General features: G+C 32.7%; 6 protein-coding genes across 6 annotated transcripts; 4 read left to right on the top strand and 2 right to left on the bottom strand.

Annotated features, from left to right (window-relative positions):
- Positions 1–3,228: 3,228 nt before the first annotated feature.
- LOC132933823 (uncharacterized) lies at positions 3,229–4,568 on the bottom strand. Its single transcript, XM_061000099.1, is given in 2 exon segments — positions 3,229–3,350; positions 3,353–4,568. Coding segments are annotated over 2 exon segments (1,338 nt in total).
- A 12,138-nt stretch (positions 4,569–16,706) lies between these two features.
- LOC132941883 (uncharacterized) lies at positions 16,707–17,736 on the top strand. The gene has a single exon (XM_061010109.1). The coding sequence runs from the start codon at positions 16,707–16,709 to the stop codon at positions 17,724–17,726; it is 1,020 nt and encodes a 339-aa protein (XP_060866092.1). The 3' UTR covers positions 17,727–17,736.
- Positions 17,737–25,984: 8,248 nt separating this feature from the next.
- Positions 25,985–27,113, top strand: LOC132941892 (uncharacterized). The gene is made up of 4 exons (XM_061010122.1): positions 25,985–26,033; positions 26,342–26,416; positions 26,505–27,055; positions 27,108–27,113. Exons 1-4 carry the CDS (start codon positions 25,985–25,987, stop codon positions 27,111–27,113), a joined length of 681 nt encoding a protein of 226 aa, XP_060866105.1.
- A 12,515-nt stretch (positions 27,114–39,628) lies between these two features.
- LOC132941900 (SCAN domain-containing protein 3-like) lies at positions 39,629–40,975 on the top strand. The gene has a single exon (XM_061010134.1). The coding sequence runs from the start codon at positions 39,629–39,631 to the stop codon at positions 40,973–40,975; it is 1,347 nt and encodes a 448-aa protein (XP_060866117.1).
- A 4,352-nt stretch (positions 40,976–45,327) lies between these two features.
- On the top strand, positions 45,328–48,547 carry LOC132936528 (uncharacterized). Its single transcript, XM_061003267.1, has 2 exons — positions 45,328–46,331; positions 47,495–48,547. Exons 1-2 carry the CDS (start codon positions 45,849–45,851, stop codon positions 48,317–48,319), a joined length of 1,308 nt encoding a protein of 435 aa, XP_060859250.1. The 5' UTR covers positions 45,328–45,848; the 3' UTR covers positions 48,320–48,547.
- Positions 48,548–48,715: 168 nt separating this feature from the next.
- On the bottom strand, positions 48,716–49,193 carry LOC132941907 (uncharacterized). Its single transcript, XM_061010148.1, has 2 exons — positions 48,843–49,193; positions 48,716–48,766 (listed from the first exon to the last, which is right to left on the bottom strand). The coding sequence occupies exons 1-2, from the start codon at positions 49,191–49,193 to the stop codon at positions 48,716–48,718; spliced, it is 402 nt and encodes a 133-aa protein (XP_060866131.1).
- Between the last annotated feature and the right edge of the window lie 22,896 nt (positions 49,194–72,089).

A 72,089-nucleotide genomic window follows, 5' to 3' on the forward strand; every position in this document is an offset into this window, starting at 1 on the left:
ACTTCAAAGGGACAATAATTGTCAATCAATTATTGATAATGATCAGTAAATAACAACGTTATAGTATATAACAACGTTATAAATAATAATATAAAAATAAAACTTATTTTAAGAATATAGATAATATTAGATAAGTACTAGATAAGTAACTAGCAAACATAAGTAATATAAAATTCAAATAATATTAAATAATATTGTGTAACTACAATTCCTTAATTTTATATATATATTTTATTATTATTACGGACTGGGATGGGTAAATTGAATCCGGGTCGGCCGAGAAAATATCGTTGCGATTTATATTTTTTTCCCCGGACACCACCCGGCCGTCCCGGATCGGACCCGTTCCGTCCATGTGAGAATATGTGCATTTAAACAAATGTCAACGATCATTTTTATTTTTGCCGGCCCGGTCGGCCTGGTCCCGTCCCGTGCCCGTAACGGACATGTGGAAATAGACCTTTACTAATATTTGGTTGTTCCTTAGATGGTTTTTTTTCTCTCCCATTGTCATTTTTCAATATTATTTCATACTGTCGTTTATTCTTTTATTATAACAAATCATATATAATGTACTGTATTTGAGCTTACAGCGTTTTTTTTTTATAAAATAATCAATCATCTGTAATACTTACAAAGCAAAAAATGTTTAAGTAACCCAAATAAATGGATTACTATCAAAAATATTATTTTGTTTATGCATTATAGCTAATTATCCACCCTTAATATGATGTATGATTATGTGTTATGGCGTTTAAATTATATTGATTATTAAACCCTCATTGTAAGCAAACTTTTGAAAGCACTAAACTGTGATCAAATGTCAAAAAATAATAAAAAGTTATTATTTCCTATTTGGAATGTCTGTATAGGATGTATATATGACTGTACCAACAGAATTATGGTTACCATAATGATACTATTCAAGTTTTTTTTTCAAAAGTTTTAGGTACATTTTATCGCAGAAAACTTATTAAACAATTCTGTAATTTTATTTTTAAAAGTAATGTTTGTACAAATAGGCACTTTAAAATAAATTGCCATAATAAAGGATTCTGCTATGATAATTAAAAAATGGAAAAATTAATATTATAAAACAAAAATATCTTATATAATGCCAATATTTGTAATAACACTAATCAGTATTTATACAGACTGTTAGGCAGTTAGTAACTTAAATAATATTCAAAACTAATATCTGCATTGAAGATAACTTTAAAATATACTACTTTGCATACATGAATAAGTGTATATATAAATATAAAATCAGTTATGACATATTAAAAAATTAAAAAATAAAACAATAAAAAAATCTTGCTTGATAAATCATTGAAACAATACATTTTGGCACAAAATAAATTTATTTAATAAAGAAAAATATTTTTCACACGTAGTGCACTCGTACATTTCGTTTTCCTATTTCTTAGGTTGGTGAACAGAATTATTGTGTTTATCCATAGCTTCTTCAGTTGGTAAGAAAACATGGCAAATGCCACACTCAATTTCAATCAAGTGATCAAAATTGGCATGTTTTTTTTTCCGCGTATGTTCTAAACGTGCAATCACAATGATCACAGCTAAATCTAATTGAAGGACTTGCATAATGTACTACAAAATGATCTTCCATTTTGTCCAAGGTATCAAAATAAGCATTGCATTTTACACATTGAAATTCTAATGGAGTTTCATTTTGATGGCATTTGGCGTGACGATCAAGACTTCGTTTGTTTAAATATCTTTTTTCACAATATTTACAATTAAAGGTATCCTTATGCTGCATTGAAATGTGTTGCTTAAGTAGTCCTGAAGATTTGTAACAAGTTGAAAAAATAAGTTTGGTTTAAAAATATAGAGTATAGAAGTGAATTTGTTGATTCAAGTGAAACAAGAGTATCTAAATACAGCGAAACTTCCATATAACGAAGTCACTTGGGAACAAAAAAAAAATGTAATATAGAGGAATTCGTTAAATAGAATTTACTCATGATTAACAATGATGGTCATGGTCATGGTTCTCAAAAATAATTCCTTAAACAGAAAATGTTGTTAAATGGAAGTTTGTTATATGGAAGTTTCTCTGAATAAGTAAAGTATATGAATTATAAGTAGGTTACTAAAGACCAGATTTATATGCATTTTAAATTGTATAAAATATTCACTAGTAAATATTTTGTTAAATATGCAATAATATGCAGACCACGCACACATGTCAGAATATACAAAAATATACAGTATATAATTTTTATATTTAATGAATCAAGTAATGATTTATAGACACTCATTGACTGCATGTATGTATTATGTATATGATGTTGAAAATAGCAACATGAATTTTGTGCAAATTACTGTCTTTAATTATAAGCATAACATAGTTTGATTCAAGCTGTTGGAAAGCTGATCTTCAACAAATTCAAATAAAATAATAGTTAGTAATTTTTTGGAACATGACATGAATAATTGCACCACAATATATTATTAATAAACAACACTCATATAATTGAAAAAAAAACCTAGAATATATTTGAAACAAATATAGGTAGATACACCAATTCAATTAGAATTGGTTTAGTAATGAAATGATTAAAAGCATCTTTAACAACTAGAATATTAATCTGAGCTTTAGACATTGTAAATTAACAAAACTAAGGTACCTATCATTAGGTGTAAGGACATACTAATCTCCAACCGTTAAAAACTGAATGACAAGATGAAAGAGGAGTAGGTAGATAAATATATTTTAGACATTAAAGAAACAACTAACCTAATTACTATTTACACATACCTTCATTAAATTAATTAATTTGACATAACTAACAAAGCATTGTTTGGAAGGAACGAGTTCCTGGAACGTATTCATTTTTAAAGAACCTCACATTTGTTGTAAGCCCAGTTGAATCCGTGCTTACAGAGTTCGCGGTTTGCCGTTTGTCTGGGTTTAGCCAACTAGTACTTTCGAACTGAGACGTTTATTCCAACGATGGTTAGATTTCCCTTAAATAAATTTACACTCGACTATTGGTTCTAACTACTGGTTTTTATTGTACACGTTATAATAATCAAAATAAAGACAATCTCGTAGCTCTACGTAATACAGACTGACGATCGTGTGAACCCACACGGCCGCGCATACCCGATATGCTGAGTGTGCATAACCGTGCGGCGCGTGCAGGGGTTCACAACACCCCCGGGGCTAAACGAAAGCCCTGTTGTCCTATGGGCTTCCTATTTTTAAATTATTTCGGGCAATAGGCTTTTCGCTCTTGCGCCTGTTGTTGTGCAAGCTATAGGCTCTGCCTCTGTATTGGTGCTTGCTGTTGAAGATAGGACGTTAGGACTTCCGGTGCCCCGAGTTTCCATTTATTTTTTAATGTACTTAATTTTCTATACAATAAATATAATATAACTAATATAATTATAATTATTATTATTACAATTATAGTCACCGTTGTCGTGGCGTAAGTGTGCCTTTGTTGATTATTAGTACTATTTAGCTCGACGTTTATCTGTTCCTGTAAGGATTTTAAATCTCCCGCGTGACTAGCTAAATTCTTGAAATTATACTGAATGCCCTTATTAGTTGAAATATGTCGTCTATCGACGCCTCCGGTATTTTTAAAATTAATTGGAATTACATTTAGAGGAATATTAGGGAAAAAGTCAATGAAGACTTTTGATTTAAATTTTCGCGTGGGAATCAGTATGGTATTTTTTGTGTATATTTTACATTTGGGGTTGATACTTATTTTCCCTATGTTGTTTAATGTTACTCTTATAGGTTGTATTTCGTTTTCGCATGGTATTGTAATGGCTTCGTTTTGAACTACGAACAGCCATGTATTTTCGCCTGCTAGTCTGTGCCAGACTGTGGGTTTTGAAAGGAGAATTTTTTTGTTGCAATTATTGGGTATACTAGGTGGACTATTGAAAAGATTTTGCTCACAATTTTGCAACTGGTCATTGACATTGATGGGGTGTTCGTTTGGACAAACGAAAGCGTTTTCCAGAACTATACATTTTGTCAGCTGATGTTCCCCGAATGAAATAAAATTCTTTTGCGTTTTGTCCACTGCTAAGTAGGCTGATTCAGCTTCGATTACAATCACTTGATCCTGGGTTAACTGCATAGGTAGTGGTATGACTTCATAGATCATAAATCTCATCCCATTTGTGACGGGTGTTTCGACAGAAAAAATTAATGTGTCATCCACACTTATCACTGTAACCGTAGCTAATTTGAAAAAATCTGATATACTATTGGTAGTTATTTCTAACGGAAATTCGGAATTTGGCGGTAATTTGCTTTTAATATCACTCATTTGTTGTGTGATGGTTTTTGGACTCATTATACTACTGTGGATATGTCCGAGCGTTGCATAGTTAACAATGTCTACCAAATTTTCTACCTCTATCGAAAGAAGGTTGATTGTGAGTATAAGGTTTGATTGTATCTCTGTTATCCGTTCATGAGTTATTGAATCGTCGACAACTTCGGCTTGTTTCGTCACTTTCTGCATTGTCTCGTTGATGTCGTTCACCGTGTTTCTAATTATTGTGGTCTGGGATTGCATCAGATGAGAAGCGGATAGCTTGAATCGGTTGAACTCATTTATTTGGTTGTAGAACTTTTCAGCATCACTATCGTCACATGTACCGAAAAGTACATTAGCTACTCTACCGACAGCGTTAAATAAACCTCTTTTTTTTATGTCGTGCGCAGTTTTATGAACTGAGGATAAAACACGTAGACGATTGCTTTCAATTTGTTTCATAATGGCATTGGCCTGGATCACAAATTGCTCACAGGCAGCTGTCGTCCCGTACAATTGTTTGCATTCCTGGGTAATTTTTGAGATTTACATAGGTCAGTAGATTCCAGTAAGAGTCCGTGATACATAGGTTTCCCATAGCGTGGTAGTACATCGGTGGGCTATCGAACTGCGTTATGTTGTATTGGTCGGAGCAGCTCGATAAAGCGATCAGTCCGTTGACTGTGTTAAAATTTTGAGTTTGAAGTTCATGTAGAATTTTGTTATTTTTACGAATAGTTAAAGCGAGTGTTAATACTATGAATTGTTCACCATCCAATTTATGTTACTGGTTAGTATAAAGATTTTATATGTACATTTTTTTTTATAAAATGAAGAACTAAGATTAGTATTGTTATTTTTTTTTTGTGTTTGTTTTTTTATTATTCGTGGAAAAGCTTGACGTCATTAATGTGCGCCTTCACTTCCCGACGTCCCTTCTTTATTATTATGTTTTCGGTGTTCGTACGTCCGACTACCTCGAATGGGCCTTGCCAGTTCGCACTGAGTTTCCCCTTCTTCGCATGCCATTTTGTTAACACCTTGTCCCCAACATGCACTGTAATTGGTTTTGCATTCTGGTCGTAAAGTGCCTTAGATTTCTCCTTCTTCTTCACGATAGTGTCACGTGCGGTGTCGTGTGCGCGTTGCAGGCGTTGTTTCAGTTCGTAACAGTAATCGTCGTAGTTGTACCGTACTTCTTCTGTGCGCGAATGAGAATTCGGAACTTCGGCCGGCTTGCCGTAAAGAAGTTCGTATGGTTGACGTTCCGTTGTCGAATGTGGCGTAGTGTTGTAGACGAACATTGCAAAAGGAATGTACTCGTCCCAGTCCTGAAGGTTCTTGTCCACATAGTGACGTAAATATTCTGCCAGCGTCCTATGGCTGCGTTCCAGTGCCCCATCCGCTTGCGGGTGATACGCGGAGGTGTGAAACTTTTCTATCTTTAGTAGCTTACAACATGACGTGAACACTTTGCTCAAAAAGTCAGAGCCTTGGTCGCTTACAATGGATTTCGGCGCTCCATGGAAACATACGAATTTTTCGAGAAACTCTTTAGCTATTGTATTGGCGTCGTGCCTAGGTATCGGTATGGCAAGTGAATATTTGGTTAGGTCGTCTTGTATAGTGAGGATGTAGGAGTTGTTTTTATAGGATGTGGTGATTGGTCCGACTATGTCCATGAATATTTTCTCAAATGGAGTTCTGGCTGTAGTCGTGATGACCATAGGTTGTTTCACGGTGTGATTACTGGCTTTGTTGACCTGGCAAGATTGGCATTTCTTGATAAAGTCTATTACGTCTGCCTTGAGTCCCTTCCAGGAATGTTGCATCTTGATCCTCCTTATTGTTCTGGAGATCCCTTGGTGGCCTCCTAGCACTCCATTATGGAATTCTTCAAGGATTTTAAGTTTCTCTTCGGGGCTATAACTCTGGTGACTGTAAATCACAATTTTTATTCGTGATCCTTTAAATACATATTTTATCATGGCCTTGACCTTGTCCTAATTGAGTTGGTCCAGTCCACATCCAATACGTGGCATAGCGATGTGTGAGATCAGTTCTTGTTCTGCCTTGCTTCTCAGGTTTTGGAGAGTTTTGTACATATTTTCGTACGTTGGCTTTTGGAAACTTTTCTCCTTTGTTATTAGATATAACAGTTTTTGGCCTTCGTGTTCCAATTGTGCTATTTCTGTTACTCCCTTTTGTTGTCCCTTGAGTACGTCGGTATGTCCAAAACGTCGATTGAACTCCAGGGCCACAGCCAAGGAGGTGGGGCCTGTGTGTTTCGCTGGGCGTCGCGGGGTTGACAGACCGCGGCGCTTGCAGAAGGCCGGGGCGTCCACGTTGCCGGCAGATGGATACTGACTTAAAAGTTTGCTAACACCGAGCCAATCGTCCCATTTACGGTAGATTACGTGAATCAACCGGTGACACGGGATCCAATCACGGCGTCTCTGACGAACGTCTCGCTGAAGTGCTTGCGATGAGAATCACAGAAGGCCGACGCTAGCTCCTATATGCTTAAGGCGTCGCGTCGGGTGATTACTTCTCCAAACATCCCTCATGAGTACCTTGACCGATAGATGGTTCGCATTAGCTATGAGCAAAGATGCGTCCCTGGCGGAAGAGATCAAACCCAGTGGATGGGAAGGCGCACTGGCGACCTGGTCGGCGGAGGGGCGGTGATTTGGATTCAGTCAATCGTTTACAAATTACCCAGCTTTGGGGGGAGGACTCCGATGTTGTGCGCCGGAACCAACCTCGACGGCTGGGTGCCACCAGTGGCAAAACCTTGAACGCACCAGCCCTCGGGCCGGCAAACACAGTTTGTCGTCAATAAGCACAATTTGTTACCGTAAGACTGAAATCACCAAAGAGTGGGCGGAGTCAGGAACCACATACCTGACCTACGGGCAGGTAACATCTTAGTAGCGCTAGGCGGAAGCGAAGAGACGGGGGCTAAGGTCCATCGTTGCCGTAAGAACGGCTAAAGAAACTGCGGTGACGACGGCGACGGCGGGCTCGGATCCCCCGTTGCTGAGTGGAAACCGATCGCTACAGACAACACGAGGTCACCAGAACTCTGAAGGCGGCAGAGCGACGACGGGTCTGGGGGGCTGCTGGTTACACCGGGCCGGTGTTCCCGCGCCTGTAAGGGTGAAGCGCCCGCCGGTCGGGGAGGGGCTGGCGGGCCCCCGGAGCGGTCTGACCTAGGTTGCTGAAAGGGCATCGGGGTAACCCCATGAAGACTTACTGACGCTCACCCGCCTGGCAAGGACGTCCCAACTAGGTCACGACGGACCAGGCGGATAGAACGACCAGTACAAGTACACACTTGCTACCGACCACGCCAAGACGAGTCACGTTGAGAAACTGGCTGACTAATCTGGTCCGGGAAAAGGGCAGGCGGGGTACGGTCTTAACGAAGCTAGCCCTAGAGCTTCGAGTTAACTGAACTGTAATCACAAAGGCTCGGGGCAGGCCAAGCTTGGTGCTAGCTAAATGATCAAGGACCTCCGAGTACCCTGGCCCACCTGTACCTTCCAGGGTGGCAACCCGGTGGTTTAGAGCACGCTAAGTCACAAAAGGTCTGAAATGGGTAGGAAGGAGGAGGGCGCCCGAACAAGGCTACACCCACGAGCGCCCTCACGAAACGCTTACTCATGATTGTGCAGAATCGTGCGGAGCAAAGAAGAGCCGCGGGATTGAGACCGCGGCTGACGATGTTCTGCCCGGGTACAGGACAGGGCGGATGACGAACGGCCGGAAGGCGTCTTCGCACCCCCGGGCCACCTGAGGGCCCCGTCCCGATCTCAACGCCAGTGGAGGGCGCATCTCCAAACCGAGCTTCCCGGGGTAATAGGAAGCACCTGGAGGTGGTCTCAGAGACTTACCGGTGGCGACGGGGAAGGGTCATCAATGAAGGAAAAGAGGACTGGCTAGGCAGTTTTCAGCAGACCAGCCATTCCGACAGTATACCCCAGAGATGGGCAGCTTGCCAAATGCAGGTCCTCAAGGATCGCAGAGCATCTGCTTACACATACGACTGCCCGACCGTCAGCTATGAAAAAGGTCCACGCTCAAGGTGCAAGCGATCGGAGCGGACCGATACGCTGAGCGCGGACTCACGGGAAAAACCAATGACCGTGTTCCAGAAGCATCAACGCACTGAGGAAGGGAAGACCTGATAGGCACGTCAAAAGACCCTGACGTGGGTCCTCGTATAACGACGACCGAGGTGATGGAGGGCACCTTCCTTTTCCGCACGGGAACCATCTACCCAAGTGGGGGAATTATACCACCTGCGACAAACTAGTGGGCTTGGGCGAGAGGCGCCAGAGCATGACGGGGGAAGCAGACGCGGACCTCCGTCGGCGCGCTGGCGCCCCTAGCACGAACCTGACTGAGAGCACACGGGCCCGACCAATTCGTGTGCGAACACGTGCAAGGTGGAAGTCCAGCTGGGGGACACCCACCGTCTAGCACTCAAACCCGAGCATTCGGTACGGACATGGCACCCGGCAAAAGAAAACCGTACCACTCAAAAAAGGTCGCATCGCGTCAGCGTAAGAACTGCCCCGGTGTTGATGCTAGTGGGAAAAGAGTCGTTGTGAGTACTCTGGATAACGGATCCTTCAATCTCATACCGTGGGCGACGAGGACAGCCCCACTGGAAACCCGACTTAGCTTACGCCCGAACGGTAACAGTGCCCGTCGAGCTGTGTGGCGCGCGTCCGGCCGACGCGCGCGGGTACCTCGCGTGCTCGCGCTCGCCGGCCGCGCGTCCGCGACATATGTGGATGGCCTCGCGGGGGCTGTTGGGAGTAGCGCATTAGTAGAAGGGGAGGAATTTGACTGGGTCGAATCCAGCGCTCGCCGACGCGGATCAGCGAGACCCAACCATCTACCTCGGACGAGAGTAGCTGGCGGGGGAACGTCAGCCTGGCGCCAGGGCGCCCTGAACTTAACCCGTCGGAGGGATGCGACTGCGTCACAAAGGCGTGAAGTAGCCGCGTTCGAGAAATATGGCTAAAGGTGTAAAATCCCCCGGGGGAATGGTCTTATACTCCCCGTCACACAGTGGTTTACAATGAACTCCAGGGCTATTCCGCGGGACTGGTCTAAATCTTCGGATACACAGTGTGCTAGTGCATAGTCTTGGGTCGCTTCAAATAGATCCCCTTCTACCTCGATAACTCGGTGGTTAATTACCGGAGAGACGTTGCGTTCAAAGTTATCGTAAGCACTTTCCAGGTAATTAAAATATTTTATGTGTGGTATCCTACTCAAGGCATCCGCGTTGGTATTGAGAACTCCCAGTTTATAAATTATTTCGTAGTCTTGTTCCTCTAGCTTGAGCCTCCAGCGTATGAGTCTCGCGCCTGGATCGGCCACTAAAAATAACCAGGTTAACGGTCGGTGGTCAGTGATGATGTAGAACTTGTGCCCGAATACGTAATGTCTGAATTGTTTTACGGCCCACACAATGGCCAGCAATTCCTTTTCTGTAGTGTTATAATTTACCTCCGCTTTGTTAAGTGTTCTCGATATATATGATATTGGCAAGTCCGATCCCACTCGTCCTTGAGACAAAACGGCCCCGATAGCCAAATTTGACGCATCTGTGGTAATCAGAAATGGCTGAGAGAAATCTGGGTGTTGTAGTATTGGTTCCGTGGTAAGAGCTCCCTTAAGCGTCTCGAAAGAGTGTTGGCATAAGTCCGTCCACTCGAACCTCGCTTCTTTCTTAAGAAGCGTGGTGAGTGGTTTAGATATTTGACTGAAATCTTTGACAAACTTTCGATAATAACCCGCGAGTCCCAGGAAGGATTTAACCTCCTTCGGGTTGCGTGGAACTGGAAAGTTAGTCAGACACGATGTCTTTTTAGGGTCTGGTTTTATGCCCTCTTCAGATATAATGTGCCCTAGGTAATTTACTTCCCGTCGCATAAATTCGCACTTGCTCGGCTGCAACTTGAGATTATATTGCCTCAGACGGTCGAATACCTCCCTGAGTCGCTCTTCGTGTTCTTGGATCGATGATGCTATCACTATCACGTCATCCAGGTATACGAAGGCCCGGAAACCATTTATACCCATTAGTACTCTGTTGACCAGACGTTGGAACGTCGAAGGTGCCCCTTTTAGTCCAAAAGACATTCTTTGGAACTGAAAATGTCCTTGGTTGGTACTAAAAGCAGTCTTCTCTTGGTCCTTAGGGTGTAGCGGTACCTGGTGGTAGCCGCTAGCCATGTCTAGGCAGCTGAAATATTTTGCTCTACCTAGTTGATCTAATATTTCGTTGATGTTGGGCATTGGGAACGCGTCGCCGATAGTGTGGCTGTTGAGCTTTCTATAGTCCACGACCACACGGTATTTTTGTTCTCCCGAAGCGTTGACCTTTTTTGGCATGATCAAGAGAGGTGCGTTCCAAGGACTGTCACTCGCGGTGATTACTCCGTCGTATAAGAGCTCGTTTACTTGTTTATTTATTTCTGACTGCTGCGAGTAGGGAAGACGGTAAGGTCTTTGGTGAATCGGTTGTGCGCCCTGTGGCATCCGTGCACGAGATGGTGTCACCTTCGAGATGAAAAATGTCCGCGTACTCGTTACAGATGTTTTCTACAGACTTCCTTTCTTCCTTGTTGGCGTGGTCTAATCGTAGTGTTTTTTGTAACAAATTGATTCTGTTCTTTCGGTTATCGGCCCTCTGTATGCTAAATATAGTCTTAGCTTGTGCTTCGTCGAGCAGCTGGTGCGATAGCTTGTCCAAGTGAGGTGGTTCCATTTGTATCGGCACCTCCTCCGAGTTAGCTATGCATATCAGTACCTGTCCGTTTTGTGCCGTATTCAACACATTTCCGCAAAATAGGTCCTCTGCGAGCTGTTGTGAATGAATTAGAACGTCTCGGTTGTCTCCGACGACGTTCGTGGTACAGACTGGTATCACTACCTGGCTGCGCGGTGGTACAGTTATCTCGTTGGTGGCAATGTCCCACGTCAATGTTCCCTGATTGCAGTCGATTACAGCCTTTAGTTGTTTCAGAAGTGGTCGTCTCATGATCCCGTCCTGCGGTATCGGGAAAGCCATTGGTATTACCTGGAATTCGGTAGGCTGTGTAGAATTTCCGATGTGGATGTCCAGCAGGACGGATCCCATCTTGGTGACCGGTGTTTTATGAATACCTTGGAGGCTATAGGTCCGGTCAGTATTCACCTTTACATTATCAGACAAAATGTCCAGTTTTATTAGGTTTAGGTCAGCCCCCGTATCTAATAGTAAGTTTGCTGACCCTTGGTGGCATTGGGGAATGACCATTTTGGCGTGGTTGTCTACGAGACCGATTGAAATGACGTAGACTCCTTTGCCACTGCCGTGAGCTTGAGGTTGCGCACCGTCTGTTCGCCCTTCACAGACGAGCGCCCGTCGTTTCCCGACGTGCCCGTTGATGTACTTTGCCCCTCTTGCCTTTTCTTTTTGTGACATTCTATTATGTCATGACCCGGAATCTTGCAGAAGTTGCAATAGGGTTTTTTTTTTCTTTCTCCCCCTCCCGTGGGGGATACCGTTTCGGACTTCGCTTGAGTATGAGTCGAATAGTTGGTTTTTCCCGTCTGTGTGCCTTTAATAAAACGACAATTTTCTGTCTGGTGCGTATTGGTTTTACATCGGCTACAGTATCGGGTCTTTCCTCCTGGTTTAGAGTTGTTGAAGAAACGTTGTGACTCCTTATCGGATTTATACACTCGTTCTTCTTCCAAACTTTCTTTTATTGCCAATTCCAATGATGCTGGTTTACCCGCTTTGATTATTGTTTTCATGGGTTGCCTTAGTCCTTCGATGAATATGGCTAATGTTTGTCCCTTAATGTGTTTTCGGATAATTATGGCTTCGGCAGCCGTTTTTCCTACGACACTTGCGTTGCAGAGTTCGTGGAACAATGTTTGTAAACGGGTTGAGTAACTTCTGACCGTATCTCCCTCTCGCTGTCGCGTCGCATTTAATTCAAGTTGAACATGAGTGGCGGTCCGTTGAACGCAAAATTCTTCCTCTAGTAAGGTTTTAAGTGATTCCCATTGCTCAACGTCCCGGTACTGCGTGATCGCATAAGCGTTCCCGCGTAGTTTGGTTTTTATGGCTTTTAACAAGATCGGTCTGCATCCGTCGGAGACACTTGTCATGGCGATTTCGCAAGCGCTAATAAACGGGAAAATATCCGATGGTACTGTGCCATCGAAGCACGGGATTAAACGAAGAGCTTCCCCCAGTGCTAAAGCCATATTAGACGTATTTTCCGTATTTATTGTGTTAGTATTATTATCGGTCGTCTGTGCGTCGTTGCGCGCGTGTGTGTGTGTTACTGTAAACTCGTCGGCGTGTGTGTTGGTATGTAGGTCAGTAGTGTTATCGCGCGTGTTATTGTTTACCGTAGTAGTGCCGGAAACCGCGGCGGCGGCCGCTGCTACGACGTCGTTGAATGTGTCGCTAGTGGCAGCTGATGGGGGGGGGGGGGGCGGTGTTGGTTCCTACGCTTTGCGCCGTTGATGGTATGTCGGGATTATTGCTGACGAATGCTCTAGTGCGAGGACGGTTCGTAACGAAAGGCCTAGGTCTAGAATCTGCCCCTACTCTACTGTCGTCACTATCATAAGCAGCGCCCGGGAGGTATTCGTCGTTGGAGTCCTCCGTCGACATTCACCCCTCCGTATTATTTAAGCTGTTAGGTATTATTGCTGTATGGAACGACCAGCCCGCTATTCTCTACACGGCGTGCATATATATTTTATAATGTAATATGTCTAAATTCGCACGCTCCCACGTATGAATATATATATATATATTTTTTTTTTTTACACTTATATCACGACACTGGTTATGATGCTTACATCCACAATTTTATATATACATATATATATATATATATATCTAATACAAAGAACAAATGTTAAGAATATTTAAGAATATCTATGTATATGTCCTGTGTTATACCATGAATTAATTTACTCGTGAATAGAACAGACGTATATATATAACATTTTTTTTTTTTTTAGAAATAAAGAACGTGTGGTGTTGTATAAATTAAAATTGATATTAATATTAACATCTATATATATAAAAAGACTTGTCCTGGGTGATTCATCATCGCCTAGCCGGAACTGCTGAAGCTATGGATATGAAATTTTCAGTAAATGTATTTATTACTATGTATAGGCGCACTAAGAAAGGATTTTTCGAAATTCGCATTTTAAACAGCTGCTCAAACAGGGACATTGAGGTTCAAGATAGAAATTGGAAATTTTATTTTTATTTATTAATAGTTGCCATTGGTTACACTCTACAGTAGAAATTAGTAATTATTTATTATTGGTTGCCATTGGTTATTCGGGCGGATCATGTACAATAGCTGGCATCAATTCGAATTATATTATAATATCAAAATTAACTTGATATAACTTCGATAATTTAGAGTTAAATCCTACACTTACGTACAAACAGCACTGGGTCCGCGACCTACCACAGATAAATTGCCTACCTGATATTGCTTACCCTATTGCCAATACTGCTGCGAATCAGAATTTTTATTCCAGGAAACAGAAAAGTTAAGATACATTTCGAACACCATACACCGAATATTAAATAACGAATTGAACAAAGTTTGAGTCATATAGAGTTGGTACATTTAACGGGCAACGAAGTGCACGGGATCAGCTAGTTAATAATATAATATTTAAATTATTAAAAAATTTTGTTCTTTAAGTTATTACCACCACGTTTGCGTGTTATTTTAGTTACAACGACTCACAGTAACGTTGTCTTCATCTTGGGCGATGGGCACCGAGTCTGCATACTGACGTCTCCCTTGTTGAGTAGACCAAATCACGTGACTGCTTGGCTGCTTGGTCAATCGACTGCTTGGCTGCTTGGTCGCTTGAATTGATTGGTCGCTCGGAAGAGTTGACGGCTTGTCTAACGTGTAGTCCGGAGTTGTTCTAGTTAATTGGCTCCTTGACGAGTGACAAACCCCACACCTGACACCAATTTTGTTGTAAGCCCAGTTGAATCCGTGTTTACAGAGTTCGCGGTTTGCCGTTTGTCTGGGTTTAGCCAACTAGTACTTTCGAACTGAGACGTTTATTACAACGACGGTTAGGTTTCCCTTAAATAAATTTACACTCGACTGTTGGTTCTAACTACTGGTTTTTATTGTACACGTTATAATAATCAAAATAAAGACAATCTCGTAGCTCTACGTAATACAGACTGACGATCGTGTGAACCCACACGGCCGCGCATACTCGATATGCTGAGTGTGCATAACCGTGCGGCGCGTGCAGGGGTTCACAACACATTGAATGAATTCCTTTTATATATATATTCTCGTTTTTTTTTTTCAAGGAAAAATAACAAAATTTTTTTTTCCTTTCTAGTTCCAATAATTTACACAAATATCATGTAAGAAATTGAAATTAAGATATATATTTTTTTAATGTGTTTAATGTATATTGCTAATTAGTGATCGTTATCGAGTATCGACATTAATCGTTAATCATTAGTCATTAATCTCTTTATTAATATTTCTTAAAGTGATGTTATCTATCTTCTATCTATACTATATATAAAATTGTAAGGGTTTTTCTTCGACCGCGCTAACCGAGAAAACTACTGGACCGATTTGGCTGAAATTTTTTTTGGCTGAAACCCGAAACTCTGCTGAAGGTTATAGTACCACTTTTGTCAGTAAAAAATTTCATAAAAGTTCATAAAAAATTAAAAACAATTGTACCTATATTGTGCGTTACGTATTTTGACCGTTTTATTTTTGTATTTAGCATAATAATATGTAACTATGACAATATTTAAAACATAATAATTATTAATCATATTTTTTTACCGCAATTAGGATTTTTACATATTTTGATATTTAACCTGTTTTGATCCCGACCGCAACTCAGATTTTTTTTTTACTACCTGTTATAATCTCTGTTGTACCGTATTGTCCAGTGCTATACTATATACTATCTAGGTGCTTTAATGCGCATATTAACGTAGAATACTGTCATTCGGTTAAAGCGATAAAATACATATGTAAATATATTAATAAAGGATCAGATAGAGCTACTTTTTCTGTTAATCGTAAAAACGATGCGATTACAAATTATTTGAATGGTCGATATATATGTACTTCTGAAGTGTTTTGGAGAATTTTCAATTTTGAAATCCATGATAGAGATCCGACAGTTCAGCACTTGGCTGTTCGTCTAGAAAATGGACAGCGTGTTTTCTTTAATGCTAATAATCTTCATCAAGTTATTGAAAATCCAAGAAAAACGACACTAACTGCATTTTTTGAACTGTGTTCACATGATAATTTTGCGAAAACACTGTTCTATCATGAAGTTCCTTCTTATTACACCTGGGATAATAGCAGAGGCTGGTTAAAGAGAAGACGGGGAAAAGATGTTCCAGGTTGGCCTGGAATAAAAATGGACACTGCCATTGGTAGAATTTACACGATTCACCCAAATCAAAGTGAGTGCTTCCATTTAAGATTGTTACTAAATTATGTACAAGGTCCTACTTCATTTGAAAGCTTGAAGGCCTTTGATGGAGTCATTCACGCGACTTTTAAAGCTACCTGTTTTGCTCTTGGGCTTTTAGAAAATGACGAGCAATGGAAAAATACTCTAGCGGAGGCAACTCTTTCAGAAAGTCCTTCAAAATTAAGAGAATTATTCGCAATAATCATAGTTTTCTGCCAACCGTCTGAACCTCAATCTTTGTGGGAACAGTTCAGAAATGATTTTTGTGAAGATATTCTTCATACAGAGCGCACTCGATTAAATGACTTGCAATTTACTTTTTCTGATGAAATATTTAATAGAGGTTTGATTGAAATAGAAGATAAAGTTGTTTGTCTGTCTGAAAAATATTTAACTGAATTTGGAATGAACTCACCTGTTCGAAATGAAAATGCATCTGATCCTTTTGAATTCTCAATTTTGCGTTCTTACGATAATAACCGATTACAAGAATTTGTAGAAATCAATTTACCAAAATTAGTAAATGATCAAAAATATGCTTTTAATGTTATTACAGAAAGCGTAATGAATCATCAAGAAAGAGTTTTTTTTTTAGATGCTCCGGGTGGTACAGGAAAAAAATTCCTAATTAATTTGTTGTTGGCTCAAATTAGATCCTCAGGTAAAGTTGCATTAGCAGTAGCTTCATCTGGTATAGCAGCAACTCTCCTTAGTGGCGGCAGAACTGCTCACTCGACTTTCAAGTTACCGTTAAATGTATTATTTGATACAGAATACGTTTGTCCGATTCGTAAAAATGGCCCTCTTGGAAAAATTCTTCAAGAAACCTCATTCGTTGAGTGGGATGAGTGTACAATGAGTCACAGATCACATATCGAAGCAATTGATCGAACATTAAAATATCTTAGGTGTAATAATAAGTTTATGGGTGGCATAACATTTGTTTTCGCTGGTGATTTCCGTCAAACCTTACCAGTAATCCCTAAAGGTACTCGAGCCGATGTCATTAATGCTTGCTTAAAATCTTCCCCTATATGGAACTATGTTGAAAAACTTTATTTGCAAACAAACATGAGAGTTTATTTATGCGGAGGGGACGATATTTTTCCAGCACAGTTGTTGAAAATTGGAAATGGAACTTTAGAAAATGAAAATGGTTACATTTCTGTCGATCACACGATTGGACGGGTGGTCAATAACGTGGAAGAGTTGATTTCTTCAGTTTATCCTGACATTTTTAATCTGTCCAATAAATCTTATCAGTGGTTATGTGAAAGAGCTATTATCTCTCCAAGAAATGTAACAGCAGAAGAAATTAATGATATCATCCTTCTAAAATTCGATGGACACTCACGTGAATGTCTATCTATTGATACAGTTACATCAACAGATGATGCTATTCATTATCCACAAGAATTTCTTAATTCTCTTTCTCCTTCGGGATTTCCTCCTCATAAACTAAAATTAAAAATTGGTGCTCCAATTACATTATTACGTATTCTTCAACCACCGAACTTATGTAACGATACACAATTACAAATAAAATCGTTGCGAAATAATATTATAGAAGCCGTAATTCTTACAGGGCCAGCGAAAGGAGAAATTGCATTTATTCCAAGAATTCCCATGATTCCCTCTGACTTGCCGTTTTCTTTCAAACGGCTTCAATTCCCGGTTAAAGTTTCTTTTGCGATTACCATAAACAAAGCACAAGGTCAAACATTCAAGTACGTTGGCGTAGATCTTCGTACAGAGTGCTTTTCACATGGGCAATTATACGTGGCATTTTCTCGAACTGGAGACCCGAATCATCTTATGATTTTAATTTCAACAGGAAATATAACAAAAAACATCATATACTCAGAAGTCTTATAAAATTCTTATTTTAATTGTTTTTATTTCTTCATCAACTTCAATCAAATTCTTTATCAACCATAAATTATTTCTTTTTTATCTGTATTTATTTTTATCATTTATAACGCTAGAAAAATTTCAATCCGTTTTCATTAACCGTTTTTTATATTTACTTGCCGATCACATTAAACAATAATATTTGAATAAAAAATTCTACATATCATGGTCCGAAGGCAAAATAAACAACCAATCACGGGCGAAGCTGTGACGGGTCGGCTAGTAATATATAAAAATAAATGATATAAAATATAATTATTATTATAACAATAAACAGTAAGACAGTTGACATACGTTGGCCAACAATTTTTGAAGAAAATCTCAAACTAGAATTATAAAATATGTAGGTACCTCTATTTGTAGGTATATAATATTTTGCTTGTTGGAAAATTAATAAATTATTATTATTATTACTATTTATTAAAAATTTTATATAACCTAAGGCCTAGTAGCCAATGTTTTTATGTTCAATAAAAAAAAAAAAAAAAATTAAAGAAATATGCATATGAAAAAAAAACATTAATGTTTAAATAAGAATTTTTATTTTATTTCGAAATAAAAAAGAAACTCGTTCATTTTCCAAAGAAACGAATTCTTTTTTTTTTAAAGAACTTTCAAAACACTAACATTGATAAAAATAATGTAGGTATTGTTATATTTTAAATATAACTGGTATAAGGTATTAGAATATTTATGTTTGAACAAAATTAAATCAATTTTTGCACACAACATACTAAACGACAACTAAAAATTACTAAAGTATAATATTATTTGTTTTTTAACATTATTATTAATATAAAAAATCAATGTGATAAGATTGATAAAATTAAAACTTTATTTTGAGTTTGTATTTTTAAAAATGGATACTGAATAGTTTCAATTTAACATTAATTAACAACAATATACGAAAAATATACTAAATAAATGACAAAACATACGATTAGTGAAGTACAGTATTGAATTTTTTCAACAATTTATGTATTTTTGTCAATATGCTGCCCTATGTGAACTGTTACATTTGTAGAGCTGAAACATAAACGGCAATCATCCAATTTCTTTTCAATTAAATCCACGCGTTCTTCAATATTAGAAAAATAACAAAAATGCTATAGTTTTGAAATAAATTAACCGATTTATAGAAGAAATGGAGAGAAAAAAATACTTAGAAAGAAAAAAAAAATAATAACCGAGACATAAATCACATTAATTAGGTATCTATTAACCTTGATAGGACATAATATAATACAGCTTGATAACGGACAATAATTACTATGTGACCATAATTTATATCCAGCACCACGGTCGTGGCGCGAGCTAAGTAAAAAAAATATTAAAGCGGTGCTGCGGAGAATGATAATGTAATTATTATCATCTCGAAGCAGGAGTTTCCCATTTAGTGAACATTTTGGTGTTTTTTTATCCGGACCTACACCAAACTAATTATCTACTAAATCAATTAATAACTAACTAATTGGAAACAATCAGACAACTGTACGGTTGATGTTTTGGAAAAATCATTAAAATCGTACAGTTTGAAATTAAGTTATTAAAGGAAAAATGCAAACTTTTTAATGATAAATTATAGTAACATCTGGAATCACGGCGGCCGCATATCGCGTTGTCGTGCTGGCCGATTCCCCCACTCCATTTCGTGTACGCGACACATTTCATTATTGCTAATAATTCATGACCACCGACGTACATAATAATATTACGTATGTACGTCCGTGTCCGTGATAATATTATCTTAAATCGTGGTCCGTGTTCACGACCACGGTTATCTACTCTAAGTGAACACGGTGTGTAGATAGCCGTGTTACTGACTATTTAATATTTATTATTTATTTAATTTCGTTATCGACTATAGGTATTATAAAATCACCTTATACCTTAAATTTGCTATATTTTATTTAATGTAATTTGTTAAATTGTAATTATTACTACCTAGTATTGGTGTATTAGTGTGTTATTACTGTGTTCGCACCTCGCCTACAATAATATATTGGTATTATTTAATAATAAATATGCCAATTCAAGTTTACAAACAAAGAATAAAAAATATATTATAGGCGAACAGGACGGTACAGTTTCAGGTATCTAATGGTATAATTGGTTTTTATTTTTCGTTCATTTTAGATTCTGAGTGAAACGATGAATGTATTGATTTTACAATGATGTGTGTTTTTTTTTTTATTTTTTTTATTTTTTTATTTTTGTGTCTGTGTACACGATAAGTAGTCGAAATAATTCGATTTTCGACTTCAGTATCTTGTTCGATGGGAGAGTGAATATCGTTGGTGCATTGGGGAGGTCAAAATTTTAATTTCCCAGTAGTTTTCAATAGCGATGTGAAAAACAAAAGAAAAATTAAGGAAAAACGGGAATTTTTACGCAAAATCGATTTTGGTTATTGGTGTAACTCTAAAACAAATGACCGTAGATGCATGAAATTTTCACTGGTTGTTTATATTTGCATTTTCTATACACAATACAATTTTGAAAATAATTTGACTTTTTTTGAACTGTTTACGGACATTGTCAGTTTTCAGTTTTTTTAAATTTTTTTTCTATAAATATCAATAAAATTTTATTTGTTGGGTAAAAAAGCTTGAAAATTTAATAGAAGGCTCCTAGGTTATTGTTTCAAAGGCAGATGAAAAAAATTAAAAATCCTTACTCACAGTTTTTTTTTATACACGTTTAAAGTTCAAATCTTGAAAAAATACGGAAAAATCACGAAAATTTGCAAATTATTTTGAGTTAGAAATTCATAAAAAATTTTCTTTTTAAATCTAAGATTTTAAAATCTAATACAAGATTCCTCATAAGTTTGTCTAACTTTATCAAAAAAAAAATTTCTACAAGAAACTTAAATTAAATTTTTATGAGCGTCTGAAATTTATATTTTTACAACATTTGATATTTACTCGATTTCTCATGTAACAATTTTCTTATTTTATTGTAATTAAAAAACGAATGACTGTAGATACTTGAAAATTTCACTGAATGTTCATATTAGCATTTTCTATACACCATAAAATGTTGAAAATATTTTGACTCTTTTTGAGCTTTTTACGGACATTGTCAGTTTTCAATTTTTTTAGTTTTTTTTTCTATAAATATCAATAAATTTTTATTTGTTTGGTAAAAAAGCGTGAAAATTTAATATAAGGCTCCTAATATATCGTTCTAATAGCAGTTGAAAAATATTAAAAATACATTAGCACAATTTTTTTTTATAAGCATTTAAAGTTCAAATTTTGACAACATTTATCAAATTTATAATTTATTAATTATTTTGTGGTTAAAAATGTATAAAATGTTTAACTTTTATAGCTAAAGATTGAAAATTTAAAACAAGGCTCCGAGTAAATAGGTTATATATAAATTACTTTATTCACAATAATATCATCAAATATACTTGGTAAAATCATAGGCTGACTGACCGTTTTCGCTCAGAATCGTTTTTCTTATACAATGATATTATATCATTGAATTCAAATTTAACACCATCCATTACAGTGACCCACTTGTAACCTACTGTACAGCAGAGCGACATCCACTTATCCACCTTTTTAGTGTATGTATTTATTTTTTACCCGAAATGACGATGTCATCGAACGTTGATAACAATAAGTCAATAACATACCGTATAATATACTCTATTATTGTTGTTACGTCTGGATATAATCAATTTAATAGCATTAATGTTCGTAATATTATATCCTCGGATGTATACAGCGTGTTCCTTCAATATACAGAATGATTGAAAAATATAAAATTATTTTCATCACTAATTATTGAATTTATTTTTGAAATAAAAATTATTACGAGCAGTACCTACTATCAGTATTTATATTTTATTTACGTCTACTCTTTAATTATTTATAACAATAAGATTAATTACTATCAATTAAATTCAGAGGATATGTACAGATTGCAGATTACTGGAAAGTCAAATTAATTTTTATGAACGTTTGGAAATTAGAATATTTATGCATATAATAACGATTTTTCATCAAACCTTCGAAAGAATATCATATTTTGTAGTAATTAAATTTAGAATAAGTATATTATAGGTTAGGTCACCGCCGCAGTGCAGTTATTACGGATCCGGTAACCGCAATTAAACGTTATTACGTCGTTCGTTATTGAACCGGATGAAGAAATTCGTTCGGCGCATGTTTTGCTGTGCATAATATAATAAAGTCCGTAGCATAGAAAATTATACAGTTAATAATGTCCAAACGTGGGCAGCTAAAATGAAAACTTTATAAGTATACATACATAACAAGGTGGCGTCTACCGTCTGCAAAATCGTGATGACTTGCACGAATATAAGTAAACGTTTTTGCCATACTTGTTTTTATTTGATATTTTATTATTCATTAACGCCACCACGGTATTGTAAAATTAATTTATGTGGCTTGTGAAAATTGTGACTATATTATACAGGTAGGTATTTTCGTTTTTTTTGTAGCAGTGTATGCGATACGCATAATATGTCCCAATGTTGTCACCCTGCCGCCCCGCCGCCGAAAACTGTGTGAACGAACTTTGTACTCCAGAACACTGAGATAGATAAGAATATACTGGAGCGCGGACTCACCCGTGTTTGTATGTTACGAAAAACGGGCCGTCTCATCAGCCGCTACCCCCACCACCGTATGACATGAAATTGAGCTCCCATAAAAATAACATTGAAAGACTACACATTTTAACTTAACATAACTTTGGGATAAATGGTAGTATTGCGTTAACTTTGGTACCAACTTTTTTGTGTTCATGTGGACTTCAAATTTATATACATATTATAATTATAATTTATATACATATATATTTATTTAATTTACCAAAAATAAAAATTATATGAACAACATTTTTATTAATGAAAAAATAAACATTTTTCTTGGTTTTATATATAAAAGTAAGGTAATTACACAAACATAATATTCATTAATACATAAATTTATTAAGTACATAAAAAGATTTATACATTTTCAAATAATACTAATTTGGAAAGCTGAACCCTTAAAGAAGATTTATTTTTTTGTACTTCACGAATATTGTACTCTTTTTGATAGTGACGCATTCTTATATTCATAAAATGTTTACAAATAGCTTTAAATAATGTGTATTCATGACTAGGAGTACCAAGATCAACATTGATAGGATGGAATCCAGTAAAAAAGAAATTTTTACTTTTAGTTAGTATGCTTCTCTTAGCACACTCAAAAATATACATTTTTATGTAATGCTTTTTCCTTTACAACAATAATTTGAAATGCTTTTTCTAAATGTTGAACAATCAAAGAAATAGCCTTTGAAACAATAAACAGTTTTCCTCTATTAACAGAAGAAGTAAATGTTAAACTGTTTGTATAACTATGATCAGATTGATGTTCTGTTAATGCTTCAATACAAAAAGTACAGGAAATTTTATTTACCAAGTTTCGAATAATATATCCCGAAATATAAATCTAAAATATCAGTAGTATATTCTCCTAACTGTAAATTGTTAAGTTGATCTATATATGTTTGAATTTCACTTTCATCATCATCAAATTTTGTTTCTTCCTGTACACTCCTTACACTTCTTTTATCAGAGCGAAATTCTAAAATGTCATCTTCAAGTGCATCGAAATCACAACAGTTACCACTCTCAACAGTTATATTTCTTGTAAATAATAGCTGCCTCAAAGTATGTTTAAACTGAATGCAATTAGGATTATTGTTGCATCCACCTCTACAACGTACACAGGCAAAAAAAAGTTCTATATGATCTTGAGAAGCTTTATATGTGAAGACAAATATTAAAGGGTTCTGATTTGTATACAATAGTTTATAAGACATTTCCAAGGTACTTTTCATGTCAACAATAAATCCTAAGACAAACATTTTCCTACCACTTAAATAAACAGGGGATTCCTCAATCATTAATGTTTTTAAATAATCAATGGTATTATTAAATACTGACTCAATAGTCTTAATGTTACTAACATTAATTGGACTTTTGTGCCCTTTTGCAAAGGGAATTCTAAAATTTAATATATCAAACAGTCTGTCAATTTGTCTTATAAAGTAAACAGTTGATTCACTTTTTTGAAATGATATTTCTCCTTCTTTTGTAGATACTCAATCGCATCTGCCACACCGCTGCTTAAGGACTGTGCTGCTAATTTGACCTTCATAATAAGGCCATCATGATCAATATGTTTAAAGCATTTTTTATCAGCCAAAGAGTTTCTTACTAGCTTTAACATATGGCATGCATCAAACAAAGCATTACATTCTAACTTACCACCAACAGTAAATTTACTACTAAGATTACTTTCATTAACATTAAAATCGCACCCCAATTTTTTGAAGCACTGTACATTTGATGATACCCCATCGCAAGTAACACTCCATATTCATATAACAAAAGAATAATGTTTTTGAAAAGTCTTTCATAATTTTGGAATAGCGTACAGCATTTTTACCAAGCGTTCTGCATTTTGGTTCATGCAATAATATATGTAATGGGTACCCATCAAATCTGTCATCTAACTGCGACACTATCTCATCGGATGAAGGGCTATTTTTTTTTACATTAATTATAAGACCTTTCAAGGACTTAATTTTCAAATTCCGTCGATGCAAACGCTGTTGCAAATTTTTGATTTTTTGTCTTAATTTTTGTTTTGTTGGAGAAGTTATTTCACATTGTACACTTTTGTCTGTCAAATTCTAAAAAAAAATTTAAGCGAGCATTGCAATAAGTATATCTAATAACTATAGTACATATGATTATAAGAATAGGACAAAGTAATTAATAAAGAAGTACACACCTCAACCACAGGTGGACAATTATTAACCATGTCTTCTTTATCTGCCATTGATGTGGTGCTACACGTTAATGAATTAGGTTTTAAATTGTATTTTTCAGTTAAATAAACAGTAAATACGATAATTATAACATTAAATTTAATTTAAAAAAAAAAATTTAATTGTTCATAAAAACTTACTTCATTTCTGTTAAGCAGACGGCGTTTAACAGGCATTTTTTCTTGTAAATACTTAGGAAAACCATTGAATATTCTAGGATAAGCGTCTTCTTTCAACAGTCTCACACTTGCTGTAGGGCGAATTTGATAGTCCTCAGGTATGAAATGTTCACTGCATATAAAAGAGTATTTTGTAGGAATGAAATCTTTTCTTTTGATCATTTTCACCCATTTTTGTAGTAACTCTGGTTTGTTGAGTGGAAATCTAAATATTAAAATTAGGGTTTCAATTGGATACTAATTTATATTTTATTACAACAGTAATAGAAGCTATTAATTGCAATAAATAGCATGAATTTAAATTAAAAATATATTTACCATGACTACTTATATTAAATTTAAAATGTTACAACAAAATAATACTCACCTATGGAATTGAATAGATTTTAATTTACTTTCTTTGCTCCACCTGTTGGTACATGCAAAAGCCGAACATGACAAATCCATTTTAATTCCTGTATGGAGAGCAACTTAATGTCTCAATCCTTTAATTACTTTATATAGGTAATTACATAAAACAAAACAAATACTTAATACAGTGAATACTAAAATATACTGCACGTCTGCAACCATAGCATAGGTCGTAATATACAAACATTTTTTGCCATACAGGAGTGGGGGTAATGTCAAACGCGACGGCTCGTTTTTTTTTTTTTTTTTTTTTTTTTTATTAAAAGAATAATTACAATCTATACAAACATTTTATACAATAAGTAATTTTTTTGATGGAGAATAGCGTTGATATAATAGAGAGGGAAGGTACTCAGTAGTACTCAGTAGTGCCGTTTTTACGGCCGAGTCCGCGCTCTAGTATATTCTTATCTATCTCAGTGCTCCAGAAGAAGGGGACGGTACCGTCGTGGTCAAGCCGACGGCCTCTAACACCCGCCGCAATACACTGTCTCCGAGCCGTCTAGGCAATTTTCCCGTTCCAGTGCGCTACCCACAGACTTCTATACTATAGATAAGGTACTCGCGTTATCGGTTGAAGCATTATCAACGCATGGTCGCCATTTTGTTGGTTGGCAAAACATTATAATAATTTTCGTATTATGCACAGTAAAGTGTATCTGATGGTTCATCATTTAAGTATTTTGTAAATGTAAATGCATTACATTTAAGCTGATTTTTATGTTACATTAATTATAGTAATTATGCCAGTATCTTGTGTGGCATATGGATGTACCAATAGGTATAAATCCGGTCAAAATATTCATTTTTTTCGGTAAGTTCAATTATATGTATTTAAAATTAAATAAACGATTTGGTACCTATAATCATAATTTGTAATACATAAATGCAATAGTTTCTATGAATCATTGATATCTGTTATATTATACTAATTTTATAAAATTCTTCTGTATTTCATTATTTTACAGATTTCCTTTGAATAATGAAAATGTAAACCAAAAGTGGATTATTGCATTGAGACGAAAAAATTTTATACCATCCCAATGGAGTCGTATATGCAGTATTCATTTTATTGACAGTGATTATGAAATAAGACCTGGTACCACTAAACCTAACCTTTAGTGGAGTATTTACTCAACCTCACAGATATCAAGGGAGTACCAATTTATCTGACTCCACGCAAAACCTTTATTATTGGTAAGTAATATATTAAAAATGTATGTATTTTAAATTCCATAATGCTCCGGAAATCTCCAAAAAATGATACTATAATTTACATTTTTAGGGCTTGCAATAGCAATTAAAGCAATGTTCAGCTTAGCAGATGAAATTTTTCAAATTACCCAGTATAAATACATTTTAACTTACAAATTTTCACAAGACCATCTGGAAATGTTTTTTTCAAAAATCAGACAACGTTTTGGAAATAATAACAATCCAAATGCCCTTGAATTAAAAACTGCTATGAAACAAATCCTGCTGAAGAACTCCATAACATCATCATATGCTGCTAATTGTATAGCTTTGGACAACACAGGCACAGAAAGCGTGTTTGAAATACGTTGGGCAAAGAAAAAAGTTGAAAGTTTGGAAGAAGAGGAAGAAATACAAGATTTATTCCCCAGTATGAACAATACATTTGATATTGTTAAAGACAACATTTTGTATTATATTTCTGGGTTTATTGTTAGATGTTTGTTGAAAAAAGTTGATTGTCAAACATGTGCTAATAGTATGTTGGAAACATTATCTGAACACAATTATAACCATAAATATTCTCACTCTATATTAGTTAATGTCAAAAATAGAGGAGGGTTGATTAAAAGTTCAATTAATGTAATTAAAATAGTTAGAGTTATTGAAAATACCTTAATTCAATTAACTTTAGGTCTAAGTAGATTAAATATACCAGGTTTAAGTAACAAAATTTTTCTTGCTGTAAAAAATTATGTATATAGTAGTAATATTTTTAAAGATCTAAATTGTGACAATGATGGTTTTTTAGAAAACCATAGATTAAATTTGGTAACCTTAATTTCTAAACAATATTTAAAAATTAGATTACATCACTTGTCTAATTTAAAAACAATTTGTAATGTCAGTAAACGACGTTTACTTACTAAATTAATTATTTTTAATCACCAGTAGTACTTATTAAACACTTATATTGTTTGTAAACTTGTATTATTTTATTATCTTATTTTATCGCTATATATTATAATTTAACACAATATCAAAATTGTATGAATCTTCTTGAAAATCATAAAATCGATTTTATTGATAAATCAAACCTACGTGAATAATACCTACTTTTTACTTTAAAACTTCTAAAATAAAATAAAACTAATGTTACTTTATTCAAGTACGATTACCAAGTTGAAAAAAGTTACCAACTTGTGTAGATTAGTAAAATTAAAACATTTTATTTATTATTTATTAGTATTTTGTGTTGTAATAATATTATAGTGAATATGACTTTTTTGCCAACCAACAAAATGGCGGATGTGTGATAAGCGCTCAACAGCTGGGCTTCACCGCTCCCACTGTTAAATTCTCCGAGTACCTTATCTATAGTATAGAAGTCTGTGGCGCTACCGCTGTTAATACGCCATTTTTTTATATGTTCCGTGCATCCGAGCCGTGCTCTGTCTCTAACTCGTCGCGAACGCCAGTTTTCGCGTTACGAGCACCGGCCCTTGTGCCAAATCACGGTTCATGGTGGTACCTACCGTCTCCCGTTCGAATCGTCGTAGTGCGAACTCGAGCCGTGGTCAACCACGTAATCCACGTGTTTGTCGTCGGAGCCGTTCGCGCTTTCGTGTCGCGCCGCCCGTTGTGCAACTGGTGCGATCCCGCGATCCGAACACCGTTGTTTTGTTTTGTCGCCCGCCCGTCCTACGCAGTGCGAACCGTGGCATTTTAAGTTATTGACGTTTGTGCCGCGTTATACGCCGCGACAGCAGACGTCCGCGCGTGACGGGACTTGAGTTACCTACCACCGTAAGTACTCATTTCGGGCACGCATTGTCCCGTTTTGATTACCTACACATCATCGTTCGATCATCAGCCGCGCGTAAGCGGTGTCGTCGATCTCGTCGACGTGAGTGCAAGTGTCGCACGCCAGGTCGTCGCCCGCAGCCGTGCCACCGTCGTCTTGGGTCAACAGCAGCGTCATCGTCGCGGTATCAGTTCCGCGCTCGTATCAGGTCGTACACACGATTGTTTATATTGTTGTTTTTTACTCGTATTTTTTCTCATTATTATTACTTTCATCGATTTATTCTGCCGATCGTATTGTGGTCGTGCGTATTTGTTATTACTTATTACTAACCTTAGCAGTTAAAATTTATTTTACTTTGCAGAACATTTCAATAAAACGCTCTGTACCTTTTATCACCACAAAACATTGTTGTTAATATTTGACCTCACACTCCTCAGAATTAGCATACTACTTAAATGCAATATTTTGAACCATCCTATATTATACAGTCCACTCTCCCCTCCCCACCCACTCTATTGAGAGGTTCACCGACGAGGTAATTCACACACGACGCGCTACGTGTAGGCCGCCCTCCGCGCACGCTAGCGGGTACACGCGTCGTCGGGCTTGATGTGCAGATGTCGCACAACAACTGATGGGGAACTTTTTCTTCAGTACGATAGTGGGTCCAATTATTCTAAATTTATTTTAATATTTGCAACAAACAGAAATTTTGAATTAATGGAAAATAGTGAAAACTGGTTTTGTGATGGAACATTTTCTAGTGCTCCTTCAATATTTTCCCAATTATACACGATTCATGGAATACATTATTCAAACGTTATTCCTTCTGTTTATGTAGTACTGCCTGACAAAAAAGAGGAAACTAATAAACGATTTTTTCGAGCTGTTAAATCGATTAATCTTAAGATGCATTAGTTGTGATTTGTTATGTCAAAACAGTTAGTGTTTTGAAAAGAAACATTCTTGGAGAATTTAAATACCCAAACAATTCTGCGATTGATATTACTTGAAAAGAACGCATAAAGTAATTGTAATCCATCCTACAAAACATTCGTATACATTTATTTAACACTATTCAAATATATAATATTAAATAAATTAATATACTTGAAATTTATTTACTAAATGTATTAGGTAACTTATAAATGAGGTAGGTAAATATAATAAGGATTTTTTTTTACAAATTAAGGTTAATTACTATCAATTATAATGGAAATCGAACTTACTTTTGATCTTCTTACTTCTGATGAAGGATGAACTTTAATAAAAATCGAACTTGTGATATTATAATTTATATTATAATATATTATAATCACTACAAATAACCCACGTGGACAACGAAAATTATACAACTGAGAGCGTTAAACCGCGTTCGTGTGACACGAATTTACCGCGCGGTAGTTTTAACGCGGTAGCTACCGCGCGGTACAACAGCGATAGTGTGACGCGACCCTCTAAGTTTATTTCTGAAAGCCTATTATTATTATTATTTAAATTATTGAGATAAATTATTTGTGAATTATTTATTAGGTCTTATATTTAATAAGAATTAAAAAAATTAAAAAAACATTAAAAATCATGACACTATCAATTGTTTATACTACCTATCAATTGTCGCGCGATCTATTGTCAACTATCTATTGTCGCGCAATCAATTGACCACTGTCAATTGACATGGATCCTTCTAGTTTATACTCATGCGGTGCATAATAAATCAATCAATTTTATCATTCAATATTTATAAATCAATATTTTCAGTATAATATACAAAAATATAAGTCATTTAATTTAAATTAAAATATAGAATAATTATGATTAATAATTGTTTTTTTTTTTGTAGAGCATATTTTAGCATAACTGTAGGTATACAATATACATACATTATTGGTCTTGAGGGCATATAATTGTCAGCCCTAGTGATTGTACCTTTTGATGACTACCTACAGTAACTTATTGTCAAAATGTTATTTGATAAGACGTAATTGGACCATTACTGTCACTAGTCACGTGTATTCACCGCTGGGTTCAACCTACGCTGAATTAAGCTGATCCACAATTAGATTGAACATAATATTTTATTTGAAGATAAAACTCAATCGTTATTCCAGACTTGTGAGTTGTTAATAAAATATATGTTATTTATATTATACAACTTTAAATGTTTAAATTGTAATGATAAGTTAGCAAAATAACTAGTAATGTTAATATTTTATACACCAGTATATTTTTTGTAAATTCATAAAATATATTATTCCTATACATTAATGTTAATACATTTTTATACTTTATATGTACTTATTCTATGCATCATATATTTAAATAAAAAAAAATAATAATTTAAATGGACTGATTAACACTTTTAATATAATATTAGTATATAGCATATGTTCCTTGGTTTTTGTAAATATTATACATTTTTAAAATACAGTTAAAGATCATATTAAATAAAATAACATTTCTATAAAACCAACTAGTTTTTTATTTATTCTGTAAAGGTGGATTGGTTACAGATGTGGTATCTTGAATCGGTTGCAGATTGTAATATTTCATGCACCACTTTGTTTTAGTCCAGTATTCCTTAGCTACAAATAATAATAATTTTAATTAAAATTTGTTTTTTTTTGTTGCGTCAAGTTAAATTAATCAAACCATTTTTAAGCCATTTGCAAGGTTTTTATATTACTGAAGTAGTTTAAAAATTAGAAAGAAGTGAAAATTAACCTTGAACGTAACATCATATTCTTAGAATATCTTTGGTACTTTTTTAAATGATTACTGATTGTTTAGTTTTATGCCAGCACAATGAAAAAAATTGTGTCCGTACAAATGCGAATTGAATAAAGTGATAAACTAAAACTTGTTTAGGTGTAATGTAGCAATAGTAAAAAACTGTCTTTGACCCCAGAAAAAAGGCTACCGTATATAAGGGTCGTTTTTCGTTATGAAATGATTCATTGCAGAATTCAAATTCAACACAAATTTTACATTGGCTTTCTCAATGATGAAATAAACTCAAAGTAAAAGTAGTGTTACCTACTTTCCTATTTTTTTTTTGGTTTCAAAATACTTTTTGAAACAGGAAAATGTTGTTACAATATTTAGGGTAGTTTCTGGTATACATTTTATGAATTGCCATCCGACTGTATGCGAGTTTCCTCCGAACGCATAATAATATGATATAATATTATGTATTGAATAATAAACACTTTTAAGTTCGCCTGTTTAACTATTCAATTATATGTTATTCGTTTTCCTTTTGGTTATATTTTGTAAAGGACTCCGGTCCGTTAAACTAAGCTAAATAATGTTTATTCATTGCTGCTATTAAATAAATAAATGTAAGTATCAGACTTGGTGTATATGTTATGGGCCAAGTAGGAAATCGGGCTTTGTTATGCAATGGCTGAACATTTTGGGCAATGCAATAATACCATTTTAATACTCAATTTTTTTATACATTGGTAGGGCGTAGTACAAGATAGCCGGGACAAAGTGTACCCCACCTGGATTTGAGTGGGCAAACTGTGGTGTTCTCAGTGGGGTGGGGGAGGTTAGGGGTTATATCCCTCACGTCTTTTTTTACCGACCAACAGAAAACAACTTATTAGTTATTACGGGTGTTTAGAGTCATTGATTTTTCTAAATTATTAATTTTATCCGTTGAGTCAACAAGCTTGAAATTTAATACGAGGCTCCTAATATATTCTTACAATGGCAGTTGAAAAATATTAAAAAAAGTCTCAATTTTTATTATTAGCATTTAGTTCAAATTTTGATAAATTATGTAAAAATCACGAAAATGTGCAAATTATTTTGAGTTGGAAATTCATACAATTTTTTTTCTAACTATCTAATAATTGATAATTTAATACAAGATTCCTCATAAGTTTGTCGACCTTTATCAAAAAAAAAAAATGTTTACCGGAAAATCAAATTAAATTTTTATGAGAGTCTGAAGTTCAAATTTTAACATCATTGGATTCACTCGATTTCCCATGTATTGATTTTCTTATATTGATTTTTTTTTTTATATAATATATAAGATATATCAATAAATTTTTATTTTTTTGGTCAAAAATTGAGAAAATATAATACACGGTTCCTAATATATTTTTACAATAGCAGTTGAAATATATTAAAAACAAGTAAATTTTTATTTTTAAATATTTAAAGTTTTAATTTCGACAAAATGTATTAAACTTAAAATTTAAAAAGTGGGTAAGTGGATGTCACTCTGTTGTACAGTAGGTTACAAGTGGGTCAATTTATAATGGATTAACACATAGTGTATTGCGCATTTCTGTGAACACTATAATAATTACAAATATTATAGGTAATATAGATAATATTTCATTATCTAATCATAAAACCCCTAACTAATTCTATACGGAAGGCAACTAGTCCCAAAATTCTTGGGAGGCCTCGCGTATATAATTATGAACTACCTGGTCATCGGAGAAAACTAATGTATATTAGCCTTTTTATTTGCGATAAGGATGGGAGGCAATTCGTATATTTTGGGAGGCAACTAGTATGCACTGAAAATAGAAACAGATAAAAATTAAGAATTTAATAATTTATTATTATTTTACTAATTAATTGAAAATAAATAAATATCATTTATTCATTATAAGTTTGCACAATTATACAAACATTTATTCTGGAATTGTAACTCTTTAAACAGCGTTAGCAAGTAGCCTTGTTTCGATTCTATAACAAAGAAAATTGTTAAATTTTTAATAATTTGAATTATAATATATTTTAACTTTAGGTGAACGACAATATATTACATTATTTAAAATAGGTATTAGTTATGAACAAAGCAAGGATTATCATATATTAAAAGAACCAAATTATGTAAATATATTAAATAAAAAAAGGAAAACACAGGGGTGGAAATTTCATATGTTCGATGTCCAAACGGGTGAGATCTGTCTTGAAAAATATCCCATTTATTCCGCAATGGATATCTCCGATTGAATGTAAGGTGTTTTAAATCAGTATTTGTATTTAATACACTGTGCATTTTATCTTTAACTGCCAGTCCCAATGATACTACCCCGTCCTGAACCGCGTCCTGAACGCATGGTTATGGATATTTGTTTAAAATTATCATTACCGTGGACTAATATTGACAATCGTTTTCCTAGGTCATAAAACTCGATAATCTAACTTATGTCGACCAAATAATTAAATTTCCTGAAATATATTAATTTGTGGACGTATACTATTGGAAACAAGAAATTGTCACAAAACTAGAAAATTATGTATATTTAGTTTACAAATATAATCGTATTCCTATATTATTCAAATTGTGTAAATATGTAGGGAAAAATGAATTTATTGAGAAAAATGTAAAACTATGTAGGTAATATTATGTATTTATCATTTATTACAAATCATTTGAAACAAATTTATCACTTACTCAAATTAAATTATTTAATCACGGTAAAAATTAGATTTTTCATATGAACTTCTCTTTACATATGACTTAAATGAATTTTAATTTAGAAAAAAATCATCATGATTTTTAATCAATATTATTAAATCACAGAACTAGAAAAATAGCTGCATATTATTTTTATGTTATAAATACATTTTTCAAATTTTTAATTTGGAAAAATTATGTAAAAATTATATACCTGGCCATAACATCAATTGTTCTGTAATGACAGCAAAAAAATTCGTTACTAAATAATGATTTACGTAAGATGAGGTTAGATTATTTTTAATCTATCCCCAATCATCACAGTCTACACAGTACAATATAATTAACATACCATGAACTATTTTACTGCCATTCTCAGTAAAATTGAGAAAAGCTACAAAATAAAATAAAAAAGTGTAAATTATAAATATTGTCTAAGTCTTCCAAGCAACACGTGATAACTCAGACGATTGTAAAACATTTTTATGCTGCAAAGTGAAAATTAAAAACTGGCTTTGTTTCTGTATTGAAATTTGTAGAAATTTGATCTGTATTAATGTTTATTAGTAAAGCATAATTAATTTAATAAATCAATTGAAGTTAAATAGGTACATGTATTCTATAATAATGTTCTTACTTAAATGAAATGATATAATGACATTTTCGTACGTATTTTCTAAGATTTAATAAATACAAACTCATATTAATATTTTATTACATTTTATTTGTACTTATATTATTTTAAGATTTAAATTTTATATAATTTATTATATATAATACAAACGCCAATCAGCTTTTACATATAAATAGTATGAAATAATACATAGAAAGGTAATTATTATAACATCATAATGGCATGAGTGTAATAGACAAAAAAATGTTAATACATTTAAAAATAAACAAATCACATTCAAATTATAGCAATATATGGCCTATATATCAACATTATTATCATTTAAGCTACGGATGGTTCTAACAAAAGGATCATTCGATAGTTAGAATGGAAACTTATGATGTGAAAGGTGTCAGGGGATCTAGTATGGACGGCTGGAACTCTATGATAAGCCATAGCCATGCACAAGGAGATGTGGTGCATCGGTATAACTCTGAATAAAATTTTAATAAAAAATTGTGATCAGCCCTTAGACGCCTGTCCTCGAGAGAACAAAGATTTAGCGTATTAATGACTGGTAGATAAAAAAATTCAGGATGATCAATTTTTAGTAAGAGGTGATTCTACACTCGTACAACTAATTTTATTTTAATTAGGAAATATGGATTCCAAATGATCAAGTCATAGTCAAGAATTTAAGAGCGGAATAAATAGTTATTAAACAGGATGCTGAGGTCAAATTATTAGTATGGTGACGTAGGAACCAAATAAGTCTAAGGCCTTAGAAGTGATTATTCAATATGAGGTCTAAAGGAAAGTGAAAAATATATATAATACCTAGATTCTTTATCTGGGAGACTCGATTTAAGGGTAAATCATTATAGGTATAAGTGTAATCAGCAAGATTTCATGATTTAGAAACTGTATTACTTTACACTTGGCATAGTTTATTCGTTTATGGTAATAGATTTATAATAATTTAATACCAATAGCGTGGCACCAGTTAACAAGACTATTGAACGATGACTGAAGGAATACACAATCAATATTGGAAGATATAAGGGAAAAGTTTCTCATCATCTTTGAAATGGTTGTATACTAATGGTTGCTATGGGCTATAGGAATTAAGAATAATATTTATTTATTACTAGCTGTGTCCCGCGTTTTCCACCCCTATGGATAGTTGTTTGCAAATAGTATGGCTGTTACTCGTGCAGTGAGCATACGATTTGTTTATTTTATAACTATATATATCGGTCAAGTGGGTAATTATAAAATTACCTTAAAATGAAACCTATTGCCTGGTTCAGTATGTACTCTTTCATTTAAAAAAAAATCAAGAAAATCGGATGAGTAGTTTCAGAGTACATTTGACACAAAGATTCCATTTCCACATATAGCGTATATTTAGCACGTAAATATATGAATATATAAGTATAGATATATTTAGATTGTTGAATTTTACTTCTATAAATAATTCATTTGTATACGGCGATAAAACACACACAAAAGAAAAAAGTCAGGTTAGGTTAGATTGATACCTAAAGGTTCTATAGACACTAACGCGATCGGTAACGGGAATACCCGAAATACCCCATGCAATTATACGTAAGTAGATTAGCATTGTTTTGATTTTTCAAAAAATTTATAAGTACTTATTTTTTATTAACAAAAGTGGTACAAAAATCTTCAGCAGACTGTCAGATAAAACAGTAAAAAATTTGGTGACGATACGTTGTACAGTGTGTATTTGTATGCGTTACAAAAAATCGGGACATGCTTTTAGTATAGATTAGGGTAACATATTGAAGAAGTTTCTGATTTGAATTTTACCGCAGAACAAATTGGACAAACAATGGTCATATCTCCAATCAAAACCTTAAAACTTAGCCTTATTTTCTTATTTCTTAGCCTTTAGCTGACTCCAAATTAATAACCCCTCGTTGGCATCGCTGCAAAAACATGTATTTAATTTCTTCTTCAACTATATTGTTCCTAGATAAGCGCACCCTTTTGGTACCATTTGTGGAGCGGCCAAGGTTTAATTTCCTCGTTTTATTTTAATAAAATTCTTCAAAATTACCAACTAAAACCATATTTATTAGAAACCTTAGAATAAATAAAATAATATTAGCACCACTGTTTTATATTTGACATCCAGATTTTCTACTTTCCCGGTGGATTTTCCTAAAATTTTCTTTCATAAAAACCTTCATTCGTTTCTATCAGTGGAAGTTACGATCAGAAGAGTACATCCACTTACGTGACGCCAACGCAACTGTAGCAGGCGCGGCCAAAATTGGTTGCTTGACTATTCTCTCAGCTTGTTGGAAGACCAATGATGCATTCAATCGCGAATTTCAACGAGAGCAATAATATGATCTAGACGAGCTGGCTGAAAAAGTCCTAACAAATGTAGTTCCAAGATCCTTTAAAAATATACACACTTGATTTCATTTAAACCTTGAGGGCAAGTCACTTAAAAAATATGTTCAAAGAGTCTAAGGAACATAACATGAAATGACGTGAGGAGGGTGGCCCACCAGTGTGGGTACCCTCTAACTTTGGGTATTTTAATATTTATATAATAATATTTATATATTTATATATTTATATATTTAATATTTTATATATTATAATAAAAAATGTATTTTTAACGTCTATTATAATATACCTTTACTATATGTTTGGTTTATTGAATCTGTTTAAAGAATAATATTTCACAAATTTAATACTTACATCACCAGAATTATTAATGTTTCAATTTATCAATGATATTCTGTCCTGGATCTCTTAAACATTTGTGGCAAGATTCTACTTTAGATTTTATAAACATTTAATAGAATTACAATGATCTTCAAAACTATTGCATTCTTATATAGGTAGATTTGTTGTATCGTACCAAAGATTAAAAGTCACAGAATCAAATTTTAAATATCTAAAAATTGAAAATGAATAGAGGATAGCATTATAGATAAAACCTTAGTAATACTTTTAAATTTTAAATTTTTATAGAACGCAAAAAATGGGGGAAAACTAAATTTATGTATTACGATGTTAACTAGGTACTTATACATTTCTGAGGCAATCGCCTGCTGATTATAAATGTTTTATCGAATTATTGGTATAACATTTTTTTTTAAAATAAATTTGTCATTTATTATAATAATAATTATAATATACTTGCAGTCATGTAGGATCCTTGCTGCTTAAAATTAAAAATTGTACAAATGTAATATTGATGGTTAAATTATTATTAATGAATAATATTTTAAACAATTAAAATAAAATCGTTAAAACTTTTATAATACAGTTTGATCAATATAATGTTCATCTTTCACTTAAAAAATTGAGTATAGTCCCAGGTTGGATTTAGGAGATGGTATTTTTTTTAACATGGTACAAATTTCTTACTCTATAAACTTACTCAGTTTACATATTGAATCTTAAGATACCTTTTTGATTTTAATAACGAATATCGGTAAATCCATTTTTATTGCACATCTAGATCATTTGAGGAACTATTAGTACAAAATTAAAGTTCGTATGTTTTGTAGTTTTAGATGTAAAGACTGACCGTATATTTTGTGTACCTATGTGTGTGTTCTTTTATTAGTTACAATGTTACATCTTACGAATTTCTGAGACAGTCCATAGTTATAACTATTCGATTCAGTTGTAAAAGATTTTTACATAATTTATAAATATACACAAATAAATAATAATAATATACTTGCCTTCACCATTCTTATTTGGTAGTACTACAATTTAAAAAAATAATATTTTATACATTTTATATTGACATAAACACAAAAAAAATATTATTAAAATATAATAAATCACTTTCTACATTTAATGAAATCTTAAATAAATGCCTTATGAAAATCAATAAAAATAAAATAGAAGCCATGATAGTTAGTAAAGAAAGCAAAGCACCTGTCGTTAACAACTTGATTATCAAAAAATTAATCAACTACTATAATACAAATATTAAGGAGTACATGAATCAATGGCACTAGATGTTCGGTAGAAATGAAATATCGAATAGCGAATGCAAAATGAAAGTCTACTCAGAAATGACAACTACTCATGAATAATAATCTTAGTCTAAGGACCTGGAAAATCTTTGTAAAAGTTACCTACATTTGGAGTATTCTGTTGTATGGTAGAAACAAAAAAAAGTTAGGGGCAATAGGAATATGGACCTGGAGAAGACTAGCTGGATTGAAAAGAAAAGTAATTCAGACATTTTCCAAACAATAGGTGAAATGAAAATACTACTCTCTAGTATTAGATCGAGGAATGGTAAACTTATGGGACAGCTAATAAAATGGGCGGATCCATTTTCCTCCACATTATTTTAGACTGATATTATGTCTATTTTCCTCCAATATTTTAGCCATTATTGTAGTATTACATTCCGTATTATACAGATGGAGTAAGACTAGGATCCAGGGCTTGCTAACGTTATAATAACGTTATATTTGACAAATACGATTGAAATTTGTAAACGTTATTATAATGGAAAGCAATAATAAAAAATAATTAAATACCGCAAAACAAAGCATAACAATTAACAAAATATATTATCTATACTACTTTATAAAATACAGTCGGTTTTTTTTAATTATTTGGGACCAAGCGTCAATGTCCCAAAAAACTCCAGTTGAAGCTGTAGATAGAACGATGCGAGACTTGCGTAATAATAATAGTCCTATCGGTGGCTGCACAGTATTGTTCTCTGGAGACTTGCCTGTGATTGCAAGAGGCACAAGAGCTGATGAAGTAAACGCGTCTTTGAAAAGATCCTACTTATATAAATATATTAGAACTTAAAACTATTTAAGATAATATAACTTGTGTGAAAGATTTACTTTTAATAGGCAAAGCGAATTCCAAGCAACGAATGATAAAATAAATATTAAAAGTTTCTGTAATTTAGTACCCACTATAACAACATTGATTCATAACGTGTACCTGAACTTTCAAAATATATCTTCTAAATCAGTGTTTCTTAACCTGGGTTCCGCGAAGATCACTTGAGGGTTCCGCGAAAGTGCTGTGCTTTGTTTTTATCAAAATATTAAAAATAGAAAAAAGCTAGAATTCTAGAGGCAGCTAGTGGAAAACCCGTTAGACGTGCACAATATATTGTATGAGATATTATCATATTGTTAATGAGGGCAACGACGATGGCATGACAGTATCGAATAATTATTTATAACCACATGTTATCGTATATTATTATAAAATTTTATTTTACGAAGTATAATATTACCAATATTGTACTTCAGTACGTATTTGTCCATTCGTAGTTGTCCGTTAACCGTTGTTCGTCAGTTGTGTGTGGCAATTTGTTAAAATATGAGTAAACAAAAGAAGTTGGATTTCTTTTTAAAAAATCCAAATACTAGTGTTATTACTACTGCTGAGGAACCAACACCATCAACGAGTGATGTCACATCTTCGTTGGAACCAAAACCGAAGAAACCGAAAATTCGTAAGTTCGATCCCTCATACCTAGGATTCGGATTTACATATAAAGATGATTGCCCTCAATGCGTTATTTGCTCGGAAATTTTAACTAATAGTTCTATGGCTCCAGCAAAACTTCTAAGACATTTGGAAACAAAACACCAGCAGTATAAGAGTAAGTCAATCGATTTTTTTAAAAGAAAAGAGAGTGAATTGAAAGCTCAGAAGACACTAATTCGAAATACGGGAGCTGAAAATGTGTTAGCCCTTAAAGCGTCATTTTTGATATCACTTCGCATTGCAAAATCAAAAAAAAATTTTACCATAGAAGAAGACTTAATTATGCCTTGCATGGTCGATGCCAACCTTACACTTTTTGGAGATAAATCTGCTAAAAAAATAAAAACAATACCTCTTTCTAATGATACAGTTTCAAATCGCATAACTATGATGAGCGATGATGTTCATCAGCAACTTATAAGAAAAATAAAAAGGTCAAAGCTCTATGCTCTTCAATTAGATGAGTCGACTGATATTACTGATAAAGCACTGCTACTTATTTATACTCGGTATGTGGACTGGGACGAAAAAGAAATCAAAGAAAAATTCTTGAACTGCTTGGAACTGAAGAAACATACAACTGGCGCTGAAATTTTTTCTGCATTGTCTGATTGTTTCTTAAGTACAGATTTAAAGATGTCAGACTGTATCTCAATTTGTACTGATGGCGCGGCTAATATGACTGGTAGGCATCCAGGACTAGTCGCAAAAATGAAACAAGTAGCTCCAAATATACAAAGCACACATTGTATGATACACCGAGAAATGTTCGCAAGTAAAAGAATGAGTGCCGAGTTTAATCAAGTACTAACAACAGCTGTCAAAACAGTAAATTTTATTAAGTCCAGCTCTCTTAATTCACGACTGCTTGCAATGTTGTGTGATGAAATGGGATCCGCACATAGAACGCTATTATTGCATGCGGAAGTTCGCTGGCTTTCGAGAGGTCGGATATTAAAAAGACTGTGTGAACTTAGAGAAGAAATAATAATATTTTTATCAAGCAAAAATTGTGACCTGGTTCAGTACTTCAAAGACATAGATTGGAACATGAAATTATGTTATCTTGCAGACATATTTCAACTTTTGAATGAGCCTAACCTGTCTCTTCAAGGAACACAGAAAACCATGTTTCACAGTTACAGTAAAATAGAAGGGCAAAAGAAAAAAATTTAAGCTGTGGATCACAAGAATTAAAAACAACTGTTTTGAAATGTTCAGCACCTTAATGGAGTTCATGAGTGGGGTGAACGAGAATAATGAAGATTACAGTATTACTCAACTTAAACTGATTATTGTTAATCATTTGAATATGTTGTCCCTTAAATTTGAAGATTATTTCCCTTCAAATCAAGACCCAAGAGATGGTTTCTTATGGATTTTGGATCCATTCAGTGCCAATAGCTCAACAAATACTCTATCTACGAATGAAGAGGATATGTTGGCAGATCTTTCCTCAGACGTCACGTTGAAAAACTTAAAAAACAATTCATCTCTAGATAAATTTTGGATAGAAGTTCACAGCGAATATGAGGTATTAAGTGAAAAGGCGTTGGGAGTCCTACTTCCTTTTCCTTCAACATACTTATGTGAAAGTGGATTCTCGGCAGTCACTGCAACCAAGACTAAATATCGAAATAGATTGAATGTGATGCCGACGCTAAGACTTTCATTAACAAACCTTACTCCAGATATTGATAACATATGCAGTCATATTCAAGCGCAACCATCCCATTAGGTTTCATGCAATAATTGTATTATTATTTTTTCTGTTATTACAATCTAATATAAATTTAATCTAATCAAAATATATAATATAATGTTACTTCTCAATATAATCTAAAATCTAAATTCTAAATAAATAATTCAATTGTATTTTGCTGTATTTAGTATTTTAATCACTAAAGTTTAGTGCATTGCGAATGTTGCCACTTATCGCCATGTTTTGTGTACCCTTCTTTTTTAAAGATATTTTAAGAGGGGTTCCGCATGGAAAAAATATTATTGTCTGGTGTTCCGTGATATCAAAAAGGTTAAGAAACACTGTTCTAAATCACTGAAACGGTTTCAAGAAAGGGCTATTTTGTTACCAATAAATGAGGAAGTCAACAAATTAAATGATTTGATTCTATCTAGGTTTGACGCACAATCACAAATGTTCTATTCAGTTGATACAGTTTTAGAAAAGGAGGATGCAGTCCATTTCCCAACTAAATTTCTTAACTCTTTAACGCCTTCTGGAGTCCCACCACATACAATGATTTGAAAAACAGGGGCACCTATTATTTTAATGAAAATTTGAGCGCACTCACAATTTGCACCGGTACAAGACTACAAATCAAAAAATTGAGAAGTTCATTGCTCGAGTGCATAATCTTAACGGGTTGTGGTAATGGAAAAACTGTTTTAATACCAAGAATACCAATTATTGTACCCTTCGATTTACCTTTTAAGTTTAGACGTATTCAATTTCCCGTTAAATTAGCATTTGCAATGATTAAAAATAAAGCACAGAGACAAACACTTAACGTTGCTGGAAAAGATCTATGCGTCCAATGTTTTTCTCACGGTCAACATTACTATACGTCGCCCTGTCACGTGTGACATCCTAATTTAATTTGTTTTTTTTTTGCCCCAAATCCAGTAAAAGTTGATAACGTCGTTTACAAAGAATTTTTTTAAGTCTTTGAATTATCAAAATACTGGCATAATTCATATATTTTGTTCCATCCATAGTTATACGTACAACATTTACATACGCGAACTATTATTTTAGCATTACAATAAATCTATTAAATAAAAAAAATGTGCAATAAGCATACATTTTTCTATTCACACAAGCGATATAACTTTTTTCAACATTATGAAGAATCCGCGGTGGCGACGCTAAATTTTTATGGCTACATTACCACGGAAACGTGACTAAAAGTGGTCGAAAATTAAAATTATTATTTTACATTGAGAAAAGAAAATAATAGCAAATTAATATCTTAGTAATCTTGCATTAGCGAAGCATTGGCGGGTCAGCTAGTATATCATTAAACAAAACATATCGCAAAACTTAATTTATAGAATATCATTAAATGAAAAATAATGAAAATGTAAATTATAGAATATCATTGACCGAAAAATAACGCAAAACGAAATATATTAAAATCTATTTATTTAAAAGGTCTATTGGTTTGGTAGAAATATTTATTTCATTCGACAATCTAAAAATTGATTATATTTTATTTCGTATCCGGGCCATTACCTATCCGAATAAGTTATTATTTTTAAATTTTATAGGTATTAACACTATTTTAAATAACGATAAATGCAAAACTATGATAACGTTTTAATTCTGGATAACAATAAAAGCAAAAGTTGAACAAAGTTTTAATTGTAAATAACATATGACAGAATTTTTTTTTCAAAAGCAAAAATTATTTATATTAACTAATTTATTATTATATTTATTTATTGGAGGAAAATGGACAGTGGAATTATCCATGGTATCTTGTTATTGGAGGAAAATAGCTACGGCCAATAAAATAAGATATTATGTTATAACATATTCCCCTCATGACCAACATAATTGTAGGAAGAATCAATAGATGAAAGGAAGAAGAAGACCGAAGACTTTCATAGGTTATACAGTTGAAATGGCTGAATGTAACGGGTACCTACATAATATTATGAAGGCTGATGAATTAAATAAAGAAGAATGGATGTTGATTAGACAGATAAATCGTTCATTAATGAAAAAAAACAAAATAAGCAATACAAAAAGCGGGAAAGTAGGTAAAGGTATCAATTTATTATCGACAATAGTTAAAAAAAAAACTAGTAAATATCCAAATTTTCTTATGCCTATAAATATCTCAACATTTGTAAACAAATAGGTATTCGTTAGTTTAGTAATAATAATTTACTTACATATAGTGGTTTCTATGTCTATTTAAAAAAATTATATGTTACAAATTTAATAGTGACATAAATACAGTTGGATTTTTATTAACCAATAATAATCTAAACATTAGAAATATTCATAATAGACCTTTTATAATTAAGGTTGTGTGATATTTTATTTATTTAAAGTTTAAACACCCCATACGGGTAATAGTTCAATTATAGTTTTACAATACATTTTACATCAAGGATCTAAATATTGAATATTTAAACAAAGATAAAGTAGTTATAAAAAAGCAACAAATATAGAACATACAATAAAGACCAATATGTAAGTACTAATATTCATGTTCAAAATAATATTTTTTAATGAAAGTTATGAATCAAAAGGAAAATCAAAGTTGCCGTGTCAAAGCGTGATCTTGCTGTATTATTTATTATTTATTATTCTACATCATTATTATGTACTTGTAATATTTAACTGGGCGCCCGCTTTATTTATTATTTTATACTATTGTACGGTATTTACACCGAGTATTTGTTCATTTATTTATATTATATTTATTGTTGCACGGCGGTGCTTTAACCTACACACTTGTGTTATTAATTTTGGCCCGTTGCTTGAATAAAAGTTACCAGATCTCTGGGGTGAACATTATTTTGTAACCATCCTAGGCCAACCACCTTATACACATTATACACATATACACACAAATTATACACACATATTTGCACTCAAAACCTTGCCTTATAATTTTTATTTCTATAATTTTAAGCCTACATACACACACACACATCATTACACCACATAGCTCATTAGTATTTACGCGGTGAACCCAACCAATGCTAGCTGAGCTATAACACCACTACACACGAATTACAGAATTACACAGGTTGATCGGTGTGTGACAAGATGCGTGTAGAGTTACGGTGCCCGGGCGCACGGACTATAATTGAACGTACCTGGCCCGTACAATGGTAATAAGTGAATACTATTCAACAGTAGTAATCCTTATATATATAAAAGAACAGTCCTTTTTTATGTACCAATTTTGTGACGACGCTATTTAACTTTTTTCCAATTTTTTTTCACAAAGTTGTTCCAAATACCTTCGTGAGTGTCACCACGTCGCCTGATTTTCAAAATTTTGATTTTAAAGGGTTGTAATTGGCAAAAATAAATTTATACGTGTAATTTGTATATCTATATTCATATAATAAATAACAATAGCAGTCGGCCGATAACGGGAAATACGATACGGCACGGCGGTCCGAAGGTTTCCGTCTACCTGGACTCTGACCTTTTTTTGTGTGTGTTATGAATTGTTCCGAGGCTATATAATAAACTATTTAATGAGTTGTATAGAAAACACTGACTAAAAATAATAATACATTTCTTATCAAAATGCGATAAACGTGTTACGACCGACGATCCGTCAGACGCCGAACGCGTTTTTTTGTAAATACTATTATTATTATTTTTGTTGTCTTTATAATTCAGCAACTACTACTTTTTTAGCACTTGATAGCATTAAGTAAAATACATTTTTTCTTCTTTAAAACACAACAATTTGTGTTGATTTAAGAATTTAATTTTAATAAAACAAAAACTACACACGGGCGAAGCCGGGTAATTCAGCTAATAATATATAAATGAGGCCTTAACCTATATTAGTATTATAACTAAGGCGAACACAGAACGATCCACCGTAATAACAGTTTAAGTATAAAATAATAAAATTCATATAATTAACAAAAACAAACATTTAGATTGATAATACAATAATAATAATATAATGATACGACCTGATACCGGTGATATGGCACCGAGATGGAACAACTGGTCTAATGCCGGGTCCACACAGAGACGACACAGAAACAAAACAAAAACCAAACTCAAACCCTTCTTTTTGAAGTTTGAAAAAAATAAAACACAAACAAAACATGTGTCCATACTGAGTTGAGGAAAAATTAAACAAAACATGAACAAAATTCAAACATTTGTTCGTGTTTTGTTTTTGTTTTCAACTATCCATACAGAAATATAAACTCGTCATATTATTTCGTTCATCCGTGGTCATTCAGTATTTTAGTCTGTCTTCAGAGTTCTAGTCTTCGTACTTACAAGTTTTTTAAATTTTTTTTACTGTGAGTGAAAATGTGGAAATTGAAAAGAGATATTGAAGACGATGAAGATTTACTTATGTTGGGTGCTGGGTATATTTACCTACAGTTACGAAGCAAAAAAAAAAATAATAAGATTAAAAGACGTTTTTGGGTAAGACCAACTTTACAAAAAAGAAATTTGTTTGGTGTCGATGAACTTCTAAAGAATTTACAAGATGATGATATTGGTTTGAATGGAGAATTGCGATCTAGCTTTAAAAACTTTTTGAGGATGTCAACTGAAGATTTCGAAAACTTAATATGTCTCATTGGTCCAGCAATCCACAAACAAAATACTAATTGGAGAACTGCTATTAGTGTGACTGAACGTTTAGCTCTGACTTTAAGGTTCTTGGCAACGGGAGACTCTTACCATAGCATGATGTATCAATTTAAAATATCTACTCAGTCAATATCACGTATAGTTCCGGAAGTTTGTGAAGCAATAGTCAATGCTCTGTCGGAGTATATTAAGGTAGGCACATACATAAATAAATTATTAAAATAAATCTATTTTAAGTGTGTTTTTTTTTTACAAATAAATATCTATATTTGTTGTAATTGAAGTAGGTACTGAAAAATATTTAATATGAGAATAACAAATAATAATAATAACTTTTAAATAACGTAGCATAACGTAACGTTTTTATACTTAAATATAAAAAAAAAACCGAAACTTTTTTTCATGTACTTGCACTTAATTTTAAAACAATTAAATATTAATAAAATTAAAACATTAAAAAAATGAAAACTAACTTATTTTCTAATTATTCTGAGGGATTTTTCCATTGTAAATAATCAGACATATTATCTATATTTGAAGTTGATTCTAAAACTTCTTGGACGCTGGGAGGGTTGGAATAGGAAACGTTCGAAGCTGATGAAGTATTACCGTGATAATTGTCATAAAGAGGATAACAATTGTTTCTCTGTGGTGGTTCATCGTATTTTCCCATCTCACCTTCATATAAGAGATTGCTCATTAAATTCTGCACCGTGCATTGTGCATAACGCGTACGAAGAACACGCAATTTGCGTGACACTAAATCACCAAACACATCAAATTCATCCAAATTTTTCTCTTCACGTTCCATGCGGCTTTTTTGAATAGATTTCATCATTTCAAATACGTCTTGAGACTTGTCTTCAATTTCTTTAGAACTTTTGGATGGTTTTAGGTACTTATGTGATACTTTTGACGACTTATTGGGAGGAGTGCCTGATACATTTTTAGCATTACTTAGCATTTGTACTGGCTCTTCATTGATTTCATCTACTTCGAATTGATTAGCAGCTCCTTCATGTTCATTAGATTTTGAAATAGTTGTGCATACCTCAATATTTTGTTCATCCTCATCATCGCTGGTTGCGCAGTCATTTTGCTAAACCAACAATATTAAAGTAATTTCAATGCCTTCATATTATTCTTTATTTAATCATTTTCATATGATATGATATTAGTGATAGGTCGAACCATGATTATTTAAATCGAACCGAACTTGAACCTAACTTAAAATTATTTTTTCGAACCCGAACCGAACCTTCATATTTTCTACCGAACCGACCTAGAACCATTTTAAGCCTAAAAAGGACTAACATAAAAATATGTGTACTGAAAATTTGATATCATAATTTTAGATGCCTTCAAGCTCAGAAGAATGGAAAAAAATAGCTATTGATTACAATAAAATTTGGAATTTTCCTCAATGCGTCGGATCTATGGACGGAAAACATGTTGTTATTGAAGCACCAATACTAAGTGGAAGTGATTTTTATAATTATAAAGGCACATTCAGCATTGTACTATTTGCTATTGTAGATGCTAACTATAATTTTATTTACGTTAATGTTGGTTGTCAAGGCCGTATATCAGACGGAGGAGTATTTAAAAGTACTGGATTCCAAAAGCTCATGGAAAATTCTACTTTGAACCTTCCAGATAAAAGAGCGCTGCCAGGTCGCGACAAATTGAGCCCATATGTTTTTGTAGCTGATGATGCTTTTCCTCTTTCACCCAATATAATGAAACCCTATAGCGGACATCAGCCTAAAGCTTCGAAAAACCGTATATTCAATTACCGTCTCAGTCGTGCTAGGAGAGTTGTAGAAAACGTATTTGGTATAATGGCGTCAATATTTAGAGTATTTCGAAAACCTATGCTACTGCAACCGGAAAAAGTTGATAAAATAGTATTGGCTTGTGTTCATCTTCATAATTATTTAAGAAAACATTCTTCGAAAACCACATACAACCCACCAGGTACATTTGATTCAGAACAATTAGATAATGGAACAGTAGAAACAGGATTATGGAGAAGAGAACATCAGAGTTTACAATCATTTTTACCTATTCATCAAGTTCCCCGAAAGTCATCGATCGAAGCTGCAGAAGTAAGAGACGAATTTAGTGAATACTTCATCTCACATGAAGGTGAAGTTCCATGGCAATTAAACTATTGCTAATTTTGAAAACACTATTATTAATATATTTTTTTAAAATATATTTTACTACGAAAAATATTACTACGAATAAACTATTGTTGTTCAAAGGTTTCAACTAAATTAAACACTAAATATTTCGAATTATTATTATCATTATTATTTTTAATTGTTATTGTAAGGTAGGTATACTTAATAGCGAAGTAACGTAAAAATTATATTTTTTTAAACATATTGGAAAGAATTTAAATTTCATTCACGATAGTACCTAACTTGAATGAAATAAAATGGTAGTGACGAAGTGTAATTATGTATACTATCTATGAAGTATTTTACATTTTTATGTTATAATATTTTGTGTTATGAATATTTTTTATGATTAAATGTTGTAAAATATTTTTATTTATTTATTTATTATATTTAGTGACTACCTAGATGAGTTGTGTACTGCACCACTGTACTACATGGCAACTATTAAAATATGTATATACTTATTTATTTAAATATTTTTAAATGAAGTAATATAATTATTAATATTTATACATACCTGACATTCATCTAATCCAAATTCTCGAGTTTTTCTAGGTTTATTTTGATCTTGTAGAAAACTCATAAGTTCATATCCGAACCATTTAGCATGAAATTCTTTTCCAGCTCCTGATTTTTTCATAGCTTTATAATTACGCCTTTCTCTTGTGTATTGCGAGTATACATTTTTAAGCTTCCTGTCTATTTCACTAGAATCGGTATTGAATGTGAACGCTATTTCTTTCAATGCATCAGCTGTTTTGAATTTATTTTTATGATTTAAGTTTTTGGCATCCCACAATATTGGGGATTCACGGTACAATTCAATCAGCTTGCACGTTTCTTCAGTAGTCCATTTTTTTTTATTCATTTTAGTTATACCGAATTGCACCGAATAATTTTAATTAAACAAAATAAAACTTATATAAAACTAAATTTTTTATTTTTGAAAATTTAAACCAAACACACACGTGTCGTGTACGTCAACAGTACGACAGACTAATTGATACTAAATGGTAGACAACGAATTTATAAATTATATATTATTTATAATAAATATATATTTATAAATAACCAAATTGGTACTGCCCGCGAAATCCCGATAAAAAATATTGCCTATTGGTTGTTTTCAAAACATGTCCACACACGTTCGACAGTGTTTGCAAAAACAACAACAAAACCAAAACCTTTTGATGTTTACTGACACCGCTCGGGACACGACTATGTTTTTCAAAACACGAACAATTTGTTGGAAAAAACAAAATTGTTTTAAAAATGTTTTGATTTTGTCGAAAAACATAGAGTTTTTGTTTTGTTTTACTTTTACAGTGAGATATTGACGTGTGTGTGTGTGTGTTCGTGTGTGTGTCAATGACTAACAAATCGAACGGTTGGCTCACGCTGCGCTTTACATGGACGGGTGATAATAATGAGCCGTAAACTTTTTTTTAATTTTTAATCTAGAATTCAAGAACTTATACAATTTATACTAAAATAAAGGTACAAAAAAGGTGTGTGTCAGAGTTTGTATCTGACGCTCAATGTTGATGTGTTAACATCTTTTACGCCTTATTTTGGTCGGTTCAGATTTTTGGAATTAATAACTTTTTTCAACAAAATTTAAAAATATGTGTAACTTTATTTTCATTTATAATGTGTCAGGTAATTAAGATGATACAGATTCGGGTGAAATGGCTAATTGAGGTCCGGGTAATTTTGGCAGGCAGGGAATAAGGGATTCGTGATAGCTGAAATATGTTACATAAACTTGTGTTTGTAATGTATCCAACCCCCGTTGGAAAACAACATCAATGGTTGTCCCATGTTGTGTTATATGTTGAGTTCTGTTTGAGTTCATCTGTAATCCGAATTGGTCTTTCAAGAACTCAAGCAGTGGCTGTGCTTCAGAATCGTTGAAATTTTTGTTGAAATCTCTACTCATAAGTATTGGTAAACTGTGATAGTTCTCCCCAAGGAGCGCTGATCCAGCTGGAGTATATGGAAGAAGTACGAAATGTATATACTTCATAATGGCTTGGATTCGTTGACTTGGTGAGATGTATACCACTACCGCAAGTACTTTCCGTCCATTCTCCAACTTAAGTTCAGTTGTGCATATATCACCAATGGCTTCTACTGATACGCCCATGACACTTGTTTGACGACTGATGAAGTATTATAATACTGCTCTCTTATGAGGTCAGCTTTAGAGTTTTCTTCAGTAATATGGAACCCTAAACATAAGAACCTAATAGATAAGCTGGATAAAATTAAATGGCACTTTCAAAGAGTTATGGCACATAAGCTTGGTCATATTGATGTCTTCTTGGAGACTATGGCTATGGATTTAGGTATAAACCATTGGATTCCAGGCGGTTATTCAATGACGTGGCTTTCATACATAAAATAATTAATAACAAAATATCATATCCAAAGTTTTTAAGAAAAATACATTTTTAGGTATCAGCTTTTAATCCAAGAAATTATTGTCACTTTTTGATTATAAATTGATCTACTAACATTGTCAAGTTCAGACCGGAGTATCACCATTTAGATGAATGTAACAATGTAGCAAATTAAATTTTTTTTTTTTGATTCGTTAATTAAATTGAATAACTAAACTAAATTAGTTATTTTGTATTTAGTATGTACTATGTATAACTAACAATTAATTGTATATAAGTTTGTTTTGGATAGCTTCAAATATTTTTTTTTTTATAAATTTCTTCTCATTTTTGCACTGTATTATTTGCAATATTATATTAATGTATATAATTATATACAAGCTGTTCTGACCGACGTTCTTCATGCATATGATTTGTATTTTTAATTAATATATTTGTACAAAATTGATATGCCATATGTATTTTGCAAAGCGGTCAGTTTGATAGTAACCCACTTAAATTATGTTTGTTTATAATGACTAGCCATACTTCATAGATGCCATAGTTTTTTATTGTTAACACTAACAAATCAAAATAATTGGAACAGCTCTAATTCCGTGAACTGTAATAACAAAGCACTCGGTGTGGATAACGCTACTTATATATTTATATGATAAAAATATGTGGGAAAAACTATATTTACTAAATACAATGTTAATATACTATAATGTTGAAATGTCTGATTCCGTTCCTTGTTATAACTATATACTATTTTATCAAATTATATGATATATTTTATTCGAAGCAAAATTGTATTCGTGATGTTTATAATAAAATTATTGTAAGTACTTGCCTTCATATTCTTTGGTTATTTCTCCTATAAGAAAAAAAATATTTTACAAATTAGATACCTACAGAATGATATTAACACAATTAACCACGGCAATACAATTATATAAAGATAAATTAATAATAATTTAAGAAATATAAATGCATGCCTAAGAACATTTATAATAAATTTTCTTCAAACTAAAGTGGTATTTCTGTAGTATATTATTGATACACTATTTAATACATAATACCACTATACAGTTTAAATGACACATGATGGAATAGGATAAAAAGAAAGTCGCTTAAATAATGTGATTATATTGCAAAAGTCACATGTGTTATCACGATGTCTCTTATCACAGCATGACATACCATTATAACATGATCTATATTATATAACTATATAATGTATTTATTTGAGATTTTTTTTATATTTCCCTGGAACCTAATTGTAGGGTAGACGATGATTTCAAAGGACCATTCGATAGATTGAACTTGTAGAAAGCTTATCTACCGAAAATATTGAAGGCGTCAAGGGTAGGCAACCAAAATTACTTTACAAACTATTTCGTACTTTATACTAGCTTAGAAATTTCATGTCATACAAGTTTAATATGTAAATTAAAGTTGCTTTATTAGTTAATCTAATTATAAGAATATAAAAATAATGTGAATTTATGATATAATTTAAACCACATGCTGGTTTAAAACAAAATAAATGTTGATTTGGTATCAGTGATAACCAATGGAAGAATATATAGTTGATCCGTACATGTTACAACTATAGCAGAAAGAACTAGGTACCTACTATGATGAGTGAAAATCATAGAATAACATTAACAAAATGATATATTAAATGACTTACATTGATTGTTGGCCCATGTGGCAAGACATTATAAACAGACATTATATTTGTAATTTGTGTCAACCATTTGTATTTTTATTTGTTACGTTGCATCTTTATGTAGAATTATGTATCTTTATTTATTATTTTTATGTTTCATCATTCTATATCAAAAACTACTAAAAGTCAGGATACAACGATGTTTAAAATGGTTATAAAGAGTTAACTATTTGATTCTATCAACTTGTATTTGAAATAGTTCAGTTTAAAAACCACAAATCTAGAACTTAAGCTATATAATTTTTAAAAATAACTCTCCTATTACAACTAATAAGCTTAAAAGTTTTATACATTAAATCAATTATCTTACTTTCACATTCTAAAGGTAATATACAATTGTAAATTAAACAAATATTTTTATAAACGTATTACATTTAATCATATTTTTTGGTTAGGAAATTCACATTTCCTGAAATTGGACCTTTTTCTCTGCTGATATTTGCTGTCTTGTTCCTTGTAAATTAATTTTTATAAACATACTGACGCCCTTATTGCCTCCTAGTCACGTCTCCTCATAATATAACCGAAAAACTCAACCTGTCTTCTCTAATTTTGTCAAAAATGAATGCCATGCAAGCCATGTTTCCTCTAATGAATTATTTTTTATTCTCTCCACCCTACTTACTCGTCCTTTGCATTCTCTTTACTGTTACAACAAACCTGTCTTCAATTATATTGTGTCACTGGCGTACATTCCGATCAATACAAAATGACCAGCCTCACGAACCAATTATAAAATCTTTTAATATTAACGGAATTATCTTGGCCTAAAGTATTTATGTCATCATATTAAAAACCACATTTCTTGGCAAACAAAACGTGGTGGCACCTATGCGGTCAGCACCATTTTTGCGCTGTTTGTGGTTATTTTATTTTTATCCACCTGCATATAAAATTGTAGGCTCTTTTTAATTTATTAGATTATAATATAGTATACCTAATATATTTTATATGTTTATAATATATGTTAAAAACGTGTTGTCATATACTGGAGAGATTAAAAGCGTATTATAATTGGATATTAAAAAAATTTGTTTTTATTTTGACATTTGGTTGTTTATGGGTATAATCGTATCATTATTGATAAATTTAATATAGTATATTTACTTACAAGTGTTTTTTAAGTATTTTATTAAATTACTAACTGAATCGATTGACAAATTTAGTATTATTAAATTAATTAGGTATTTATTAAAATGGTATTTTGTAAGAATAATAATGATAACAATAATCTTTTAAACTATCATCATTAAAAAATACTGGTAGTCCAATGCCTGGAAAAGTGTGAATGCAAGTTACAATATATCTTAATATTTACTATAGCATATATTTTGTATATAATATTATGTACAGCGCATTTGATTTGTACTCTGGTAGATAAAAACTGGCACGAATAAGGGACTGGCCGCAAATGGCCTGACGGCATATGTCCCGGTTCTGAGTTAACGTAAATTGGTCGTATAAAATTTGTCGTTCGGTAAATTGTCATCATACATTTTCGTCACGAGACGTAAATACTGGTTTAAGAACGTTATCTAGGTACAAATAGACAATACAAATTATTATAATATATTCTATGTACCTACATTGTCCCTACACATTTTGTGATAGGAAGTTGAATAACAGCTTGTACAATGAATGTTTAATTATCATAATTACAGAATATATGGACGGTTTTTAAGAGAAACTTTGTACATAATATTTAATGTTTTTAAATTTTGTATTTATAATCATGTTTAACAAATGTTTTGTTATTTTACTATTAAATATATTTTAGTATTTATTTATTTTCTTCAAATTATAATGACTTATGACCTATTGCATATTATACCTGTTTGATTTCAGCCCTTTCGCATCATGACATAAGATCTATTGCATGTAATTTTATAATATTTATGCCCTTTGTCATCAAAATAAGTTATAATTATAAATGAGCGACTTTGACCGTTTCTCATAAATAAAAAATTCTGTATAACGACTTATTACCATACGCATTCTATTTTATCTCGTAAATCAAATCCCACATGGCATCTACAGTGGTACCATTCAGCGTGGCTTGAACTTTCACATAGAATTAATGTATAAACTGAAAATGTCCAAAATTGACTTATGCCTTTTCACTTAAAAACCGTCCATATTATAATATTATTAGTTGAATATCCCGGCTTCGCCCGTGTGGAGTTTTTGTGTCAAATCCTTTACGATATACGCTATATAGCATTGGTTCTTAACCTTTTTAAAACCACGGAACACTTATAGTTGTATAAGATTTTTGCGGAGCACTGGGTCGTAAAACAAAACAATACTTACATTTTTTTTTTAAATAAAATTACATATATAATGATACTCGTATTTAGTCAGTGAAATAATTTAATAAAATTGATAAATGATATAAAATAAATACAATTTTTAAAGAAATTTTTAGATTATTTAATGTGATATTTGGGCCTGATGACTGTTTCATATATTTTCAATATTTGGTCTTATATGTGAAAGTGCTACTCTCATTTCCTCTTCTAAATTAGTTAGCCTTTCACGTTTTTTTGTTTTAATATTTGTTAATGTTGAAAATCCATCCTCACATAAGTACGATGTTGAAAATTGTAATAAAATTGTAATCGCTTTTTCAGAAATATTTTTAAACTCTGTTTGAATATAAATCCAAAATTCTTCAACTGTTATTTCGGAAAATTTAATTTTGAGTGTACGATCAGTTGACAACGTAATAAATTCCTCCTCTTATTGTAACGTGAACTCATAAATTAATGTATTGATTGTAGAAAATGGATTTCGTAGCCAATCATATTTTTCAATGTTAAATGCGGGAAAATATTTCGTAATTTTTTCTTCTAATAATTCTAAATGTTGCGTTATAATTGGAATAATTTCATATTTTCATGTATATTATTTTGGACCGAAGGAAACATGTCTACCGTCTTTATTTGAACTATACGCGTTCTCCAAAAGGATATTTTTTTTTGAAATGCTGATAGTTTATCCGTGGACGTTAAAATATTTTCATTTTTACCTTGCATACTAGTATTCACAGTATTTAAATAATTGAAAATATCGGCTAAATACGCCAATTTTGTACACCAAATATTTTACCATAATTTTGGCGGACCACTTTAGCCCAGTTCACGGAGCACCAGTGTTCCGCAGAACACCGGTTAAGAACCATTGCTATATAGGTATATCCCGGTTTGAGTATATCTCAGTTTTAGTGTACTTCAGTTACTGTGTGGGGAGTTACCCGTTTCCGCCAAAATAATATTGGCCGTTTCCGCTATACCCCTTATCCGCCAAAAACAAAAATGGTACAAAACCCGTTTCCGTCTAATAAAGTTTGGAAACCATAGGTTTTAATTTTTAAGCAATATATGTTGTGGTATGTATAAAATATAGTCATGTAACATGTAGGTAAAAGCAATGACATTTGAAAATAATTGCGAAGATAGGTACAACAATATATACGTCGATAATATTCGATAGTTGTTGATAATCGATGATAATAGAAGTTTATTTATAATTCGCACACAATAATTATCTGACAAATGTTAAATTATTATATTTCGATTCAGTATCTGTCTGTTCGTCACCAGTTTAACAACAGTTAAAATGGAATTTGTTATGAGCAAAACAGGTAAAAATAGATGATATTTACAGTGCTGTAAGTTCAGTTAATACTTTGACTACTAATGATGAAGAATTTTTACTAGTGAATGATGACATTTCTAATATAATAATATTTTCCTGCAATACTAATTTAAAAATGTTATGTAAATCCAAAATAATTTTTGTTGAGGGCACATTTTCATATTGTCCTTCTTTATTTACCCAATTATTTACAATACATGGGTTAGTTAATACGTATTATATACCTTTAGTTTTTTGTTTACTTAAAGATAAAATGATTGAATCATATAAAGAAGTAGTGCAAAAATGTTTAAATTTAAATTTAATATTCAAACCACAGTCAAGTACAATTAATTTTGAAATTGCCATTCACCAAGCTGTATTGTGAATATGGCCATTAGTAATAATAGTGGGTTGCCGATTTCATTTAATTCAGAGTTTGTATCGAAAAGTACAAGAATTAGACTTAAACTTAGAGTATAAAAAAAATGATTGGTTAAAACACACTTTTGGTTTAACATATTTGGACACTTCGGAAGTATCAGATTGTTTTTCATTTGATTTTATGTCAGACATCCCTGAAGAGCAAATATGGTAAGTACACCGATTATATCTTGGAAAATTAAATTGATGAAAACTCGAATTTTCCGCCAAGTATGTGGGCTTCACATACAGCGACATTAAAAAGAACAACCAACAATTGTGAATCTTTCCATTCTCATTTCAACGAACAAATTTATAAAGCACTCCCATCATTTTTTACATTTTTACATATAATTAAAGACGCAATACAGAAGGATACTTATATCAAAATTAACAGTGCTAATAATAATATTAAAAAAATTTCAAAGAACAAAAAAATATTAAACTGTTTAAAAATTACAGAAGTGCGTCTGAAAAAAAAATTCCAATGACATTAGTAGGTACACTTTTGTCAAAACTGTTTCTTTTGATTATATGATTTTTTAAAACCTGACCTATACTTGTATTATAATAATAATTATTTTTTGTGACATTTTTAATTATTTAAAAATAAAGATTTGTGTTTTTTTGAGTCTATTGTGACTATATTTGACCTATACTTGTATTATAATTTGAAATAGTTAAATATAAATCAGGGAACCTGTTTTTTGGTGGAAACGGGCCATGCCCCACTATGTGCATGCAATTTCAGTAACCTGTATAGTTAATACAAAAATACTGAAAATAATAATTAATTTGCATTGTCATGAAGTTAGCCCTCTACCTTCATAAATATGTTCCAAACTAGTGCAAATATTTAGTAAATTAATTTTCAGTATTTGCTAATCAAGTACAAATTTATCTTTCTTACTGAACTTAACGATCAACTTAATAATCATAATGATATAAGGTGGACCCTCCTCCTCACTTAATTCAATCTGTTTCAAACCAACGTCAATAATAAAACAAATCAATTGCAAACAATTGCAATTCAATTTTTAGAACTTGCAAATTAATATTGTAATTTCGACGATTTTTTTCAGAGGTAATTTAGGTACCTATACAGTTTGTGTAAACAATAATTTAATTTTTCTAGTATAATATTATAACCTAATATAATTCTAAATATTTTGTATATTATGTATATATATAATATAATAATCGATTAATTTTTAGATTCTGAGCGATGCGATGAATGTATTGATTTTACAATTATGATTTATATACATAATTTTGAAATCATAAGTTCACTGACCGTCTTTGCTCAGAATCGTTTTCGTTTATATCATTGAATTAAGATGTAACCTGTTATACACTACCTACAATACTGCATATCGCTGCTCACTTGCCCGTTTTTTTTTAATGATTGAAAAAAAAAATGTAATTATTACAATGTTATGTCAAAAGTAGTTGATAAAAATAATAAATTTATTATATGCTATAATTTATTTTAAATTATTATCTCTTATACAAATTTGAATAACTAGTATGATTAGACAGATTCAAGACAAATTACTATTTTTACAAAATTATATTATATGCACATATTGTTTTGGAAACTACTAATTTTCCAAACGACCAATTTACCAAATGTCCAATTTCAGACAGCCGATTTTAATACGACCAATTGACTGTACCCTCCAGACCCCCCTTCCCAAACCAAAGAATCCATAGATTTTAAGTAGAAACTTGAACCTATTCACACACACTGACAAACTAAATCTCCCCACATCTTCATCTCATGCCTAATCCTGATAATTTGTCGACTACAATCTCCAAATTCATACATATTCAATATTCATATATGTTTAACTACTACTTAATTCCTTCCCGGTTCCCTTGTACCTATCACTGTTCACCATCACCACCCTATAAACAACTTCTTCCATGCTTTTTCCAAAAAAACAGTATTTTCTGCCAACATAAATAGCACCATGATAGCACCTCACCCTTATATAATTCTTGATCTCGTTTATTAATCATAAACCCGGATTAAGATAATGTTGGGCCCGGGGCCAAATAATTTTAGGGGCCAATTAACACAATCAAAAAATTGGTAATCCACCCACCCACCCATATTTCAGAGATGACATTTTTTTTTACTATACAGGTATATTATATTTAATTATTTAAATGCTTTTTTTATAAAATGATAGTGCTTAAACAATAAACATAACAAATAATAAATATTATTGTATGAATGTGTTCATTATTCTAGGTAATATTCAAAAGTTGACATAAAAAACAGTTTTATATAATCTAACCTACCTAGTCATAATGTTTCACTTTTAATCGTCGTAAATTCGTAATCGACGGTATTCACTGTACTTGGGTATGCCTATAAATCCCATTTCCTTGTAATTATCATCCTGCTAAAAATAGACAATATTGTCAGCATTATAATAATAATAATAATAATAGCATATCAATCATCGATATATTATAGCAATATAGCCTATGGGAAACTTAAATGTATTTTATTCTAATATTTCTGATTTAATAAAAAAAAATCGTATCCCTAAGGGGCCCACTAATGTTTGATATCTGTTGTGGGCCCGGGGTCATGACCCACTCTGGCTCCCCTTAATCCGGGCTTGATTAATCATTACAAAGTATAACAGATATAGAGCTCAAAGCTGATCTATTTATTATAAAATATTAGGTAAAATAGTATATACAATGAATCATATGCTTACTTTCAGGGGATCTCATCACTATATTAAGGTAATTAATTGATTACTGTTATGCATTATACACTATTAGAATATTTCAATAATTTTGTTTAGGATAGTTATTTTCATGACAAATAAAATACACCAATTTAATTTATAGAACTGTCGACAAAAATGTATTTATATTGAAACAAAAATGTGCCAAAAATAGTCGTATATTTACATTATACGTTATAAATGCTAGTTTTTATTAATTTTAGTAGGTTTGGTAACGTACTAGGTATAAAAATTATTGAAATACATAAATTATACATTTATTTACAATGTTCGAGCAAACAAAAAATCGTCTTTATTACTCATCATCAAATATTTCGTATAGACCATTTTCCCCACACATTACATACCTATAATAATATGGTTAAAGGACCATACAACACAAAAATCATAATTTTTTTTTTCTATTATTATTATTACGAATTCGCATAAACAAAAAATTTAAATAAAAGTTGTCAACGGTGATTCGTTCTATAGTTACAGCGTTTTAAAAATTACGCGTGACGTCATAAGATCCACCGCTGTGTATTCGGGAAAAATAGACTCATTATCGGTTATCAACCTGTTCGACCGTTAATATTATTTTATTAGTGAAAACAATTTTATTTATACCTAGCACCACGGTCTTAGAATATAGCACGGACTTAATCGTATAATTATCTTATTCCGTACTCCATGGTATCTATCTAGTATCTACTTATGTCTTATAAATCTAAATTAATTAGTGATTCTGTCGATTTATTATCGCTTTTGATGAACATACGTATTACGTAGCTCTTGGATATTTTTTCAATATCATTATTTTGTTTCATTTTCACATATACTCGTATACTCGTGGTAAGTACCAACCAATTTCAAAACAATATAATTATGTACAAATATATTTTACTTTATTTTAGTCCTACTTTAACTGTTAGTAAATTTGATATCAGTTGACAGTTCTATTATTTATTTGTTTATTCCTCCTTATATACTTAGCAGTTAATGGGGTTTTATTTTATTTAGCATAGTATACCATTAATTATAATGAAGTTCTTATTATTTAATATATTTTGTCATTACTGTAATGCTAAAGTGGAAAATATTCATAATTATACCAAGGGAGCAATGTTGGTCGTACAAACTATATGTGAAAATAGACATATTTTCAAATGGACGTCTCAGCCATTATCTGATAAACGACTTGTACGAAATATTTTGAAATTAACGTAGATAATCGAAGTGGTAAATTAAATTGGTGCAAATATGGACAGTGCGTAGTTATGACGACGGATCAAGAAAGCGTCTGTTGTGAAGAAAGTGAAAAAGTAAAACAAGTTAGTGGAATAGCTGGTTGTGTGACAAACAATGTTTTATTCAGCAAACTAGTTTTAGACAAAGATGTTTTAAATATTTCTCATCATAAAATGATTTAAAAGTAAAAAAAACAGAAAAAAAAAGTTTTGTGTAAAAGTGAACCCCAAAATAAAGTCTGGCGATACTTGGCTTACAAACAGTTTATTTCGTGGATAAATGCATGGACAACGATTGGAACGGGACATACGATAGTAATTCCATCATGTGTGATTTATAAAATAAGACAGACTTATTCAGAAGAATATGGTGTTTATATAGGATTTTGGCCCAACGATACTTCCTACCTAATTTCTGTATTTCTAATTACTCACCGTATGTACAAATATTTTGTTTTATTTTTTTAATACAATACTTCTATATAATATTATGATTCTAAATCAATTTAAATTTTTAACAACGTTTGTATACGTATTAGTTATAATAACAATAATAATAATAATCTATATATATAAAAATGGATTCCTATTTTTTTGGTCATCGCATCACGCGTGAACGGCCGGACCGATTTTGCTAATTATTTTTTTGTTGTGTTCGTAATTTTCAGGAGAAGGTTCTTATGTAATAAGATTTTAGGAAAATATACCGGAAAAGTATAAAATTTGGATGTCAAAAAATACAACAGCGGCGCCATCTGTCCGATAAATAATAAACTAAATAATAATATATTTTTGTTTATTGTAAGGTCGCTATTGGTTATCTATACATATAAAATCAAAATAGTTACTCAGTTACTGATCGCTGTAACTCAATAACTACTGTAGTAAACCCAAAAGCCATTATATTATTTTAAATAAAATAAGTAAAATAATAAATTATACATAGTATAATTTATGAGTAGAAACGTAGGTATTAATATAATCCTAAATAACAGGCAACATAGAGCAAAGGTGAAAACAACAAGTTGTTTCACCGAGTCACAAAATAGTGCAATTCAACAATATTATATATATGTATTAATACCCACAGCTATAATACGATATTAAACAATATCACGTAGAATAAATTATACATTTAGTATAATTTATATTGGGTAATATAGGTAGTAATATGCAATGTAAAATAGGCCTAAATAACAGGAAGTTGTTTTACCTACTCCCATCATAATGCAATTTGACATTACTAGGGAAGTAATATTAGAATATAGATATCACGCTACCAATACGTCATTGTTAGAACCCGCATAAATACGGCTAGAGCACCTACTATTACTTAGAAGATAGTCAGCCTTCGTCGTAGGTCTATCAAGCTTACGACAGTGCTTATAGTTATTTTGTAATTAAAACTTGTAATAATAAAGTGTTATGTAATTGTCATATTTAAAAAGTCTAAAAAGTGTTATTAATTATTTACCTATCTTTCTCAACCACGACTCAAGACGACAACGAACGTGCTACGTCGTTTAAATAATTATTGGATTAGTGTTCAACGTGTCCTTCACGGCGATCACTACACAAATTTGGTGTCAGGTGTGGGGTTTTTCGATATCGAATGAAAAAAGTTGATTTTTCCATATAAGTAATTCGAAACCCACCGACGAACCACGTTCAACGTCATCAAGAGTTTCACGCCGAATTGAACGAACAATTTGGTTTCCACATCAATCCAGCCGAAAAGGTCAGTTCAAGGGACAACGTCCACGGAACATACCAAGCCAGCAGAGCTTGTTCACGGAGTGCAGTCCAAGGAGGATTTCCAAACGAAACTAGAGCAGTTTCAAGGGACGCATTCTTCCACCTCCCGCCAGATGGACCAAGTGTAAGTTATTAATATTAAAATATACTTAGTCAAATCTGTTGTGAGTTAAGGTTGTATACTGTAGATGTATACAAGGAATGAAGGGTTAAGTACAGACGACCCAGAGTTAAAAGAACCTGAATCAGATTCAGTTTTAACGGATACAATAAATTCCGAGGGTTCTGATAGTACAGAAAACATTACAATCAATACGGGTGTGTTGATAAATTTGTATCAAACTATTACTAGGAGTTTGTTAGATACATCCGACACTATGGTTAATCAGTTAGATTTCATTACTGCCTTGATGTTCCTACCCGAATTCTCAGGAGGGAATGAAACGGACCTAGCATCTTTTATTTCGCAAAGTGAATTTGTATTTTCCAAAATACCCGATACAATGACACCTGATATTTTAGGTGCCGTACTCACCAAGTTAAAGGGGAAAGCTTTTGACGCGGTTAGGTATCGGGAGATTAGTAGTTGGGAAGAATTAAAATCGCATTTGGGAACAATATTTAGTACAACCCATTTATTACAATACTTTCGTGGGCAGCTAAATTCTATGAAGTTAGGTCAGTACGAATCAATAAAAGATTTTGCTCAACGTATCGAAAAATCGTGTCACGAATTGATACGGGCATTAACCATAGGAAAAAGCGCGGCAGAAGCAAAAATACACGCACAATCAGTACAAGAGCACGCGCTCAGCGTGTTTATAGGTGCAGTACAGGAACCCATTAAAATAATATTACTATCGCATAATGTTAGTAGTTTTGAAGAAGCCGTTTTACTTGCGATAGAACAGGAGGCCGTTTTTGCAAAAACAACAACGCCGACGAAACCTGAGTATAAAAGTAATTTTCGAAATAATACGCGGAACAATTTTAAAACCAATTTCAGAAAAACGGGGGATCGACCGAATGTCGATAAAAGTACAATCTAATGTTTTCGGTGCGACCGAATAGGTCATTACGCTAATGAGTGTAGGACTTTAGAGCAAAATATTTCAAACAAACCGGATATTAAAAAAGAGTATACGGGTCAGGTTAATTTCTGCAAATATTGCAAATTGAAAAATCACGACATCAGTGAATGTCGAAAATTAAGAGAAAGAAAAAATCCCGAGGGGGAGCCTTCAGGAAGTTCAGGTAATTCTACGATGCGTAAAATAGGCGAAATTAAAAATAACGTACGAATTATCACACCAATTAACGCCGAACACATTATATGTAGGTCTAAGGACTTTATACCTAGCGAAGGTAAATTTTTGATAGATAACGGCGCGGATATGAATATTATTGAATTATCGATATTAAAAGAACATATAGTTGTTAATGAAGTTGAAAAACGACTCATAAAAGGAATAAGCGCGACTACAATATTAACTATAGGAACAGTAGTGATCGACGTGTTTATTAAAGACAAAAAGTTTAACGTAAAATTCGATATTGTCTATGACAATTTTCCTATACCTGAAGCAGGCATCTTAGGTATAGCATTTCTAAAAAATAATAAAGCTATAACTGATTGGGATAAAGGAGTACTAATTATACCCGAACCCATAGAGAACAAAGTCGAATCTATTATAATACCTGCGCGCGGTAATTGCGTGTTACAGGTTAAAGCCGATGAGATGATACGGTCTAATTTAGTAGCGATTAAAAAATATGCTATAAATGACGATGTTATAATAGCAAATAGTTTAAGCCCGGTGCACGACAACACCATAATAAGTAATATAATTAACATATCCGAACAATATTTTATTATTGACGAATTAACCACGAGTAATTTGAAATGGGAGCCATATACGGATAAGATTTTTTTTATTAATGAGGATCACGTGCCGGTAGATATGAGTCATCCGGGTCAAATAACATTATTAAACGATTCAATTAAAACTGATCATTTGAATAAGGAAGAAAAACAAAACATTATAAGCATTTGTAATGAGTATTCTGATATTTTCCATCTAGAGGGGGACCTATTGACTGCAACGGACGTTGTAACCCATAAAATAAAGAAACACATTTAACCGAATTAACGGGGGAATAGTTTTTTCTGGCTATAGACGAACTAAAAACATTTAGCAAAAAAAATGGAATAAATCAATTTTCCATTACTCGTTTTGATGGGTTAACGGCACTTACCAACTTTGAGTGTATTAGAACCATGTTCAGGTACGTGTTCAAGGGAACCTAGGTATGTATAAAAATCTATACCGAGCAAAGCTGGACCGCAAAAGAGCGGGAGCGTATCATCGTAGAACATTTTGTGTGCATTTTCGGAATTCCGACTTCGATACTCACCGACTGTGGTACTAATTTTTTATCGGATATTTTCAAAAATATGTGCAAGCTATTAGATATAGAAAAATCTAGAACGACGCCGTGGCACCACCAGACGAATGGTTTTCTCGAACGGAGTCACGCCACTTTGAAATCATATTTACGTGGTTTTGTGGATAAGGACAACGACTGGGATAGGTTGCTAACATACGCGATATTTTGCTATAACACAACAGTTCATACGTCAACCTCGTATATACCGTACGAATTAGTATTCGGTCGGAAACCGAATATTCCGTCGTCATTTCAAAGGGAACCCGAAGCACAATACAATTATGATAATTACGTACTCGATTTAAAACGAATTATGCAGGAAGCGCATAAACTGGCACGCGCCAATTTAGTTAAAAAGAAAGAAAATAATAAGCATTACTACGATAAAAATTCACATGCGATTAATATACAAGTAGGGGACAAAGTCCTAGTAAAAGAGCATAACAAACGTAACACGTTGAGTAGAAATTGGAAGTACCTACTCGCGGTACACGATAACGAAAACATTACTATTAACAAAGGTCGTAAGGGTTACCGTATACATATCAACAATGTTAAATTGTTTTATGAAACCGAACTATGAGGAAAGCTATTCAATTTTTTGCATAAACTAGTAATATATATATATATATATATATATACAGGTATATATATATAGACATGTTTATAAACATAAAATACACATAGACAATACAAATACGTGTATCTAGTTTTATTTTTATTATTATTTTTTTTGTTTTATGTCCAATCCAGTCATATTATTATGCAGTTAATAAATGGCTGTACACTGGTGATGTCACAGTTACGATTCTCAGACAATCAATTGCCGCCAAGATCCGGTATCTATTACGAAAATATAGGTCCAATTAAAATTGTTACTAACACATGGGATTTGGTATTTTTTCTTGACACATCATGTTATACTGAACAATGGGACGTAATTGAAGACCATATGCACAAATTACAAACCCTATGTACTTAACTCGACGCGTACGGCACTACGTTAGGAGCATCAATAGGGTGTGAACCTTTATTAAGCCATGCGTTATTATTAAATAAAAAAATACTACAGCGTAAGCAATTACTACTAGACTCCGTCGAACTTAGGTGTCGCCGGGGGGTAATGCAATACGTTGCACAAGCAGCACAGGTACTATATGGGTTGTGAAATTGGGCATGCATAAAGAAATTTGAGTCCTCTATAGGTAAACTACGAGAAACAAAGGGGGGCCCAATAAACCTAGTAGACGAAAATCTTAGAATTTTAAAACTACAAGCGGAAACGTTCGAAGAACAATTAGGGTCACTAAAACTAACAACAGCGAATTTAGTTAGTTTAACCAATGTCACTTTCCCGGAAATTAAATCGAATAAGCGATTCATAATGGTTAATCAGGCATTGGTAATACAAATGATGCGGGTAAACACATTCGTCGAGATATTACAAAGTGCTAGGTCAGGACAAATACATTCGAGTTTAATAAGTGCGAAAGATTTACTAGAACAGTTTAAAAACATTAAACTTATTCTACCTAGTGGGACCAATATGCCACTCGAGGTGCAATATAGCAATGTTTACGATTTAGTAAAGCTTGCAGATTTGACGGTATATTTTAATAATAATAACATTGTTTTTATTTTAAAGATTCCACTAGTGTATCAACATGTTTTAAGTTTATATAATTTAATACCACTTCCAGTGTGTATTACAGATAACAAAAAGAAATGTATGTATATTAAACCTAAGCACGATTTTTTAGCTGTAACAAAATCAAAGGAGCTCTACTCGACTTATGACAATTTTAATCCCACCATTTGTAAACCTGTCCACGAATTTTTGGTATGTCCCGAAACGCACCCTTTACATTCTAGGAGTATGAGACCAGTGTGTGAAATACTCCTAATGCAGGAGCCGCGAGAGGTACCAGACAATTGTGAGATACGACATATCGAAATGGCAACAACAGTGTTCCACAAATTAAAACAAAAAAACGAGTGGTTATATGTTACAAATAACGATTCATTATTCGTCACCTGCGATGGAGACCAAGAATCAAAGAACCACATATTAGAAGGAGCCGGGATAATTGCATTAAACGAAACATGCCGTTGTTATGCGAACCGAGACGTTCTCATTCCAGGACGCATAGCAGGAAAATCTCAGTATACTGATTTCATTCCAACATCGGTCATCAGAGACAGAGAGGAAGACAACAGCCAGAGGCAGTATGCCAAAACAATAGAGGCACATCATGTAAAAACAAACCAAATGCACGACATGAACGCAATAACTTATACTAAAGAACAAATCACGAACCAACGACAACATGAAGACCGGTACAATCAAATCGAAACAAAAATATATATATATGTCGTAATTGGGGGAGCTTCTATAATGATTATTATAACAATAAACATTATAATCGTCTGGTTCGTCAGACAGGAAACAACAAAATCACCACCACCCAGGCCATGGGAGTGTCCTATCATGATGGAAAATAAATGGACACAAACTCCAACACCAGAATCAACAGCGGAGGTCACCAACACAACACCAGAAACACCAGAAGTTGTTCCAGAGGAAGTGAGCGTAGTGTCCAACCTAATCTATCCCAAATTAAAATTCAACATGAATTAATGGGGGGAAATTTCTATACTATATTTTATTTTATTTTTTTTATTTTTGGAAAGTCAGAGTAGTCACACTACACTACGCAACGTATGAACTTGAAATTTGGAATAGAGGTTCTTTTCATATTTTCACCGTGCAATGGGAATGGATTTGCCAAAATTCTCATTTTAAAGAGGTGCTCAAACGGGGACATTGAAGTTTACATTGGAAATTTTATTTTTATTTATCAATAGTTCCCATTGGTTACAGACAACAGTAGAAATTATTTGTGTTTATTTATTATCGGTTGCCATTGGTTTTTTTGGGCAGATTAAGTAACAAAACGAATTATTGAAAATTGACTACGAAGGTGATCGGTCAAAGAGTTGCCCTTTATCCACGATTCGACGTAGTCGGATTGCCTACGAGGGTGGCTGAGTTACACTTAATGCAGGCTGCAGCATGTTACACCCAAAAGTAGTTGAACAATCATATTTTTTTAAGATTTGCGTTTCTTTTACGGGTAATTAGGTGCTATAAAAATTAATTTACTATTAATATCGCTAGAAATATTTCAATACGTTTTCATTAACCGTTTTACTTGCCGATCACATTAATTGATAAAATTTAAATAAAAAATTCATATCATCGTCCGAAAACAAAATAAACAACCAATCACGGGCGAAGCTGTGACGGGTTGGCTAGTAAGTTAATAAATAATAATGATTAATCTATACTATATATAAAATTGTAAGGGTTTTTCTTCGACCGCGCTAACCGAGAAAACTACTGGACCGATTTGGCTGAAATTTTTTTTGGCTGAAACCCGAAACTCTGCTGAAGGTTATAGTACCACTTTTGTCAGTAAAAAATTTCATAAAAGTTCATAAAAAATTAAAAACAATTGTACCTATATTGTGCGTTACGTATTTTGACCGTTTTATTTTTGTATTTAGCATAATAATATGTAACTATGACAATATTTAAAACATAATAATTATTAATCATATTTTTTTACCGCAATTAGGATTTTTACATATTTTGATATTTAACCTGTTTTGATCCCGACCGCAACTCAGATTTTTTTTTTACTACCTGTTATAATCTCTGTTGTACCGTATTGTCCAGTGCTATACTATATACTATCTAGGTGCTTTAATGCGCATATTAACGTAGAATACTGTCATTCGGTTAAAGCGATAAAATACATATGTAAATATATTAATAAAGGATCAGATAGAGCTACTTTTTCTGTTAATCGTAAAAACGATGCGATTACAAATTATTTGAATGGTCGATATATATGTACTTCTGAAGCGTTTTGGAGAATTTTCAATTTTGAAATCCATGATAGAGATCCGACAGTTCAGCACTTGGCTGTTCGTCTAGAAAATGGACAGCGTGTTTTCTTTAATGCTAATAATCTTCATCAAGTTATTGAAAATCCAAGAAAAACGACACTAACTGCATTTTTTGAACTGTGTTCACATGATAATTTTGCGAAAACACTGTTCTATCATGAAGTTCCTTCTTATTACACCTGGGATAATAGCAGAGGCTGGTTAAAGAGAAGACGGGAAAAAGATGTTCCAGGTTGGCCTGGAATAAAAATGGACACTGCCATTGGTAGAATTTACACGATTCACCCAAATCAAAGTGAGTGCTTCCATTTAAGATTGTTACTAAATTATGTACAAGGTCCTACTTCATTTGAAAGCTTGAAGGCCTTTGATGGAGTCATTCACGCGACTTTTAAAGCTACCTGTTTTGCTCTTGGGCTTTTAGAAAATGACGAGCAATGGAAAAATACTCTAGCGGAGGCAACTCTTTCAGAAAGTCCTTCAAAATTAAGAGAATTATTCGCAATAATCATAGTTTTCTGCCAACCGTCTGAACCTCAATCTTTGTGGGAACAGTTCAGAAATGATTTTTGTGAAGATATTCTTCATACAGAGCGCACTCGATTAAATGACTTGCAATTTACTTTTTCTGATGAAATATTTAATAGAGGTTTGATTGAAATAGAAGATAAAGTTGTTTGTCTGTCTGAAAAATATTTAACTGAATTTGGAATGAACTCACCTGTTCGAAATGAAAATGCATCTGATCCTTTTGAATTCTCAATTTTGCGTTCTTACGATAATAACCGATTACAAGAATTTGTAGAAATCAATTTACCAAAATTAGTAAATGATCAAAAATATGCTTTTAATGTTATTACAGAAAGCGTAATGAATCATCAAGAAAGAGTTTTTTTTTTTAGATGCTCCGGGTGGTACAGGAAAAAAATTCCTAATTAATTTGTTGTTGGCTCAAATTAGATCCTCAGGTAAAGTTGCATTAGCAGTAGCTTCATCTGGTATAGCAGCAACTCTCCTTAGTGGCGGCAGAACTGCTCACTCGACTTTCAAGTTACCGTTAAATGTATTATTTGATACAGAATACGTTTGTCCGATTCGTAAAAATGGCCCTCTTGGAAAAATTCTTCAAGAAACCTCATTCGTTGAGTGGGATGAGTGTACAATGAGTCACAGATCACATATCGAAGCAATTGATCGAACATTAAAATATCTTAGGTGTAATAATAAGTTTATGGGTGGCATAACATTTGTTTTCGCTGGTGATTTCCGTCAAACCTTACCAGTAATCCCTAAAGGTACTCGAGCCGATGTCATTAATGCTTGCTTAAAATCTTCCCCTATATGGAACTATGTTGAAAAACTTTATTTGCAAACAAACATGAGAGTTTATTTATGCGGAGGGGACGATATTTTTCCAGCACAGTTGTTGAAAATTGGAAATGGAACTTTAGAAAATGAAAATGGTTACATTTCTGTCGATCACACGATTGGACGGGTGGTCAATAACGTGGAAGAGTTGATTTCTTCAGTTTATCCTGACATTTTTAATCTGTCCAATAAATCTTATCAGTGGTTATGTGAAAGAGCTATTATCTCTCCAAGAAATGTAACAGCAGAAGAAATTAATGATATCATCCTTCTAAAATTCGATGGACACTCACGTGAATGTCTATCTATTGATACAGTTACATCAACAGATGATGCTATTCATTATCCACAAGAATTTCTTAATTCTCTTTCTCCTTCGGGATTTCCTCCTCATAAACTAAAATTAAAAATTGGTGCTCCAATTACATTATTACGTATTCTTCAACCACCGAACTTATGTAACGATACACAATTACAAATAAAATCGTTGCGAAATAATATTATAGAAGCCGTAATTCTTACAGGGCCAGCGAAAGGAGAAATTGCATTTATTCCAAGAATTCCCATGATTCCCTCTGACTTGCCGTTTTCTTTCAAACGGCTTCAATTCCCGGTTAAAGTTTCTTTTGCGATTACCATAAACAAAGCACAAGGTCAAACATTCAAGTACGTTGGCGTAGATCTTCGTACAGAGTGCTTTTCACATGGGCAATTATACGTGGCATTTTCTCGAACTGGAGACCCGAATCATCTTATGATTTTAATTTCAACAGGAAATATAACAAAAAACATCATATACTCAGAAGTCTTATAAAATTCTTATTTTAATTGTTTTTTTTTCTTCATCAACTTCAATCAAATTCTTTATCAACCATAAATTATTTCTTTTTTATCTGTATTTATTTTTATCATTTATAACGCTAGAAAAATTTCAATCCGTTTTCATTAACCGTTTTTTATATTTACTTGCCGATCACATTAAACAATAATATTTGAATAAAAAATTCTACATATCATGGTCCGAAGGCAAAATAAACAACCAATCACGGGCGAAGCTGTGACGGGTCGGCTAGTATGTAATAAAATACATTGTTTTGTTACTCATATGAACCAGATGTTATTCGTCTTAAATAAACAATATCATATCATAGTATCATATCAAAAAGATAATAATTTATTACATATTTAGAAAGATTAGTAATAGGCATGTGTACACGTTGCCGCCGCGAGTAGGATCTTATGACGTCACGCGTGATTTTAAAGACTTCGTAACTCGAAAACTATTGAACGCAGAAAAGTATTATTAGCACCATTTTTTTAGTATGATTTTTTAAATAAAAGTCAATGTCCTTTAAGAGGGTGTTACACCCAGATTGCATACTTACATGCAATATGGTTAAGTAATAAGCAGCACTAAAGCGTACTAAATTTAATACAATATTAAGAATCAAATTTGTGGACTTACAACGCAATATCCAGGCTATGTACAAATAATCATATATTAAAGAATTATAAATTATTACGAATTTGGTACAATGGTAAATTTTAAGAACAATTACATAATTATTTTAAATGGAAAAAAATGTTTATGTAATATTTCACAATTTTATATTAATAGTGTATTATAAACTATAATAATATAAATATTATGTATTAAATATAAATCAAGAAAATGTACTCAAAAGCTAATGAATATATTAGTTACCACTTGGCATCCATGTCATCATATTATCATTAAAAATTATCTGACCATGATTGTCAATTTAAATTTATAGGAAAGAGAATAAATTAATAAATATATGAATATTAAATTTACTCAAACTATATAATTTATATGAATTATCATTGTAATTTAAAATAAATGTATTATTATAATACCCGAAATTCCACGTTTGCCAAAATCTGCAAATTTATAAATATAAATATTTGATGTGTAGATAAAATGTTATGATTTGAGGTAAATACTAAATACTACTCATAAAAATGAAATTATAATTAAATACCTTTCTTTTCAATATTTAAATTTTTTTTTAAAAACGCAACGTCTTG

The sequence above is a fragment of the Metopolophium dirhodum genome, chromosome 1, assembly GCF_019925205.1.
Source record: "Metopolophium dirhodum isolate CAU chromosome 1, ASM1992520v1, whole genome shotgun sequence".
Classification (NCBI taxonomy): Eukaryota; Metazoa; Arthropoda; class Insecta; order Hemiptera; family Aphididae; genus Metopolophium; species Metopolophium dirhodum.

Bases quoted from the DNA above. Each gene is read 5' to 3' on its own strand.
- LOC132936528 (XM_061003267.1), top strand. From the start codon at position 45,849: ATGTGGAAATTGAAAAGAGATATTGAAGACGATGAAGATTTACTTATG. The intron at 46,332-47,494 runs GTAGGCACATAC...TCATAATTTTAG, and splicing joins CTCTGTCGGAGTATATTAAG to ATGCCTTCAAGCTCAGAAGA.
- LOC132941907 (XM_061010148.1), bottom strand. From the start codon at position 49,193: ATGAATAAAAAAAAATGGACTACTGAAGAAACGTGCAAGCTGATTGAA. The intron at 48,767-48,842 runs GTATGTATAAAT...ATATTTTAATAG, and splicing joins TTGGATTAGATGAATGTCAG to TTGCCATGTAGTACAGTGGT.
- LOC132941883 (XM_061010109.1), top strand. From the start codon at position 16,707: ATGAGTCACAGATCACATATCGAAGCAATTGATCGAACATTAAAATAT.
- LOC132941892 (XM_061010122.1), top strand. From the start codon at position 25,985: ATGGATGTACCAATAGGTATAAATCCGGTCAAAATATTCATTTTTTTC. The intron at 26,034-26,341 runs GTAAGTTCAATT...CCTAACCTTTAG, and splicing joins CAAAATATTCATTTTTTTCG to TGGAGTATTTACTCAACCTC. The intron at 26,417-26,504 runs GTAAGTAATATA...TTACATTTTTAG, and splicing joins ACGCAAAACCTTTATTATTG to GGCTTGCAATAGCAATTAAA.
- LOC132941900 (XM_061010134.1), top strand. From the start codon at position 39,629: ATGAGTAAACAAAAGAAGTTGGATTTCTTTTTAAAAAATCCAAATACT.